The 70,932-nt window shown below is 42.2% G+C and overlaps 3 protein-coding genes and 1 pseudogene across 9 annotated transcripts in view; 3 read left to right on the forward strand and 1 right to left on the reverse strand.

The window, feature by feature from the left end:
• The window catches only part of ATP6V0E1 (ATPase H+ transporting V0 subunit e1), a 24,098-nt gene extending 17,176 nt beyond the window's left edge, over positions 1-6,922 (forward strand). The window contains exons 3-4 of the mRNA XM_039878174.1: positions 267-395; positions 6,430-6,922. Of these exons, the coding sequence (XP_039734108.1) occupies positions 267-360 (94 nt within the window). The 3' untranslated portion in view covers positions 361-395; positions 6,430-6,922. The remainder of the gene's footprint in view (positions 1-266; positions 396-6,429) is intronic.
• Positions 6,923-17,448: 10,526 nt separating this feature from the next.
• CREBRF (CREB3 regulatory factor) lies at positions 17,449-58,395 on the forward strand. Of its 2 annotated transcripts, none has more exons than XM_039878189.1 (9): positions 17,449-17,584; positions 33,916-34,114; positions 35,311-35,436; positions 36,858-37,944; positions 42,278-42,472; positions 43,962-44,151; positions 45,302-45,375; positions 50,739-50,861; positions 55,145-58,395. In XM_039878189.1, the coding sequence occupies exons 2-9, from the start codon at positions 34,106-34,108 to the stop codon at positions 55,258-55,260; spliced, it is 1,920 nt and encodes a 639-aa protein (XP_039734123.1). In that variant the 5' UTR covers positions 17,449-17,584; positions 33,916-34,105; the 3' UTR covers positions 55,261-58,395. The 2 variants fall into 2 exon arrangements, with proteins under 2 accessions (XP_039734123.1, XP_039734133.1); XM_039878199.1 differs by lacking the exon at positions 17,449-17,584 and adding an exon at positions 33,112-33,253.
• Positions 41,221-41,339, reverse strand: LOC120617098 (uncharacterized; annotated as a pseudogene).
• Positions 58,396-64,417: 6,022 nt separating the features above from the next.
• BNIP1 (BCL2 interacting protein 1) overlaps positions 64,418-70,932 on the forward strand; it is a 9,022-nt gene continuing 2,507 nt past the window's right edge. The window contains exons 1-6 of one of the 6 annotated variants that reach the window (XM_039878213.1): positions 64,418-64,568; positions 66,327-66,419; positions 67,211-67,302; positions 69,538-69,639; positions 69,831-69,949; positions 70,391-70,932. The exon at positions 70,391-70,932 is cut by the window's right edge and continues 766 nt beyond it. In XM_039878213.1, coding sequence (XP_039734147.1) covers positions 64,485-64,568; positions 66,327-66,419; positions 67,211-67,302; positions 69,538-69,639; positions 69,831-69,949; positions 70,391-70,605 — 705 coding nt within the window. In that variant the 5' untranslated portion in view covers positions 64,418-64,484 and the 3' untranslated portion in view covers positions 70,606-70,932. The remainder of the gene's footprint in view (positions 64,569-66,326; positions 66,420-67,210; positions 67,303-69,537; positions 69,640-69,830; positions 69,950-70,390) is intronic. The other 5 variants (XM_039878223.1, XM_039878242.1, XM_039878232.1 and 2 more) reach the window with 5 other exon arrangements.

Genomic DNA, 70,932 nt, shown 5'->3' on the forward strand with positions numbered 1-70,932 from the left:
CACTCTGAGGAAAAGATATCACTGCTCTGTTATATAGAATATGCATGGAAATGAAGGCAGGGCGTGTTGTGTGAAACATTTCGTTAACAGGCTTCCGTTAGCACACGTGTTATGAACTTGTACGGAAGGTTTGGTCAGAACAGAATAGACTAAATTTTGCTAAAAGGTTTGGTAAGGCAACCTTTTTTCATCGTGATTGAAAACGGTCCTGTTCTCACATGATTTCACCACTTTCTGTTGTCATTCCTTCCCCATTTTCCTTTCAGTTGGCTGATTGCGATTCTGGCCCAACTCAACCCTCTGTTTGGACCACAGCTGAAAAATGAAACCATCTGGTATCTCAAGTATCACTGGCCTTGAGGAAGAAGACCGCTCTCCAGTGCTCAGTCATTGAGGTGACTCTACCCTTGACCTTTGACATCCGTGTTGTCAGCCAGTCAGCCAGAGTTCGCCTCGACTGTTTCTCAGAACTTTATGGCCATTTGAACACTTGGCAAGGGCAGGCTGCTGAGAGCAAACACGATCTGAAGCGCAGAAATAAATTTGGAACTTAGCCTGTTCACTTTCCCAAAGGATTTATCCATAAGATTCTTTTAAATCTTACTACGACCCTGCCATTTAAAATACGGTCTGATATACACGATCCAGTTTGCATGCAGTCTTTTAGACACGCCTCAGGGCACTGACCACTGACGGTCGGTATTGCAAGATTAGGCAGCTTCAAGAAGCGGCCTGCAGATTTGAAATTAAGAATGTTTCTGAATGCTTTGATAGAGACAGGTGCTTTTTGAAAATTGGTCTTAAAATTGCAGCTTTTATTTAGTTCTGAGGATCAGAGGGGTGAGGAGTGTTGTAGTGGAAAGGCTTCCTCACTGGCTGAGAGTCAGAAACTCTTAGTTGGTTTCTTTGTCTCCATTATTTCGATAAATGGAAGCTGGCGCTAAATGCTTCGCGAGGTTCTGGTGTAGCTTTGGGGCGAGGGTCCGTGCTCCGGGGTACTGTGAACTTCGTTTTACCTCTGTCAGGAGACACACCGTGTTGGGCTCTCCTATCTTTTTAGTGCTGCCAAGACGATCAGTGGGTTCAAGTAAAAACAGCCTGGTCCCTGCAGTGGTAAAGTTCTCTGTGACCCTTTCATCCCATGATTTTATCCATTGATGGTCTTAGCCTGAATTAAGCATTTCAGTAGAAATTGCAAAATGGTGATTTCGCGTTCTGTCATGACTGAACTGTTTCTATAAAGATGAACTTTGTCTCATCAACTAGAGTTGTTTAGTAACCTCGAAATATGGATCATACAGGAAAAGCAGAATACACATTTAATTTTTTTTCTTTAATTTTCAAAGTAAGCCGTTGGTGCCCAGGGTATTCAGTGGGGTTTTCTTTTCTTTCCTTTTTAATTTTAATCAATTATATTTACTATCACTGTTTATGTTCAGTCATTCTTTCTTTGGACTATGGGAGCCTTTCTAGACTGGCCTCTATGTCCTTTTGTCATTAGTCGTCTATAGTTTCCTTACTTTCTGACATCAAGATGTCCCAGAGCCCTCTTGTATGTTTCGTGTCCCAGATGTGGAATCAGCTGTTCCTCCAACTGCTTTCTAAATTTCCCCCTGAAAGGATCCTGGTTCTTTAGTCAGTCCTGGAGCCCAGCTGGCCCTGGTTCTCTTCAGTGGGAATGGTATTTAAAAACCAAGATCTAATTGCTAGGAGCATCCGTCACTGCTGGGATGTCTTTGCTTTTAAGACTTTACATTGGACAAAGCCAGGAAGTGTGTACTTTTGAGAAGAAAAAGACTCCTGAGTTCATGTTAGTGTTTCTAATTCAAATTTACATTATAGGGTTTTTACTAAACTTCTTTTGAATATTATTCGCACATGCTGAAATCTTGGCTCCTAAAGACAGTAACTTAATTATTTACTTTTATTATCCTATGATACATATAAAATAGTTTCAAAATAATACCAATATAACTATTAACTATAAGTTTATTAAGTACAGTTTAGGATGTCTTTCCTACTTTAGTTGTCCTTAAAACAAAGAACAGAATGCCGTTTTCTGAGGTCACTTGAAATAATTACTTTTTCTGGTGGTTATCAATTTGATATGTAGTTAGATTAAGGGGTTTTTGTGTGTGTGTGTGTGTGTTCAATTCATAGTTAATTATTTGCTACTAGTTTCTGAATGTGTAAAACATATTTCCAAAGTCAAAATTATAAACAGGTTGTATTCAGAGAATTCTGTTCTTCCAATGTTTCATTTTGCAAAAATAAGCAAATCTGTGCATTTGCACGTGCGTGTGTGTGTGTGTGTGTGTGTGTATCTCCATCCCAGCACACACAGCCGTTATGGAAAAGACAGATATACCATTCTATAGCTTGCTTTTTGCCCTGTAGCCTAGAGCTTGCTCCCATCGGTGTGTAGAGATCGTCCCTGATACCTTTACAACCATCGATGCCCTTCTGGATTGTTTCCAGACGTTGGCCATTATTAATAAAGCCAAAAGGCCATCCTGTGCGCATGACAGTTTATATTTTTGCTGGTGATCTTTGGGTTAGAGTTTCTAAATTTGAATGAAATCTCTCGGTTAAAAGAATATGTACTTTTTCTAGATACTGTTACATTCCTTTCTAAGGGGATTGTACCATTTTGCATTCCCACCAACAATTTATGGGAGTGCCCTTTTCTTGGATTTTTGCCAATCTGATAGGTAAATAGATTTTTTTTCCTTTACAGTTCTATCTTTGCCCAAAGGGGTTTTGATTTCCTTCTTAGATAGACCTTTTAAAAATCCGATTCGTAAGATCTTTTTACTTGCCTTTTTTTTTTTTTCAAGTTCTCCTGTTTTCCTTCTGTTCTTTTAACTTTAGAGGATGTTAAGTAAGGATGTTGATTGGGCTTTAAAGCCAAGAACTGCAGGTCTCGTAGTGGGATCTCATTCCAGCATTGCCTTGCACTTAACTTTTCTGAGCCTCACTCCCTTCCCTTATAACGGGAGATCTGGGCATCTTTGGCTGTAACAACACTCAGTGTGTGGATCTGAGGTTTCATTAGCCCATTCTTTTTAGTCTTGTGCGTGTGCTAACCTGATTGACTAACTCCTGATGTTTGCACTCTGGTCCACAGCACCAGCTGGGGCTGCAGCTTGAAACCGTTGTATTAAAGGTTGTTTCTTTAAAAGCAGAATGCCAGGAAGTAGGAGGACACGGGCAGGCAAACCTGAGTTATGAACGTGTCACGTTTATGCCACGTGCGAGGTAGTGATGATGGTGGTACCATAACTCAAGGCCTTTTGAGTTACCACATCAAGAGATCTAATCTCTGCCTAGCATTGCAGCTAACAGAACTCTCAAGACAGGACTTTACTTTTTTGGTGGTAAAGTCAAAAGATTGAGCTAAATTCCCTTTTGAACTTTGAGCTTTTATATAACAGTGGGATGATAAAGGAGCTCAGATCCCAGATTTAGGCCCATCATCATTGAGTAAAAAAGCATTCTGTTTTGTACATGATTTGTTTGAGAGGCCAGATTTGGAAAGTAGGCAATGTAAACTAGACATGGTATTCGGCAAGAAAAACATGAGGAACACTCGTGAAAGCTTTAGAATAATTTTATACAGATGAAATCGACTTGATCTGAGCAACAGTTAAACGCCTAGCTGATCTTTTGTTACCTTAGTCATTTTACCAGCCATGATTTTCTTTCATATATCGATGGTAGTTGAGTGAGTAAGTTAGTTGGTTTACCACCCATTGTGATATGTTAGATGAGCTTACATGGTTTATCACAGACCTAAAGGGTAGAAATTCTATTTCATTCCAAAGTCTGGACAGGAGAGGGATACAGCTGTTTTTCTGTGCATACCAAAAATATTTGAATGCTCATGAGATACATGAGAAACAATCATGCTGAGTGGTGATTTCAAGGAAGGCTTGGGCTTCTAGGGGTTTGTGACCTGTTGAGTTTGAAATGAAAGCCATACTTGTGACAAGTTAAAACAGCGGAAGGTGTTTTATAGTAGAAAAGCGTATCTTTTACTGTTGATCATGACTGTCACCTCTTCTTCAAATCCAGTTGATCCTGTTACCGTCTCTGTGTCCGTCTGTCCTTCCTCTCCCTTCTTTGGGCACCTTACTTTCTGACACCGATCACTGCAGCTCTGAGTTACTGCGGGAGCTGCTCCTCGGGTCTCCCTGCGTATCCCCAAAACTCCACGCTGTTGTACTTCCTGCTGTGGCACTAATGAAACAGATGGCTCCTCGCTCCGGAAGTTCTCCGTCCTTCTCCATGGGCTACAGCAGGGGCTTTTTTTTTTTGAATCCGAGGTCCCTGAGTTCAGTGGGTACATGCCCCCTTGAAATGCTATGTGACATGTCGTAAGTACGGCTTTTCATCAGAGTCACCAAAGGTCCCATGAGCCACAAAAGATATGAATGACTAACCTGCAGGTTGTGTCTAGCTTTCCCCCGTGACCTATTGGTTGTAGCCCTACCTGTTCTCATATCGTTCACCTCATTAGCTTTAGTTGGCTTTTCCTGCCTCTCACTTCCTACCCTACAACGATCATTAATTTAGAAAGCAGATTAGTAAACACAACCATTCTTTCTGCTTTCTTGCCTTCGCCTCCCCACTCTCTCTTACTTCTCTCTGATGTCTTCTCTCTTAGCGTCCAGCTTGCAAGTCTTTGCACTTCCTTTCCCGGATGCTTGGTTTCAAAGTGACTCCTCTCCCTGAATGTGTCTTAAGCTCCCCAGTTTCTGCCATGCGTTTGGCACTTTGCCTTGACTCGCTAAGTACACAGACCCTTTGTTCGCTTAAATACCTCTTGTAGCTAATCTTACACAGTAAATACAGATCTCGCACATGTCAATAAACAGGGAATTATTTTGCGAATTTATCTGAAGTGAAAAAAATAGAGATAAAAATAACACCTATCCTGAAATAAAAAAATAGTTTCACTCATCTTGCCCAGAATGGATTTCCTGGTCGTGCCCTTCCTGTTTACCCGCTGTCTTCATTCTCAGTTTTATCGCGATTCCTTTATTTTCCAAAGGAGAACATGGACCCTTCGGTCGAGTTCTCCACCCCCACCTCCAGATGGCTCGTTCATATCAGAGAGGTCATTAGAACATAGGCTGCTTTAATTCGCTCCAGAATCAAACTCCAAGTTCATGCCACTTCACATAACCCTCGCTCACATTTATCTTAAACTGGGTATCGTTGAGCTTGAGTGAAAATTATCCCTGGTTCTTATGTCGCTTTTCCAAAATGAAGACCTATTTTTCCATTTTGTGATTGTCCAAAAAGGCCTAAACCATAAAGGAAGTCTTAACCACTATGCTCTTCGTGGAAAATTAACCCACAAAACATCTGTATTCACTACTTCGGTGTTCTCAAGTAAAATTTATAATCTGCCTGGCACGTGGGTGTCTGCAGAGCAGCTGGTCTGCCGGCCAAAGCAGCAGAAGAGAAAATGATCATTAGATTAGAGGGAAGGTTCTACGAAGCTGGGGCCGCGAGAAACCAGTAGCGCTCAGACTACCCTTCCCCGACCCGATGTCAGAACAGCCCTCTGTTGATGTCTTGAGGCGAATATACTTTGGGGTGTTCTGCCTGCCACAAACCACGTGTCATCCGAATTTAACTAGCTGTCATCCCTCCTGCATTTAACCCTCAAGGTTCTGACAAATGGTGCGTCATAACCAGCTTGTTCTTTTATCCGCCAACTCAAGCCTTGTATGGAAATTGTCTTCGAAAAACATTTCTCTTTATTTTTTATTTTTTTCATTTCAAAAGTGGCATATGTGGCTTTATTTATCTAGACGTCATAAAGCCAGCTTCACATAAAGGAGTTTATGCAACTACTGTTAGCAGTCGATGTGTAAAGATCCTAGTTTTAAATGTTTGCTAGCTCTGCAAAGGTGATGTTGCAGCTTGAAGCGTCTAGAAAAAGAAACTCACGTTTGTCACATTTGTCCGAACGGGGAGCAGACTAAGAGCAACTTTAAGTACCAAGGAGCCTGCTCTCTAGGAGTCTGACATAGACAAAAGCTTGCCATGCCCGGGGAAGCCTCGCTCCCTTGCTGTAAGAGAGGAGGGGCAGATATGGCCTTGAAACAGAAGCAAACTCATTAGATTCCAGTATGATCAGTCTTAGGCAGCTTCTCTCTGCCTGCTTTCTATGACACAGTCACATCTACTTGTGATCCTCAGTTTAGCTGTCTGTGTTCTTGGTAACGGGACCTCTTGTCACAGCCCTGCAGAACCTGCCCACGCTTGCACATTAATCGAGCCCACTTTTCATTCAGGTGTTTTTTGAGCTCCTATATATTTTGCTTGATGAGTTTCTTGATGTTAAACTTTTGCACCCCCCCCCTCCCCCCCCAAGATGGTATGAGGACCAGTTACTAGAACGGCTTTGTTTTGCAGATGACGAAGAGAATTCCTCTAGAGGCGAAATCACCTCCAAACCCAGACGACCTTCCTTGACTCGCCCGTTTTGGCCACCAGCTGCCTTAAAACAGTCACACCTCATTTGAATATCTTATTTTCTACAGTGCTATATTTTTTCCTGTCACCTTTTTTACACTTTCTTGAATTCTGTGCCTCCTTAATCTAAACTGTGCTGATGCCATAACATGTTTATGCACTCTTCTGAGCTGGAAGGTGCGATTCTTCTGAGAAACTCAGGACTCTCTCCTTGGAACCTGTGGATGTGAAGATGGCGCCTGCCTGCTCATGACGTCGGAATCAGCGAAGTGTTTAAAAGCCGTCACACGACAATTAGACTCCAGTACAGCAGCCAGCAAGAGAGCAAGTCATGGGAAGATCTGTCCCAACACAATTACACCAAAGTATATTTTCAGGATGAATTTCTTATTTCTGCCATCTTTTGGAATAAATTATTTTTCTGCTTTCTGTGGAAATCTGGTTTTGGTGTTTGTTAAGCTAATTATCTCTAGATAATTCCTTTTTTTTTTTTTTAAAAAAAAAAAGGATTTTGAGGTTCAAACTCAGGTTGGATATACAAACCTGGCCAACCAGTTTGAGGTGCCTGAAGAGACTGGTAAGTGCTTTTCTCGATCATTCGGTAAACGTTTGAGTGCCTACCGTACCCGATGCACTGGAGGAATCAAAGATGTGGAAATTGGGGTCCCTGTGAGTTCAAGAGTTGATGTGGAGATGTAAGGTTGGTATATGTGGGACTATAGTACAAGGCCGTGTTTGACCATTGTCCACAAAAACGTGGTTTTAGTGAGCAGGTCAGTACCAGCCACAGGGACAAGGTGGGACCAGCAGTTTCTTGTGCCATTCACACCCTCAGACCTAAGACCTTTCTTTTCTGAAGAATTCAAGAGTGATTAAAAAGCCTGGGACCGAGACAGTAATTCCATGTTTTAACAACAAGCATCTCAACAATTCACTAATTTGGGGACTTTTTATTGGTATTAGGAAATCAGAAATTAAAATGAATCTGAATTTTCACCAGCTCATGGCTTTTTGACAGCCAGCCAAGCATGAATTTCCTGTTTTGCAGTTTGTACTTTTCTATTCCTCTCAAAGTCTCTGAACTCATTGCTTTGCTATTCTCATGACCAAAGAGAGTTTCAAGTTCAAGTGGCTCTCCTGCTTTCGTTTCTTTCTTTCTGTTACTTTCTTTAGGAAGTTTTTCTGAACGCTAGGCAATGTCATTTACATTTACATTTCCACCATAAGGGCCTCTTTAGTGAATTTCATAGAATCTATAAAACTGAAAACGTGACATCAGAGGGACCACAGTGATATAGGGTAACTCTGTCGTGTTATAGATAAGGGAACTGAGCCCAGATGGAGAATCACTTGCCCAGTTCAGTGCAGCTGGCCAGAAGCAGACCAGGAAGTAGGATTCATATTTTCTAATTCCCACTCTGGAGCACGTCTCACTTGTCACCCTGCCTCTGTCAGAGTTGCACTGGCTGGGAACTAACTCTGGCTCTTGGGTGGGGAGGATGACCAAGCTGTCTCCCATCAGTGCAACTTACTTGACCCTAAATCAATATTTGTCATCTAAGAAAGCAGTGTTGGGGTTCCTGTGGCTTCTTAGGATGCCACAGCCTTTGAGCCCTAACGAGCAGAAATGTGACACCCATACAGCTATGTACCCAGATTCTTCAAGTCAGGCCCTGCAGCCAGCCCATTATGGCTGGGGGTCAGTGTGAAGCCTCCCCAGCTCCCGCCCTGGCCTGCTTTCCAGCAGACAGACATGACCCCATGGTTTTGGAGCTGAGCCCCATGATGTCCCTAGTGCAGTGGCACTTTCTTGATGTAGCTTTGCCTGTCTTGAGTTCAGCATATGGCAGCAGCTGCTGGGGAACCTACAGAGGTTCTGCACAGCAGCCCTCGGCCTTGGCCTTCTCGCAGTGGTGATCGAGGGCTGCTTTGGGGGTACTTCTCATTCATGATCATGCTTCGGCACATTTCCAGTGCAATGGCATAGTTGCAGGCAGAGGTCACAACCCTGCCTCATCCAAGTCCCTGAGTTCTGCCTTGTTCTGTCACTTTGTACTGATGTGTTTTTTCCTACCTCTCATTTGCTCTGAATTAGACATTGGGAAGTTGACTGGATAATGTTGCTCTTTGCACTGGGGCTTGCACGCCCTTGGTCAGGATCTGACTCCTACAGACGAGTAAGGAAGATGCTTGTGTTGACTGCACTAACAGTGGGAAACACAGGGACAGGAGCCCCGAAGGGCCTGGTACTGTGCCAGAGAGATTTGATTGTCCCTCAGAAGGGAACCTCTTGCCCAGGCCTGAACCCAGAAGCTTCTAACGCCTACTGGGACTTAAAGCCTCTGAAGAGTAAAGAGCTCATTTCCATGCCAAATTAGAGATCAAAGACCTTCCAGAAAGATTGACTGCTAGCTTCTAAAGTCCAGGTACTGTGACTGTCACCACCTGGCTATATTACTATTGTCGAAATGAGAGGATGATGAAATCATATTTTCTGGGAAAATTTCAATAAGGTCCCTTTGCCTATAAAGTCACACAACCCTCGAGACTGTTTGCTCATTTATTAAATTCTTGAGACTATTAAATGCAATTAATGTGTACACTCGGGTAGGTGTTTGCTCCCCACCTCATCCCTCGTAACTGAACCATTTTGTTACATGGCCCAGCATCTGAGATAGATGCTCGTGCTCCATACTTGCTTTGATGGTTCCGTTGCTCCGCTGCTTCCTGGGGCCAAGATTGGAAGATGCTCTGTCCACCCATTTAAAAGGTTGCTGGAAATACGCCTCTCTTCCAAAGTCTGTTCAGGTGAACGTGGTGTGGCCTCCTGGGATGACCTTCAGACTGGGAGAAGCCCCGGCTTTGCAGTCGTATTCCATCACTTGCTATAAAATGGGGATAATACCTGCCCTTTCTGCTGTGCGAGATTGTTACCTAACGAGATGGTGGTGGCGAAGATGATTTGTAAATTATAATACACAGGGTGTTTTCCAAAGAAATGACAAAATCCCTGGGATCTGCTGACAGTACTTGGGGCAGCCCACAGATTTTTTTTTTCTACATATGGTTTCTGTTTTGATTAGCCATTTGGATTTGGGTTACAGAAAAGTTAAAGGCACACACCAGGCTCTAGGCCCGAGCTCTAATGGAGATGAATCTCTTAAAAGCAATCAGCATCAATGTCTGGACCACATCCTTCCTGCCCTTCCAGGTTCTACCAGCTCTTGTACCAGAATGGGACTATTTCTGGCATGCCTTTGAAGATGTAGTCAGAGCGTCACTGGTTCCTTTTAACATGGTTTTCTTTCCTTTTTTTTTTTTAAGCATATAATGATGTCTCTACCCTTCACTGACCCAATAATTATTATATCTTTCTTTGGTGTTGCTTCAGAAGTAGCACCTTTTTTATTCATGTCTTCTGGCCTTTTTTTTTTTTTTTTTTTTTTGCCAATAATAAGTGTCCTGCCATTCTGAGGCAAATTGAGAATCGAAAAATTATTTTCAATTGTTGCTCAGACTCATGAAAGATTTTGGCCCTAGATTTCATCTTCCAAAAATTGGAAGAGTCAATTGCTCCTTTATTTAAATTAATGTTTTTAAATACCTATCTAGGCCATTTAGACTGATTTCCCTACCCCATCTGCCTATGCAAGAGCTCTCTTCTGCTTGGAGGACAAATGTATTTAAAATGGGGATGGTTCTTAAGGCAAAGTTAAGAACCTTTTTATTTTCCCACCTTTTTATTTCAGCTTTCAGAAGTCGAATGGATGAAATTCATTGTAGAAAATCCAAAATTTTCAATGGAAAGAAAGCACAACATAAAATACCATTGTAAAGGATGTTTATCATACCCCAATTAATGAGAAGTAACCTTAATGCCCAACATAAGGAGATGCTTACATAAATTGGGCTGCATCTAGACGAGGGACTATTCATGGTGCATTTAGTAATTTTGTTTTCCTGGAATATATTCCTAGAAAAGATCGACAAGACAAAACTATTAACATTGCCTCTGGATGGCAATTGCAAATGATTTTAATTTTTTTCCCAGCATTTTCTCCAGTGAAAATGTAATATTTTAGTAAAAAGAAGAAACCATAAAAGTTCCTTTAACAAGAAAAAAATAATAGAATATTATGTTAGGAGAAAAAAAGTTGGGTTTTACATTTATGTACATAGTAGAAATCCTGGTAGGAAATAGACCGAAATGTCGATAATGATTATTTCTTTTACAATTTTGTTTGTTTTCCAAACTTCCCACAAAGAGTATGTATTACTATTAAAACCAGGGGGGGAAAATGGTGACTTTTTTTTGGAGGAGGGTCCCCTTGTCAGAATAACGTTAGTACTTCCTTCAAACATTATATAACACCACCACCCCCGCCCCCCGTTTTTTTAGACCAATTCAGGGTCAGGGGAAGTAAAGTCAGCTACATTTATTAAAACACTGAAGCTATTCTGAATCAATGAAAATCAGTGCTTCACAGCGATTCCAAGGACAGTTTCAATGTGCTGTACAGAGTGTAGAGCCTTCAGCTTATAAAACTGGCCTCCTTTTGTGTAGGCGCTCAGAGCTACAGCATGGTGACAAAAGGGAGCAATGATTTTGATTCTATCCGCATAGAAAAGTGGAACCCTCTGGAGTATAATGATGTTCTGGGGTGCCACATGGGCGAGAAAAAGCCCCACTGCTCTCCCACTCCTTACCGCTCTACGCAAGCCTTTCATTCAGGCTGTGTCGGGGCTTCCGTTAAAACCATCTCCTTGTGAAATGCATTGGCTCCTTTTTCCCGGAACTCCTACTCCCCCTCCCCAGGCCAACTCAAAACGAGAGTTTTCTCGTGGCTGGGGGTGCTCTAATACCTCCCTCTACCTGGAACATCCCGCAGCCTTCTCGACTCAGCCAGTGACCCCAGAGTCAGGCCCCAGAGGCGCTCTTCCACCTCCTCCCTTCCCAAGCTGTGACCCCTTGGGGTTCCCACAGCAACCTTTGCGTATTTCTGTCATCCTACTGTACTATTTACAGGGTGTTTTTCCTGAGGCTGCAAACGCTTTGCCGGGCAGGCTTCCTGTCTTGTTCAAATGTTTGAACCCTGCAAACTTGCACAAAATAGGTGCAGGACAGGTGTTAATTTATTCCTGGGGAATCCCTGGGAATCCCGTGAGAAGCCGGCTTTCAAATGTACATTTTGTAAATTCCTCTTTCTAGATAACAAGTTTGCTTAAGGCAAAGGTCTGCCTAGCTCCAAGGTCTTGGTGAGCCAGGTTCAGAGCAGAGGCCTGGCACCTGTGCAAAAGGTCCCCACCCTTTTACTCTGTTTTCCTCATCTTGAAATTCTTAATATTTTTGAACAAGAGTCCCTGGTTCTTCGTTTTGCACTTAAACCCACAAATGATGACGAGCTGTTTCCTCTGACCTCAGTGAGTCCCAATTGGGCATTACACACATAATTGCACACTCCTCAAAATCACCTGCGAAATTAGATGCATTTATCCTTGTGTGTGTTTTTCTGGGGAACAAGTCTATGCTTTCATCTGCCCCCCAGAAAAGTTCAGAACCACTGTTATGAATAATAACAGCAATAGTGAACCCTCACCCGATGCTTGTGTGCCAGACTATATGAGTTTACACGTGTTGCCTCACGCTCCACCAGATTATAACTGGGCTGAGGCAGGGCAGAGGGCAGTATCACACATTTTCCTCCTTTCTAAAACTCCCCACTCCTCGTTCCCACCCAGAGAAGAAAGAAGAAAACCACCAGCCAGGTCCCCTCTTCTTCCGTGGTGTTTGCGGGAGCCTAAACCGCTTATACTTCCTTCGTTAGGGGGAGAGAATTCCCCCCAATTTTTCCTAATCTCACTTCAAGTCCCACCGCTACTCTCAGCTTTCCCAAAGGTGATGACGTCCTCTTTCGCCACTCTGGGAAGAGGTGATTAGGAAAGTGAGAAAGAAGCCCCCTCCTGTGGAGCTGACTGGTTGTACGGATAACAGGAAGGAGCTGGAGTCCGCTCACCAGGACCCCTGCGGCCAGGATTCTGGCTTGAGCCTGCGTGATGGGTGCACCGCCCAGCTTGGCAGGGAGCAGATGCCCTGGGTGTGCATGTATGGATAGACAGGCAGCCTTGCGGGAACCCGGGTGGGCACTGAGTGTTGGGGGTTGAGTAACGAGGAGGCTTCTCTCTGCCACTGCCCGTCCTAACACAGGTTAGCACCTACAGTTCAGGTTCATTAATGTGCTTTATGTCTCACCGTGACTGGAGTGTGAATATAGGTGCAGAATATCACACCCATTTACTTTACACATCTCACTCTTAGGCTGGGTCTTGTGAAAGCAGGATGAAAACTCAAGACTGGTGGGCACCCACCCCTGGTTTTGCTGTAGCACGAGGGGAACTTATGTCCTTGTGAATTTCTGGGGGAAAAAACAACCTTGGATACAGAGGACCCCCTAATTCACCCTCAATTCTCTGAACATTGTATTATCACTTCTTTCTTTCCTTCAGCCATCTCTCTGAACTCTTTACTTCCTGAATTCGGAAGCCAAACTTTACAGTTTTAGACCAGATTGGGTTCTTTGGAGTGTGTGTCTGTTTGTAGTTCAACAAACTTATCATGGCTACAGGTCGTGGTTCCTGCTTCTTATCAATCTGTTCCTTCACTTTCTGTTTTTATCGTCCTAGTTCTGGGCTCACCAACGAGAATGTCTTATTGTACCTGTCCTTTGGGAGGCTTTCCTGTAACAAATGCCAGATTGTTCTTACTCCCTGGCTTCCTGGTTTCCTATCAGTTAGAGTTGCTGATACTAACAGTGTATGTTCAGCTCAGTGCTGACAAACACAAAACGAAAATGAAAAACAAAAACCCACAGGAACTATTAGTTGTCCTAGAAGTTTTCAGTCTTAGTGAAACAGACAAAACAATTTTGACAAGCATGCTGCTGGAAGATAATGGAATCGTAAAAACGGTCTGAGTTGCTTGCTGCCTTCTCTTGCCAGGCTGCTTCCCCTTCTCTGCTGCTGCTTCTGTTCTCAGAAGCTTCCAGTCACATTCCCCACTGGAAGGGGGAGGGGGGAGGGAAGACCAACACTGCGGAGCACCTAATATGCATCAGGTCCTGCATTTAATCCTCAAAATCAACCTGTGATGCAGGTTATGACAAATCAAGGAACAGAGAGATTAGTAACTCACCAAATAAGTTAGCAAGAAAGTGGCCCTGAAACCACATGTATCATGTTCTCACCAACTACCTCTTATAGACTCTTTTGTAGTGTCGGCTTTCCATGTCAGTCTGCCTCACTGGGTCCTGGGTTCCTTCAGGGCAAGGGCTGTGTCATCATGTACATGTTAGGCACTCAACAGAGGTCAGTTTCTTTATTTCTCTCCCTACCCTTCCCCTCGTCATCACTAAATACAGACTTGAAAGTGTCGTCTAACGATGTGCCTTGCATTCTCCTTAATTCAAGGATTTATTAATGTTTAGGCAACTTGATTTAATTGAGGAAATAATATCAACACACATGATGTGAATAATACAAAGCAATGAGCACAGTAGGTGCTAGTTGGGTGGTAGGGGACAGGAGATTTATAAGGGCAGAAATAGCTGTGGTAGCAATAAATTTCATAAAAGATGTGGGGTCTTGAGCCATAGAGGATGAATAGGTTTTGGATTTTAATCTATGCATTCAGATCACAGGTGTTTATTAAGCTCCTATCCCATGGTAGGCCTGGCTCTGGGTATGGAGAGTGAGGAATTGAGTTAATAAGTAAATGATAAACTAGGGAAGGGCATTTGGGACTGAACTTCGTGCTCTCTGGGAGAAGCTCAGAGCTGTCACATAAAGAACACTGCAACCTCTTGAGAGGTTAAGGCAATGGGAAGAACTGATCTTTCTTTCCCCCCCAAAGAATATCTTTTAGGAGAGATGAATGAGGGATGGGTGCCAACTACCAACCATCAATTAGTATGTCTTTTAGATTCTCCTTCAGCAATGCTCCAGTCTTCTCAGGAAGAAATCGGTTTTAAAAGTGTCAAAAGGACAGCTTTTCCTGGAGATCTTCCAGCTTCGAGTTAATTCATCTCACTTCTGAAGCTGTGAAATCCTAACATCACACAGGTCCAGCAGGGTCTAGAAAGAAAACACTTAGATTGAAAAGGATAATACTCATTTAGAAACCATGTATATGATCGGCAGGCAGGGCTCAATCTGTGCTCTAATGAAGAATTACACACATGAAATGCAAACTTGAGGTCATAAGGAATGTCAGGACCCGTGGCAACTGCTTTCATCTTTTCAAGAGAACTCAGTGTTAAAGTTAGAAAGGTTATAGAGAACATTCGGTTCTAGTCCAGATTTCTGCTGGTGAAGAAATTGGAACCCAGAGAGGTGTTCTAGTCTGTCACCCCGGATCTCATAGTTGGTGGAGCTCAAATTGGGGTCTTCGGGTTCAAGAACAGTGTTCCAAATATGTCAAGGTGTAAAGTGCGTGAAATGTCTGCATATACAACGAATATCTCTGGAAAGACACCCAAAGAGTGGGTAATGGTTGCTTCTGAGAAGGGGAGCATGGGTGGGAGGGAGATTTAATATTCACTAAATACCGTTTTTACCTTTTGAATTTTGTGTTGGGTATTTGTTACCTAATCAGAAAAGAGATAATTTACTTTTTAGAATTCAATGAAGTCCTAGGTATTGCTTTGTCTCCCCATTTTTCTCATATTTGTGTAAAGCATTTTTTCTGACTCAGCCTATCCCAGTATGTAAATGATTCCGCAGGAGCAAGGTTAAGCACTTTGGAAGTGGCGATGGCGGTTGGTTACTACTTTGTGGCTAGAACAAGAAGAGCCTTCTGAACCTCAAGCCACTGCTATTCCAGCGTCCCAACTTCCTGCCAACTTTGACTGTGGCACAATCTGGCAGGCTAAAACCCAGAGAAACACAAATCAATTAGCAGTCAGTGGTTTCATTCACTTCAGAGCTGGATATAGTCATTAACAAACCTTGACGGAAAGGTCTGCGTTAGCCAAACCTCCATCCTTTCCAAGACAACGGAAGATGCAAAGGCGGGAATCCAATGTGATTCACTAGTAAGCGCCTTCAATGGGCAGAGCCTTGTGCTAGAAGAATCGGGCTGCTCCTTGACCCCAAGAAAAGTTGCCAAGTAGAGGCGGTGAAAATGCCTGTGTCCAGAGAACAGTGTAACAATGGAAGAGCTAACCATCTGCTGGAATTTTTCCAAAAATAGTATTACAAGAGAGGGTAGTGTGTGATGTATTCCACGAGATTTAATGCATGAATTTCATTGAATGAGTGAGAGGAATGTGGCTCAAACTTCCCAAGCTAGTTTTTCTATTAGGGTTTCAATTTTAAACTCCAGTTGATATGGAAAGTTAGAATGTATAGTTAGCTTTAAAAAAGAAAAAAAATGCTACTTCATTGGATATTGAGACTTTATGACATTTTGAAGGATACAGAGGTAAGATTTACTTTCCTCTTAGGTATCTACATATGCCTCTCTATTAATATTGTGTACAAAAGTATTATTTGAGTGGCTGTTAAGCTTCTAAAGTCTAGAGTTATCTTTACGTGCTATTTTGTCTACAGCAGATCTTCTATGTCCTTGAAACAATCTAATAACACTACCATCCATTAATTGCGCACTATATGCAAAGCACTATGGTAAGTGCTTTATATGAATTTTTCACTCAATTCTCACATCCACGCCTTGAAGTACTTACAGAAGAATCTCACAGAGATCAAATAATGTGTGCTAGTTCACAAGTGGTAGAGCAAGGACTCAAATCTAGGTCGTTATTAAACCAGTATTTAATGACTGCCTATGTGCTAGGCATGAAAGGTAGAGGATAAACACAGCTCGTACCTGCTCTCTGGAAGCTTGTGATCTACAGAAGTCTTTAGATTCCATAGTCTGTAGTTTTGACATTGACACTATATTACCTCCTTAGATCTGTGCAAAGAGGAACCACGTTTTCAAAGTCATTTACTCCTAACACAAAACTGGCAACCTGAAGGAATCTGGCTAAGCATTCCCATTCCCTAATCTTCCACTCCCTTATACTTACTGCAATCAGATTTCTGTCCTGTGCTCAGAAGTATGAAGAGCAGTCTGGAACCACAGGCTGTGACGGTTGGGTCATTTACTAACTGCCTGTCCTTACTCAAGCAACTTAACTCCTCTGAGCCTTAATTTCCCCATCTGAAAATTGGTATATTACCATTGCATGTGCTTGTAGGGCTAACTAAGTGAGGTGATAAGGCCACCACATAGTATACGTGCAACAGTAAAAGGTCGCTGTTACGATTAATAGGATTAGGGAGCACAAGAAAACCTCAAGCCCACGTGTTATGAGGGCTCGTTTGTCAAGCGCTTCTAGTAGTGTTTGCACAGTTGTGTAGAGGTCTTCCCTCTCGTAAAGATGCACGCAGTCCGATCGATCCCGCTAACTGGGGCATACGTACGCAATGAATGTTAGTTGGATGAACGAACGACTGAAGGCAAAGTCAGTCTCTCAGTGAATTAAGAAATTCAGATGGGTAAGTCATTCATAAAACAAGAAGTCGATACAAACCCCCTCCTAAAACGATGCCCTCTGTTCCCGTAGCCCCCTGCAAAGTTTCAGTGAACTTAAACTGTAAAACGGGCATACAGACACTTCAGGGCCAACCGCGTACTTGTGAGACCGGACAAAAGGCTGGACGTGAAAACCTTCGTAAACGAACATCCACTACAAAGTGCGTGGGGATGGGGATCAGACACGGCCCCCGCCCACGCTCCGCCCCCTCTTCCCGGTTTTTCCCGGCAACCCGCCCCTCCGGCGTCATGTGACAGGGGTGCCCTGCCGGGCCGAGCTCCTGATTGGCCTGGCTGCAGAACGCTTCGCGATTGGCCCGAGGCCGGCGGGCCCCCGCCTCCCTCCTCCTCCTCGCCGCGGCCCACGTGAGGGGGGCGAGTCACGCGATTTCCGGGAACCCGTCAGGAAGGACATAAACAAAACAAACCCGAGGCAGCATGGAGAGGGGCCGCGGCCCCTGCAGCGGAACCGGACCCAGCCCCTGAGCCGCCCCGCACCCACAGGTGAGCGCCGCTGCCCGCCGCCCGGAGCTCGCAGGGGTCCGGGCTGGGGGACGAGCCGGACGGGGAGCGGAGGAGGGCCGCCGGCCTAGGAGGCAGCAGCGCCGGGGCTCCGAGCCGGGCCGGCGCGGGGCGGGGGCCGGGACCAGGGCCGAGTCTGGGGGCGCGCGGGCCGCAGGCTGCCGCCTGCCGGTCACGGGGGCTCTGGCCCCCCTCCCCCACCCCTGGCCCGGGACGGTTATATAAAAGCGCGGGGCGGCGGTAGAGGGGACCCACGGGTGGGAGGCAGGCTAGGCCAGGGATGGGCAGCGCCGGCGTCCGCTCTGCCCGGCCGTCCGGCCCTTCAGCGCTGCCTCCGAGCCCCGGGCCGTGGCTGCCGGCAACCGGCCTGTCAGAGCAGCTAGCGGGTGGGAGGGGCCGGGGAAGGGAGGGGAGGCGAGGCTGGCGGGGGAGGAGGAGAGAGAGGGGCGTGTGAGTAAAGGGCCGGAGCCACGAAGGTTAGAACCCGGCTGGCAGGAGACGGGGAGGCGCGCGTTGGGGGTTGGGGGGTCCGGGCAGGGGTGTCTCGGGAGTAGCCGCTCCCCTTTCCCGTCCCCGCCCCAGCGACAGGCAAGAGGGGCCTCCCTCCCGGGATTTGTTTATATGTCTTCTCAAAGTAGCTTGAAGCGGCTCGGAGGCGGAGCTCTCAGCGCGGAGTGGCAGGCTGTGCCGTCCAATGGGGCAGGCAGACCAGAGCAGCCTCGCCAATGGGCGTGGAGGAGGCGGCGCCCCGGCCCCCCAATTGGTTAGGCTGTGCCGGGGGTGGGCCGGGTGGCGCGGCCATGTTAGATGGGAGGGGACCGGTGGCTGTGGGTCCCTGAGAAGGGGGGGAGACAGGGCAAAGGGCGAGGGAACCGGGCCGGGGGCGCTTCGGGTGTCCGAAGGCGAGTCCAGTCGTCCCGGAAAGTAGCTCAGAAAGCCTCGTCCCGACCTGCCGCTCTCTCCACCCGAGCAGAGGAGGCAGGGAAGTACCGAGGACAGTCCAGCCGCCCCTGGGGGTGGTTCCTGGGACTTGATGGAGCTCAGTCTCTGGATTCTCCCTCTTTCTCGGCCCTACGCTTCCTGACAAACCTGGCCGCCAAACTCTGTAATTGCCTTCCTTTAATCCAAGAAAGCAAACCTTTTGCTGTTTCTGAGCGGGCTTGAGCCTTAAGACAACCTTAAGAAGGTACTTGGATAACTAGCGGTCTGAATTTCTGCACCAGGCCTCAGATAGAGGCAAGCAGGGAGTAGGAAGTTCTGCTTTTCTGGATTTTGCACGGAGAAAACCAGGACTAGAAAAGCGGAGAAAGTTAAGGGCTCGGCGGGGTTTCCATTTTTTCATCAAGATACATTCTAAAGATCACCCCCAGCCCGTGCTGCCCTAGGCGTAGTTTGCCCCTCCTCACATTGATTGATAGCTCACATAAATGAATTTCATGAGAAAACTGAGCCTTGAGAAAATTATTTAGATTTGAAGGTTCTTTAGGACTTTGTCTTGCGAAATACCCTGCAGGTGAGAAATAGGATCACGATCTGACTTTTATAAAGCGGAAAATAAGGCTTTGTAAATCTTATGATATGATAAACTGGTTGTCACTTACTTGATTGTACTTTAAATATTTTTTTCCCGTTGTCTTTTAATCCAAAATAGGAGAAACACCAGAGATGAGGGAGGAAATGGTACGAGTAGTTACGGAATCACTAATTTTACTTTTACTTTAGTTGTTTTGTGGTTGTTTTGGCATCATGTCGGCCTTATGAAATGCTTGATTCAGCTTTATGTTAACATCGGCTTGCAACCTGTGACTGCATTGGTATTGTCCAGGGTACCAGCTTGTTGATGCACCTTTGGTTAAGCACTTAGGGGAAGGAACATGCCTCAGATAAATCATGCAAGGGGTGTTCAAGAGTTGATTGTATTTATTTAGGTATTTGCATTATCTCATTTTGGTAACTAGAGAAAAAAATAATAATTGGTAAATAAATGACTTATCGATCTCTTTTTCGGCATGATTGACTCACAGTTTTGTTAATATTGACATGTGAATATATATTCCCTGTTTATTTGATAGACTTCAGTTCTTAAATGTAACTTTAATAACAGATAGAAATATTAGCTTGTTTTTTCGCTTATTCTAATAATGGCAGATAGATCTAACAGGATTTATTTTGGCGTAATTCTTTTTTATGACTGAGAGCAGGCTTGGGGTTTTTAAGCTTGTAAGCATAGAAGAGGCTAAATACATCGAGAAGAGATTTTGGATGTGCCACCCAGCATCCCATTCTATGTCTGTCATGGCAGATGAAAACAAACTTTTACAAAGACTATGTTCTACTTAGTTTACTAGTTCATTCACGTGGGTTCTTGGATGCCAGTGTAAGGAGTAAAGGAATAGCTAGTATGATTCCTAGTAGTGGTTAAGGTACAAGTGACAATAAAAGTACAATGAACTTATGTGTTGATTCTATTAACGCAGCAGTTTTTAAAACATTAAGAGAGCTGTTTGTCATTAAAGTTTAGTTTTTAGTCACGATTGATAGTTACTATGACTTTGGATGAATCAGCAGAGGTTTTTCCATGTGGGTTTCTCCTTGGATGTTTTTGTGAAGAATTCTTCTTCACCGTATTCAGTTCATCTTCCAGAGTAGATAAGCTCTTAGGCTAGGCATAGATTTGTCATAGCACTGGTTCCGATGATTCTAAGATAGGGGTCAACAGACTTCTTCTGTACAGGGTCACGTCGTAAATATTTAGGCTTTGTAGTCCATATAGCCTCTGTCACAATGACTCAACTCTGCAAACTGTAGCTTGAAAACAGCCATAGACAATATGTTTGGGGATATATTCCAATAAAACTTTGTTTTTACAAGAACAGCCTGTGGTCGAAGGCTGTAGCTGTAGTTTGTCAGCCCCTGTTCCAGGACATCAGTCACTGGGTTTTGAGTACGGATGTTCAGATATTTCAGACTACATAAACATGTACTTGAACTAGTATTTGCGCACTTGCGTATAATGTACATACCTCCTGCCTTGAAGAATTTCTAGAATTAGAAGAGCACATGGCAACATTGTATTCTGTTTTTATTTCATTTGCAAATAGATGTTTTCCTGAAGAAATATAAAGCAAATGTTGGAATATTAAGTTCTATTAAGAAATGCATTCCGATTGAAAAAGTTTGGCTTTAAGATATGATACCTAAGAACCTTAATATACTCAAGGGTAGGGCCCTTTTGAGGTTTAAAAGTGCATCTAGCATATCATTCCTTACAAAACTGTGTATAGCTGTTTCAAGAGATGTTACACTAGTCAACACACTTAGCGTATGTGTGTGTGTGTGTCATACAGTTAATTTGGAAGCTACATTAATTATGCCAGTGCCTGAGATGTTTGCAGAATTACTTAAATAGGGTAGGATACTTTTTCAAACAAGACCCAAAAAGATACAGGTCATGCCTCCCTCCTTCCTTGGAAAATGTCAAGTGGTGCTAAGTGCCCACTGAAGCAGAGACGCCATAACCTAAATATATTACAAAGGCAAATAAGATTTTCATGGGCAGCTTTCGTCTTTGTTTTAATGTAATATTTCACCAGTTTTGTTGACATGACCTGGATTTCAAGTGCAAGGCTGAAAGTTTAGAAAGGTGAATATACCAACCTCTTAAAACTGTATCACCTTGTTTCCATTTCTAGTTAACTTACCGTTTGGCTGGGTGACTGCAGTTTATTAATTTCTAATGGTAGCCATTAATGATGTTTTATATTTCACAGAGGGATATTGGGAAATTGTTATTGTGTTCTCAAGCTCTTGCACTTTGAATATGCTAATTCTTCAGGCTGCTTAGACTTCATGCTGCTTGCACTTCATGCACCTCTCAAATCTGGATTCTGTTTTCTCTTAGCTTTATTTCGTTACAGTGCTAATCTTTTTAGCATGTGATCCACACTACAGTATTTCTCTACCCATTTAACAGGTGAGTTCCTTAAGGTCAGAGTCAGCCTTTTATTTCTTATATCCCCAGTGCCTCCCACTGTGGCTGACACTTTTTAGTGCTTCTGAACTGTTTAAATAAATGATGTTAAAAACTGCTTATCTCGAAGGTAATAAAGTCAGTCTGCTATTAGTAAAGAGGCTTGGTTTTTCTTAGTTGAAAGGGAGGAATTAATCACCATCTGCTCACATAAAAAGCTTTCATTTAAAAATTGACCCTTTTAAGAAAGTTTATATGGAAGCTATTTTAATGACGCCTAAAAATACCTTGAATTATTTTGCTAACTTTTTTCCAGATAAATTCCATTAGTTAGACTTGTGGAATACTCCCTTCAAGACACACAAAAAACCTCGTCCTTTGGATTTGTCTTTAGCTCTTTGCACACTTGGTCTCTGGGCGTTTGACAAATGTGAGTGAAATCTCTTTATTTCTCTGAGGTTTGGGGTGATTGTTCAGCTACACATCAGGGTCCCTTCTGAGGGGAAGCACTGTAAAATTCTCACCGATGATTCTGATTCACCCTGTTGGAGAAGGCTGGACTTGGCGTTCCATGCAGGGGACCTCAGTGGTTGCTTTGTGACTGTAGGACCACCCCTCCTGTCGTCAGCCAAGCCTGGTGTGCCTTTCACCAGCTCATGACCTTTCTTCCACAATCTATATTGGAGTTTTCTTTCCCAAACAGCTTCCTAAGCCAGTGTCTCCCTGCTTATTCCCAGCAACTCTATCATCCCATCATTCTGTCCCTGTAACACTAAAACCACTTTTACATCTTTTGTTACAAAATCATGTTGTCACTCATTTATCTTTGGGTATTGTTGACTTCGATGGTTTCCTATGAAAGCTTCATAAGCTTGCTGACTTCTTGTCTCATTCCACTTTTCTTCAGGTTCTTGTACACTTATTTTATTCAGTAAACTCCTCTGTCTTTGAGAGTTTAAGGTGCTCCTTTTATTTTTATAGAGGAAGTTTCTTCTTTGACTGCTGCCCACCATTCCTGATGCAATTTGCCTTCTCTGTGTTGGCCATTCACTGAGAAATTTTAAAGCATCACAGATATCAAGCTTCAAAAAAGATCCTTGATGGTACGGAGAAGAACTGGGGAGTGGGGTAGGGTGGGTCATACTCTTGTTCAGAAGAATCACTGTAGAATCCCTTCAGACAGCAAGGTTTCTAGGATCCTTCTTGTGTTTTATGAGATGAGGTGGGCTTTACGGTTTTTTGAACTGCTTTTTAATAAGAGTTTTCATTCTTACTATCGAGTCCTCTATTAGAGTTGCCCATCGGCTAGTAGAGGAGACAGTTCAACATTGCAGTTCAACATTTTGAGAATATTTAGAACATGTTCTGAAAATAAAGAGGACTATTAACTCTGCCTGAGACGCTTCACAGAAAAGGTGGCATTTGAACTGGGTTTTGGAGACCAGTGAAGGAAGCGTTCTAGCCCGTCAGGGAGGTGTCAGAGGGGTTCAGGGATGGGTACAAGAAGCCTTCAAGTAAGGCGGGGCCGGGGTTGGGAGTAGATGCAAGGGGAGGAGTCTGCTTTGTGAGATTTAAGAGAGAACGGTCTTGCTTTCCCCTTGCCCTCGAATTCTTCTGGGCCTGCCGTCGGGTCTCCAGTCTCTTTTCTCTGTAGCTCTGACTTTGGTAGGTCTCTTTCCCCCTACTTTTTAGTTTTACTTTAAGTCCCTCGTCAAGGTCTGAAACACCTCCCTTCTTCTCTCTTCTAATTTCGGTAGCAAGGTACCTTTGGTTCTGACCCGGAGTGTCCCTTGTCTTTATTTCACCTCCTTGCTGCCATCCCTACCTTTATTTCCTTTGGGTTTTTTCCCCCTTTTTCTTTTTTGACTCATCTTTTTCCTTTTGCTTTATGCCAAAAGAAAACAAAACTTTCACACTATCTGCTTATTTTGCATATGAACAGCATTATATGTCTGAGTTGATTCCCTTTTGGGAAATCTTGTAAGATCAGCTTGTCTTTGATACCTGTCCAAGTACTCGTCATCTGTCTCTGTGCATTTCCTTTTATGAAGCATTTTCCTTTGTATTCAGAGATACTACTTTTCATAGGCTACAGTGCAGAACATGGCTACTTATATGCCGTTCTCTACTTCTTATGCGCTTGAAAGTTGTTCTGTGATGAGATCCAGTTCAGATCTCACCTTTCTCAAAGCTTTCCTAAACATTCCCAGGTAGAGACGGTAGTACTGTTCTCTGTAGTTTTATAGAATTTTCCAAGCTCCTCTTTTAAAAATCAGCTTTACCGTGGTATAATTTACATAAAATAAAAGTCACCCAGTTTTTAGTTCTGACAAATGTATACAGTCATCCAACCACTTCTGCAGTCACGACTCGGAAGGGACATGCCCATCGCTGCAGAAAGCGTCTTCACCCGCTCCTGCACCCCTGGCTCCAAGCACTGATTTATTCATCTCTATAGTTTCGTCTTTTCTGAAATTTCATGTTAATGCAGTCATAGGCTGTGTTGTCTTTTGAGTCTGGCTGCTTTTACTTAAAATCCTTTCGCGATGTATTCATGTCGTTTTGAGTATCAGTTGAGTATTTGTTATTGTGTGGATATACCACAATTTGTCTATCCATTTACTAGTCAATGGATATTTGGGTTCTTTCCAAATTTTAGGCTATTGTGAATAGAGCTGCTATAAACTTCATGTACAGGGCTGTTAAATACCTCTTTTAATATTAACTACCTTTCATTTGGAGGTCAGGATGCAGAATGGTTAGGAGTGAAAGTCCTGGAGTTTGTTAGCTATATTCACAAACAGGCTTTTTGCTAGCTCTGTGGTTTTGAGACTTGTCTAAGCTTAGATTCTCTAGCTGTAAAAATGGGACTGGATAGAGATTGGAGCAAATGGATAGACAGGCCATTTTAAAGGGATAACTTGGACTTCAGTTCAAGTGATCTTGTCGGGAATATGTACCCAGTGTTGTCAGGTCTACTCTTTTTTCTCTAAGAGCATCGCATTTGATAACGGAGTTTAGAAATTTTATATGAAATTTCCAACTTAAATGCTGGTAGTTAAAATTTAACTTTTTAGAAACACTAATGTGTGGACTGACCAAAACCCAAATGGAGGCATTGATTTGTGGCTACAGTACAGTTTGAGACCTTTGCTTTAAATCTTCAGCTAATTTTGTCTTTTCTTTTAAAATGTGCATAGTCCTGGTGGAGTGAACTTGTTAGGACTGTGTTACCTTTGTTTTATACATTAGCATAATAATTTGCTGGTCGTCCAAACTCCTAAGTTAAAAATTAATGAATTACTGTAAATGGATTTTATTCTTTCCACAGATTGGAGGGATATCAGAATTCTGAATGTCTAATGGGAGGGTGGGGCCAGGTTCTTGTTCCACTTTCTTCTTCTCTGATAGCTGCTGATTCTGTTCCAAGCTGTTTTCCCAGCAGTTGGGGTAGTCACCTGCTTTGTTTGATTTATTCAGAACCCTGTTGAGACAAGTATGGCATAGATCAATATCTCTTTCTCTCTCATGCTCTCTCTGTCTGTCTGTCCCTCTCTCTCTGTCTCTGTGTGTGTGTTAGAAACCGTGTAAGGTATTACAGATGCAAAGATAAATTTTATGTAAGTCCATTTCCTTGAGTTGCCTAGAATCTATGGTGAAGCCAGTACAGTAACTAAGTATAAAAGAGGGATAAAACGTCTGTAATTGTTTGAACAATAAGAGCAGTCATCTCTCTGAAGAAGCCATTCCCCTTGAAGGTATCTGCCAGTTCTGTAGAGAGATTACTGGTTTGCAGCTTTATGAATTACTTCGTGAACCTAAAGATTCTTTTGTTGATTAAACCGGCATAATTGACATTCACCCTCATAAAGCCACGGCAAAGGCGTTAAATGACCTGTGTGCCTGCGTGTCCCTTATTCACCCTCGTTCCAAGCATTTGGGTTTTTGTGCTAATTAAGTGTGGAATTTAGACAATCTAGGATTCTGAGGTGACTTTGGGTTTATACCTTAGGTAGCAGCAACGTCCCAGGAACATCTTACACCAAGGAAGGAAGCCGAGTATAAAACCAGCCACCATTTGTTGCGTTTCTGTTTTGTGTCAGGGCTGGATACTCTACGTTATCATGAATCACAGTATCCCTGCAGAATGAGAAGAAGAATTCCTGTATTTACAAATAAAAGAAGGCAAGCGAGAATTTTGAATGAAGTTCCAAACGTCCACTTATAAAGGAAAACTTTTACTCTTGAATCTACAGTTCGCGTCTCATAGAGCAAGCCTTATAGGAGCGTTAGAGTCCAACAGGCAGCCAGCCTTTCTCAGTGTTCAAAGAAATGACTTCAGCACTATATTCACAATCTCGTCGTAGCCCTGTGCACATAACCTTTGGACCATCTGTTCTGTAGTCCGTGCTGGTGGCATAGCCCATTTCACAGATTCGGAAGGAATTTGAAGGGAATTTCAAAATTGTCTCTAGTCTGTATTCATGGTACGTTTGAAAAATGTCAAATCTGAGAAAGGACGGAGGAAATGGTCCGTCCTAAGGAAGAGCCCAGACCCTTAACAACAGGACCACAGAAGTCATTAGGGTCTGTCCCAGAGTGTCCCTTGGTGGGTGTTTCCCTGGAATCCTGCTGTGTGGCTCAAGTGTGATGGTGCCTGCACTGCTGTCTGTTTTATGCTGCTGCCTTTAATCACGCTGTTCCCTTTTTAATTTTGTAGATTTCTGCAGAACATCTCAGAAAAGGAAATGATTGTTTAAAACTCCAATCTTAACTTGAGAGACAGAGACAGAGAGAGAAAATAGCGTAACATGTATCAGTCCAGTGCCTGGATTCATTGAATGTTTTAATCTTTACTCCTTCCTCTGCCCTCTCCTCCCTAGACAAGAATTTTCTCAGATTTTTCACACTGACAAATTCAAACAGCACTCTTCCTGGATATTTAAAAGAAAATTGGGGAGTACAGTTTTAAATATTTTTACTGTATGATACTACAGTGGTTCACGATACATATTAATAAGCTGCTACAAGATACTTCGGAGCACATAAAAGATGCTCAATAAACATATTAAATGATGACTTCTTTGTAATGTCCTCTTTGTATATGAAGAACATCGCACCTCTGACTCCTTATCCAGAGGACTTGCGGTCTCGGGATTTCCCATTCACTGTCATTCAGCTTTTGTCTGTGCTGGCCAGGGCATTTTTTTGGCACTGTAATGAAATAAACATGAAATATAATGGTCATTCTCAAAGGTTTTACAATCTGGTAGCGGAGGCAAGGGGTTAGGGAGAGGAAAAATGTAAGCAAGGGCCAGAAAGGCCAGGGTCTCACTGTCGGAGGTCCTTAGTGGAGTGAAGTGGGATTGTAAGTGCCTGAAGGATTTGGGGGGAAATTTTACGATCAGATAAATATTAATGTTATATTTATAGAAGAGTAGTGGAAGATGCAGTTTGAAAGATAGTTTCATTGTGTCTGAGTATCTTGAACATTATCCAAGATGTTTGGGGGTTACTGGAAAATTATAGGCGCAGTGTTAGTATGACATGGTGGTTTAGGGAGAATAATTTATAATGGGGCATAGGAACTGGAGCATGAGGGAGAGGCTGGAGGCAGGAAGATCTGTAGGGTAAATATTGGAATGGTAAATAGAAAACGATGAGGTCCAAGTGAGGGTTGAAAAAGTGGGAAGGGCCAAGTCAAACAGAACTTCCCTTCGCCGCAAGGGAAGTTGTCAGTATATTTTTGTTAAGAGAATTGGCATGATTTAACGAAGTGAATGGGGAGGAGCGAGGAGAGTGAAGGCCGAGATCAGCATTCTGTCCCTGGATGTCTGAGAGTTTTGGTACTCTTGACAGAATAGTAACGTTTGGATGGGGAGATGGCATGTTACGTCTGAGGTCACAGGATGTGAGTGAACATGGAAGGGCGCGTGCACACGCTTGTTTAGGATGAAGGTGCCTGAGGCACGGGGAGTAAAGGTGGTCTCTGGGATGATAGGTTTGCACAGAGGCATCCATTTACCGAATGACCGCAGAGGGATCTCTTATCCTTGCTGAACTTTTTTTATTAATGTGAAAACGGTTGGACAGAGGGTAGGGGATGGTAACGTTGCTAATACTTAAACTAACTCCTTCACCACGTTGTTTCTGATACGACAGGGAAAGCAATATGCTTTGTAAACTCTAAACAACTACATGAATATAAACTAAATATTTTGTTGCCAGTGGTAATCAAGTGTGGCTGGGGTTAGAAATGTGTTCTTTGCTTATGTCTAAAACTGTCCAGTGCTCTTATTCTTGTGCTCTGAACAACTTAATCGACAGGAATCAAGGCTGCAGAAAGCCCCTACTATCGTGTAGTTGACAGTGTTCAGAAATAAAAAGTAGCTCTTCTCATTCAACTCACATTGATCCAGAAACATGCTTTAATGGTCTTATTGGTTCCCAAAGTGTTTTAACGAAGCTCCCCTGTGTCGTCTCTCCCAAAGATTAAAGTTAGGCAAAGCCTTTGGAAAGGAGTAAAATTCTGCAAGGTCTTCTTGTGTCTTCCTCCAAGACAGCATTCCAAGGAGAGAGCAGTTCTGAGATTTAGTATCTTAGCTCCACAGGAGTCTCAGTAAAATGTGGTTTTAATAACTTCGTTCAATTAATTTTTGCGGCAAACCTAATTCAACCCCCCTATTTTTTAAACACTCAAGTGTGAGGATGAAAGGAGACTGTCGCGCTGACCCAGGGACAGAGTTCCCTAGGCAGTATGGCGGAAGGGTCACAGCTGCTCATAAGGTCACGATAAGTGCTGCAGGCTAGGAAAATGCCCTTCCTCACCCCATCTGGGGAAAGATATGTCTTCTCCCTCCTTACTCTCCTCTTCGCCCTATTTTCCCTCCTTAAAGACCAGCAGCAGCAGGATTTGGAAAAATAATGCAGATCTTTTGCTAATAATTCCTGACATAAACTATAACCAGCTAGTTTAAAGCTTATTTGCCTGTTTCCTAAATTTTGGAATCAGAACTGCTGTCGAAGGGTGGAGAATAGCTATTCACCTGCAGTTCTATTCCCGGGATTTACATGACATAATAAAGAGAGAACAGCGGGCCCCACCTCTCCTGGGGTGTGTTCCTCGCATAGGCAGCCTCTGCTTCCTCAATGGTGTGGGGATTTGGGGCTCTCTGACTTCTGCTGCGCCATGAAAAATGCAGTGGCCTGATTTAGTAAGCGTTGGAAGGACCGATTAGTTCAACTTTTGCTGAGTAGTTTTCAAAAGGAGAGGAATTACTGAGTGCGACGTAAGAAGTATAGCAGAGTGGATGGAATGCATGGTGGGTGGGGCTGGGCCCTGGTCTGCTAAGGAGCCTGGGCAAACGAGTGACCTGTCTTTCTTGCCAAACGGGAGTCCCATGGGGTACACACGCGGTATAAACTTTTAAATTACCAAGTCGGCGGTCCTTCCTTTCTCCATCTTTTTCCCCTCTCCCTCCTGTCTCCCTTCCCTCTCTCCCCTTTCTTTCCTTTCTTTTAGCTTTCCTTAGGGCTTAAGCCTCGAAAAGGATTTATTTAAATTAGGGGTCGGGACAGTTACCACACCTTAGAATTGCGGATCTGGTACAGTTTAAAGACAACAGAGAGAGAACCCAAGAACTCAGCCCACATAAAAGAAACAGTGAGCGTGAACCAACCAGCAGAGATTAGGAAAGATCAAACCACGGCATATGAATTTCCTAACAGTATAAATGTGTTGGCATTTCTTAACCTCAAAAAAATGTTTAAATATTTTTCATTTTGGTAAAATAAACATAAACATTTCCACTTAAAGCATGTTAAAGTGTACAATTCAGTGACATTAATCATATAGGCAATCCCATGGAACTGTCACCACTGTCTATTTCTAGAACATTTTCATCATCCCAAATAGAAACTCTGTTCCCATTAAATACTAACTCTCCCAACCTCTGCTAACCTCTATGCTACTTTCTAGCTTTCTTAATTTGCCTAATCTGTTACGTCACATAAGTGAAATCATATGATACTTGTCCTTTTGTGTCTGGTTTATTTCACACAGCATAATGTTTTCATGGTTCATCCATGATGTAGCACGTGTCAGAATTTCATTCCTTTTCATGGCTGAATAATATTTTGTCGTATGTGTGCACCACATTTAGTTTATCCATTCATCTGCTGAGGGCCGCTAAGGTTCTTTCTACCTTTTGGCTATCGTGAATAATGCTCTTACGAACGTGGGTGTACATATATCTGTTTGAGTCCCTGCTTTCAGTTCTTTGAGGTATATATCCAGGCATGGAATTGCTGAATCATATAGTAATTATATATATGTGTGTAACTTTTCGAGGAATTGCTAAACCATTTCCCAGCTGCATCATTTTATGATTCCAACCAGCAATGCGCAAGGGTTCCAATTTTTCATATCCTCGCCAACACTTGTTATTTTCTGTTGTTGTTGGGTTTTTTTTAATAATAGCCATCCCAATGGGTGTTGTCAAAATACTTCCAACATCTACTCTGAAGAACGTTGGGTGACTTAGAAGTGCCGTTCACCATTGTGAGGAGCCGATCCTCGCCAGTTACTAAAAGAAGCAATGGCCTAAGCCAGGGCCCTGCAGAAGGGGAGCTTCAGGGATTCTGGCCATCAGATACAGTTCTGCTCATCCATGACACATTTTCCAGATGCCAACTTCTTTCTACATGTGGACTCGCAGGGATCAGCTAAAGCCCTCAGGTTCAGAAGGGGCATAGTTTAGGAGCTCTTGGATGTGTGTGAGCTGCCGAGGGCGCACCAGTCTGCTCCTGGGGTTGGCTTTTAGCATTTGGATGAATGATTTGAGCAGTCCCAGGGAGGGGCTTTTGTAAGAAGTCCTTCGTCCTTATCCTCTTACTTTACCTTTGCCTTGCCTGATGTGCACAATAAGCCTCAGGATATTTTCAAACTGAGACCCAAAAAAAAACCTAGGGAGGACCTGGCAGAAAGGGCTGTGAAAGAAATTGAAGCTCCGGTGTCTTCAAGTGGTACCACTGCTGCTCATAAATCAATCATTGCCCCATGGCATTGCTTCAGAGAGCTGGTTCTCTGTTCCAGAGTATCTGCCTGTGCCTAAGACTTGCTGTGGAGTAGTTTTGAATGAGCCCTGATACAGAAAATCTGTTGATAACTATTATTTCTGATGGAGCACAGTCTTCTCTCCCTTGACAAACAATTGGAACTGGTGAGTGGGAGCTGTGAATAAAAGTAAGTAAGGGGAAATCATTTAGCCTTTCCCATAGTTGGAGTTTTTTGTTGTTTTTTTAAGTAACACTAATCTTAAGGTCAGTTTGAAGGCAGAGTGGAGGGTTTTATTATCAAATAAATTTGGGAAATGACATCTATTCTGTTCACCTGTTGGTGATTAACAACAGGCATTCGTACCTCGCACCTTAAAATTTCCAAGAAGTTCTGCGTAAAGGCAGTATAACAGTTTTGTTTAATACTGTGTTTTCCAAACCTCGCAACCCTTTTGTTGAGTAACCATCTAACATTCTTTGGAACAAATATTCCTCAGGTCACACATTAGAAAATTAAACTATCGCTTTTTATGAACTTAAGTATCAAAGCTTTGAGTAAAATAGGAATATTCTGGAGCCCAAAGAAGTGCGAAGGCATCCTGAAAAGCAAGTTGTTAACGCCTTCCTCCTCTGTTACCTGGCCATTAAGCATTAGTGTACCCTTTGTCTGTGGCTCCCCGGAACAGGAGACAGTTTTGGAGCAGTGTATCGTTATGGAAGATTCCACGTAATGCTAATTGCTGTAGAAGCCTTAATTTTTTTCTTCCTCTTCTGGGTGGGGTATTTTGTTCTTCGTGGTTGTTTCTTAATATATGTTTGGAATGATACCAAGCATTTCTGAGAAATGGGTGCAAAACATTGGGGATGAGGTTAGTTTGTTGTGAACTTGGGTCATTAGTTTTAGAGACTGGTGGAGTTTGGTTATCAGGGAAGAATCCTGCTGCTTGGGGTGGAGTTCGCCCTCCCTCCCTCCTGTGCGCTGCTACCTGAGAGACTAGGAGAAGCAACTGAGGACCCTTAACTATCCCAGGTGAACAAGCTCAACCCTTACCGTGGTGGATGCCCTCTCTTGGGAGTGGTGTCTTTGAAACGTTCAGCCTTGCTGCCAGCGACTGTCACAGATGTTGCGTTTCTGAGCTGGACTCTCTGTGGCATTGGCAAAATATAGCTATTGATAATAATCACCTTTCAGATTTATTAACTGCATCTTAATGTCTCATTTAATACTCTATTATATATATCCGTATTATACAGTTAAGGGAGAATAATTGTAATTCCTCGATCTGGGATCTAAGGCAAAAATTTGAGTAACTTGCTCTAATTCATAAGTCTGTTTAGTCTTAATTATGGGATCAAAATTGGAATCCAGGTCTTCCGTATCTCAAGCAAGTACCCTTTTTGCTAACTGCATTGACTGAAGTTTGCTTTGAGGCTAAGTGTTTAATACAATTTAAAATAAATGCTTGTATTTGTATGGAAGTGTTACGACATAGAAAATTTGAGAGATGAGAAAAATGGGGCTTAGAAAGATTGACCTACCCAGTGTTGCGTAGTTTGCGGATGAGAGCTGTAGCTAGCATTTAGCCCTTTTTTGTCAGAGCTTCCCTATTAAACCAGGCTGTTGGTAGACCGTGTCTTTAGTGGATGCCAATACATATGTATTGAATAGAACTCAATCTCTTCTTGAGTCTTTAACTCTGTTGCTAGTAAGGGTAAGTTTCAAGTTTTAGAATATCAGACTTTTCTCCCAGATCCAGATTATAGACCAAGATTACACTGGGACACTGTCGAATGCATTACTTGAATCATATGCCTTTTGGGGGTCTGAGTAGGACTAGAGAAGGCAACCAACCTTGTTTCTCACCGGAATCAAGAGGAGTTAGGACTGAGACTACATATCAGCAGTAGGACCAAGGCATGAGGCCCCGTAAGGAGAAGCTCCACCAGAACTGGCCTTCTGTGGGAGCAGGGATGAATCCACTTAGACTGCAGCGCTGGCTTGAGATGCATAGTTAATTCTGTTTCTGGGCCCAGGCTGGGCACTCGATGATGTTTCCTGGGCTAGAACGGGAGCTCAGAATGACAACCCACCAGAGGGGAGAGCCCAGCGAAGATCCAGGAAGTACAAATGGTAGTCAGTTTATTAATCTTACTAAGTAGAACAGTGATTCAGTCTCTCGTTGACTACCTCTTATTCGTTCAACAAGAGATCTTTGAAATTAAAATAATGTGCCACTCTAACCTTCTAGCCCAAAGAATGTGTTAACTACAGAAGGCAGCTCAGCTTAAGTCGGCTCTTTACATCAGTTTGGGAAAGAACACTGAGCGAGAGCAAGGAGTTCAGTGTAGGCAGCGATTCTCAGCTATTAGGAAGGGTCAGTGTCACCTAGAGGGCTTGTTAAAACACATAACGGGGCCCCACTCCCCGAGTTTCTGCGTGAGTAGGTCTGGGCCGGGGTCCAAGCTTTTGTACTTCTAACAGCTTTCCAGGTTGATGCTGATGCTTCTGGTCCTGGGATCACATTTTGAGGACCACTGATCTATTCAAAGATGATGAAATGGGTATAGCTGTTTAGTTCCTATCGATTAAGGCCTTCACAGAAGAGGGAAAAGGGAACTAAAATGTAAGTCTCTACCACAGTCAAGACCCTGCGCCCAGTGATTGGCAATCAGTGTTTAACCCTTAGAACACTCTGCAAAGTAGTCCTTGTCCCTGTTTCCCCCTCAGCATATACATGTTTAAGACCTTACTGGAATAATTCTTACTTCAAGGACAGCTTTCACTTACAACTCAAAGGATAATGTTACATAGACTATTATGAACGTGATTTTATTTAATGTAGAGGATATGTTAAATTCCATCGTTCACTACTATATATTTGTCGTTCTTGTAGATTTGTGAGTGATATAAAATGTAGATTAATTTAGCAGTCATGATTCTCTGATAATGGAATTAAAGGCAGAGACTGTGGTTTCTCGTAAAGCGAATGGGAGCTTTACCAGTAACTATAATACATCTCTCAGATCGCAGGAAAGATGGGCCTGTGTTGATTTTTCAGGATTTTTGTTTAATGTTGCAATTGCTTATTGATCAGTCCTGTTTTAGAAGCAAATAAAGGGAGGAATGGAGACTTTCTGAATAGTTGGTGCTGAAAAAGGACCAAATCCTTAATATTGCAACCACAAGACTTACTCCTTTAAAGTATTCTTTGTTAATGTCATTTTCGAAAGGTCAACTTGTTCTTAATGGTTTTCAGTGAAGTTCCTTTGTGTTGTTGTTTGACAGATTCACACAGAATTATTTAAAAAAAAAAAAGCATTGATCCAAGCAGTTGAATTGAAGGCATTCCGGGGAAACCTGCCATTTATTGTGAAAATCATCTTTGATCTGGAAATTAAAAGTAAAGCTGGAAAGGAATTTACAAACAAGAAAAAAAAGAAGTTTGGGATCGGACTCAAAGGATCTGGGCTTGGAAATGCCTCAGGTAAATCCCACAGAGCAGGCGCGAGGTTTTTTATTTTCCCACCGCGGAAAGTCAGTACCATTGGTTCTGTAAGTGCTCTGACGCTTAACAGCTTGACATACTACCTTTTGAAGATATTTGACTTCTGATCTCAGCTGGTTTTGAATACTTGTCCTCCCTTCCACTGCTTCTTTTTCCTTCTTTGCTACGTAGGGCTCTGAAGTTTAATGAGCTTGACACAGGGAACATGATGAATGAAAAGTTGGTGGATAGATCTGCTGGCTTTATGGGGGCTAAACCAACTCCCCTGAAAATTAATATGCCACAGAAAGCCGATTTCCATCTTCTCTCTCTTCTTACTGTTTCCCAGTTGTCCCTTCCCATTCACGCCTATTGAATTTAAAAGTAAGTAAGTGGAAATGATGAGGGGCCTCAGCCTCTCCCTCGTTCATACACAGAAGCCCATACACAAGAAAGCAAAGAGGGAACTTTTATTCTTTGTCATCTTCTTTCTCCATGCAAGTTCGATTTCAGTGGATTGACTCTGGGTGCCTAGTCTTTTTGCCCTTTCTTACTTATTATAGAATGAATTTTACCCTTTTCAGGGATCAGGATTAAGGCTACTGAACTCAACTCCAAGTTCTGGTCCCACCCAGGAGATTTTTGAGTATTTGGCAGATCCTGTCTGTCTCCATTACGTGCCTGGAGGCATTTTCTGGACTAGAGATGCCCAAATTGTCTTCCAGCTTGTTTTGGGAAATAAGACATTGGACTCATTTAGGAGTACAGAGTTAGACTGACCTGCTACCTCTGTGAATCCCAGCAAATGGCAGGGAATTCTCTACTACAGGAGTCAGAACAGAGAGTGTAGTTAGAGATGGATTGAAAGAATATACAGCGCCAAATAAAAATACTCATTAGGTACTATATGCTGACTCATGGCTAAATAAGCTTGATTTTTAGAGGTTAGGGGTATTGTTAACAGTTGCCACTCTATTTCTTCTTCTGTTTTTATACAGCTTAGTTGTTTTCCTAATACAAGTCCACAGTTTAATGCTAGTTAAATCTCTTAAAAGTACTAAACAGTAGAAAAAACACAGAATTGTTCTCTGAAGATATTGTTAGTTCGTAGTCGTAGACGTGGGGTAGGGCATAGGTGTAATAAATTGGCCTTGAAGTAGACTTTAACGTCAACAATTAAAATCGCTCTCTCGCAGCCTAGTGTAAGCGGAATGGATCCGCCTTTTGGGGATGCCTTTCGAAGCCACACCTTTTCGGAACAGACTCTGATGAGCACAGATCTCTTAGCAAACAGTTCAGATCCAGATTTCATGTATGAACTGGTAAGTCACATTTTCCTGAATTCTGCTTTGATTTGGGGTAAAAGTGTTGTGGTAGAAGTTTTATTTATAAATGCCCGAAAGGAAAAAGATTGTAATTAGGCCAAATTTGATTCTCGTGACTATCAGTCTGGTAATTTTAGAAGGATGTATGGAACCCAGTGACAATAGAAGAGGAAAAGTTATCTAAATGTCTTTGTCTGGTTTTTAATGATGAGGATGAGAAGCTGTCTTTTTGAATATGCCCGAATGGCAAAGGACTTCAGCTGGAAAATTTAGGAACGATAACATTGAGCGAGGCATTTGGACCAGAGAATGTGAGACAAAAATAGCAATTCCAAGCAATATCTGAACATACTTGTCGTTTATTATTGAGGTAAATACACACTGAAGAGTCCTAAGAGAAACAGTTGAAAAACCATTGTAATCATATACAACTTAAACAACACAGAAGTATATAAAAACTGGAAAACTAAGAACACAGATTCGTTAATGACTAAAAATCGTTGTACACTTAATACAGGTGAATTTTATGCTATGTAAATTACACTTCAGTAACACTGTTAAAACACATACAAGCAAAAACAAAACAACAAAAAACCCCAAACTAATGCAAAAATGAAAACAGAACAGAAGCAAACAGGGAAACTGAAAACTTCCTCATTTCCTTCCTGAGCTTCCACCCTCCAAAGCTTCTCTCCAAGGGTAACTGCTACGGACAGACTTTTAGTACACATATGTAATCATGTGACTATTTGTAATTGGATGGCATATTTAGAAGTACAGGATTTTATAACTTTCTTTAACGTAAAAATATATGGTGAGCAGCCTTTCGTGTTAGTACATTTGGGCTTAACTGCATTCTTTTCCGTGGCTGCATAGTTATACCCACCTTTTGAAAATTGCATCTCCGCTCCTGAGGAGTACTTTATTCCCCATGCCCAAGAGTTGTTCCAAGGTCTTACAAAGATCTTACCCTTTGCTGGCCGAGTTCCAACTCTCTTCAGATTGCCCTTGGCCTCTGTATTTAAGTCCTCACTCAAGAAGACAGATCCTTCTGTGATGAAGGTAAGGTCTTCATTATTTGCTTTGGAATTGAAGCTCGTTTCTAAGGAGATCCCCAAATCCTTCTAAGTCAAAGATCAGGAAATGTAAACTTTTTTTCAGGAGGAGTGTTCATAGTAAAGTTCAAGAGCCCTTGATATTTGGATCATACCTGAGCTTCTCAAGGAACATATTTTTTTTTCCTTGCCCAAGGAAACGAGGTTATGTGGCATGGTAAAGTGTAATGTAAGTAGCCCTTATCTTAAAATAAACCAGACCAGAGGTCGAGTACGATTTATCAACTTGATATATGGCAGTGGATGGAGGTGGATGTTTCTTTCCTAAAATGCGGTGTGTAACTTCTTCTAAACCTTTCTCAGGATAGAGAGATGAACTACCAGCAGAATCCTAGAGACAACTTCCTATCTTTGGAGGACTGCAAAGACATTGAAAATCTGGAGTCTTTCACAGATGTCCTGGATAACGAGGGCGCCTTAACCTCAAACTGGGAACAGTGGGATACGTACTGTGAAGACTTAACAAAGTACACCAAACTAACCAGCTGTGACATCTGGGGAACAAAAGAAGTGGATTACTTGGGTCTTGATGACTTTTCTAGCCCTTACCAAGATGAAGAGGTCATAAGTAAAACCCCGACTTTGGCCCAGCTTAATAGCGAGGATTCCCAGTCTGTTTCTGATTCCCTTTATTACCCGGATTCACTTTTCAGTGTCAAACAGAATCCCTTGCCCTCTTCATTCCCTGGTAAAAAGATCACAAGCAGAGCAGCTGCCCCCGTGTGTTCTTCTAAGACTCTTCAGGCTGAGGTCCCTTTGTCAGACTGTGTCCAAAAAGCAAGCAAACCCACTTCAAGCACACAAATCATGGTGAAGACCAACATGTATCATCCTGAAAAGGTGAACTTTCACGTCGAATGTAAAGACTATGTCAAAAAGGCAAAAGTAAAGATCAACCCCGTGCAGCAGAGCCGGCCCTCCTTGAGCCAGGCTCACGCAGACGCCGCAAAGGAGAACACCTGCTACTGTGGGGCCGTAGCAAAGAGACCCGAGAGGAAAGGGGTGGAGCCTCTTCAGGGTCATGCCACTCCCGCCTTGCCTTTTAAAGAAACCCAGGAACTATTACTCAGCCCGCTGCCCCAGGAGGGTCCTGGGTCAATTGCAGCAGGAGAGAGTAGCAGCCTTTCTGCCAGCACATCTGTCTCAGATTCATCCCAGAAAAAAGAAGAGCACAATTACTCCCTTTTTGTGTCCGACAACTTGGGTGAACAGCCAGCCAAATGCAGTCCCGAGGAGGAGGACGACGACGACGAGGATGTCGACGACGAGGACCACGACGAAGGATTCGGCAGCGAGCACGAGCTCTCTGAGAACGAGGAGGAGGAGGAAGAGGAAGAGGATTATGAAGACGACAAGGATGATGACATCAGCGACACTTTCTCTGAACCAGGTATCGAAATGCTTGGAGTCTCACCAGACGGACCTTTCCGCTGCTGTCTGGAAAGAGAAGGTTTCGCTGCGGATGCTCTCTCTGTCTTGGTCTGGGGATTAAATGACTTAATATCTTGGCTCGGATATGCGGTTGGTTGTTTCTCTTCCCACAGCTCTAAATAATCACTTTTGCTCATGTAGTGGGTTCATATGCCGATTCCTCGAGAGCTACTTCTTAATTCGTTTTATGTTAAGTGACCTGATTTGTCACTCTCTTGAGCAGCTGTGCAAAGAGGCCAAGAATTGATTGGCTTAAAAACATTCCTATTTATGCCCATGTCCCTCTATTACAGTTGAGGTAAGTTCGGAGTCCCTAGAATGGTGAGCCAAGTGATGACGGTTTATATTACTCATGCCTGTAACCCACAAAGCCTACTTAATGAATAATGCAAAAGAGAGCTTTTTCTTTGTGTCTGCTGCATCTTTCATCCACACAGTATTTTTCCATTTAAGAAAAATGCATGCAATAATTTAATGAGCATGAAGGAGACTGCTTTATTTATATACAGTGCTTTCAAATAAAAGGGAGAAAGAAAATGAAACCTGTAGGGAACTGATTCACTCAGCATTTAGATGCCTGGGCCGTTGCTGCTGTTGGCTTGTGCAGTTTATTTATGAAAATGGTATCGCCGAGTGGCACACAGTTTAAAACGCACAAAGAAGTGGAGAGCTTCAAGTTTAAGCAGAAGTTATATTCTTCAGAGATTCTGTTGATACCGTGCCGTGTACCTAAAAAACTAAGCTATTAAAAAAAAAAAACCCTTGTAAATTGTCAAAAAAATAAAAACACCCCATCCCTTTTGTTATGACGGTTGCTGGAATTTCCAGCAGTATGAACATTGGTGTTTAAGTTTTGGGAAGGTATTGAAGACATAGTAGCTGTATTGTAGGCACTTAAGCACTGTTATTGCTGAAAGACTTCTTTACTGCAATCTTTCCGTTACACAAATGTTTGGATTTCCGTGTTCGATACGACCAAGTTGTGTGACTTGGGTGGAGTTGCAAATAGGACAGGGTACTTCAGTGCAGAGGAGAAGGGCTTTCGCCTTTTCTTCGGTTTCCTTTTGAACTCTGCGTAGTCTAGATAAAACAATTGTCTTTTCTACTTAGCAGGAAAATTTTTATCGCAACAAATGAATAAAATCTGCTTTGAGATGTTTAAGGAAAGTTGTCTTTGTAGCTCTGGTAAGTTGTTTAGTCCTATCCCAGAGGAAGATGAGAGTGCTGTCTCTCTGTGGGTGGTCCTTAGAGGCCACAGCTCAGCCCTGACGTGTCGTCCCCGCCCCCCCCCTCCCCCCCCCCCCCGCCCCAGTCCTTGTTTAGGGTTAGGACAGAAGGTTAGGACAGGAGGGTAGGGAGCGGGGAGACAGAGGAGATGGGTAATAACTAAGGGAAATGGAAAGTGTGGGGAAGGAGATGCCTTTACCAGTTGGTGCTTAAAGGACTATATAAATCAGAGAGAGTAAGTAAATCGCACCATCACCAGCCAGGCAGAACTATACTGTCTACCCCACTTCCGGTTTTAGTTTTGCTTTTCTTCGACTTTTGCCTCCAGTTTAAATTCGTCCTCGATCTTTTAAACTCAGATTCAGGTAGATAAATGTGCTGAGAGGTGAGTAGGCCCGTGAAGAGAGAGAGCACTTGCTAGACTGGCCCTCGTCTCCATTTCCTCAGCCTTTTGACTCTGATTCGGAGAGGGAACCAGTGTTACAGTTGGTGTTGTCTTGTCACGCCACGTTCTCCTGCTGCTGGCGTCGAGCACCCAACGCTGCTTTAAAATAGGGATGGATCAGCTGGCACTCGGCATGGCGAGGCTCTCCTCTTGGCACCACTTAACGATGCTAGATGGATGGCATTTAATTCACTCACTGCCAGTTGACCTGAAGCGAAACCTCTTTGGTTAGTATTACTTGGAGAATTCTCACAAACGTTAATGAATGACATTCTTTAACCACGAAATCAGCACAATTTCGTGGTTGTCATTTGAGCTTTATTCACATTTGCTAACGAAAATTTCCATTTTTCTTGAAAGAGCTAAACCAGCAACTTTAGGAATACAAAAGTGAATTCTTGGTGAGAAGCAGGAAGAAGTTCTTTGAAGCTGAAGAATGGGGATGGTTATAGTTTCTTCAGCGTGCTGGTTTTAGAGTGGGTTGATTGGTCTGATGCACGGCTGACGGTTTACAAAGGCCCTTTTGTGATGCCTTGCTCCCCTGATGCTGGTTCTTGGCAGTTTGCTACACCAGTGCCCGAGCCTACAAAGCTCCAGGAAAGGTGTAAAATGGAGTATCAGTCCCTATTCTGGACTGGCTCCCGAGTTTTAATAGAGCCTTTTCTGTGGAAAGGCTACAACTGCTGGGGTCACAAAATGACACGGTTGTAAGAGTAAGAATTGGGCCCCCAGGATGAGAGATTATTTTGTAATCCCTGCTAAACACTTTTACAATGGACTTTACCAGCTTAGCGGCTGTAGTCCTCACTACCCAGAGATGTGTGACTGGAATTTTAGGCAGTAAGTGAGCCTTTTGACTTCCTTTTGAGAGTTGTGTCAAGGAGGAACGAGTTAGATCAGTGTGATGGATCATCACATGGAAAGAAAAGGGAAAAGTCTCCACGGGAACGGCTGCATTAAATCATCGATTTGCTAAAAAAATGTTTTCAAGCGCCCCTTTTGTGTCAGGCACTGTGTGTATTAGGTATTGGCTGTGCAGAGATGAACAAAATAGGCACGATCCTTGTCACCACGGAACTTAGAGTCGAGCAGGTTTCTTTACTGTCGTGATTTCTGTCTTTAGTGTGCTGTGTGTCCTATGGCGAGAGAGATGCAGGATGAGAGTTTCATAGAACTTACTTTGGCGGGTGAAGTCAGTAGGAAGAGTGTTCCTTAGAATATACTTTGAGGAATATTAATTACCTTAAGTGCTAGACCCGTGGTCTGGGAATATAATTTTTCTGCATTCTGCTGGATCACGATGGTGTCTGTATTGAAAGGTGGCTGATCTTAACTAACCAGTCCATTGTATGTGGCGTCGGTGTATGTTCCGGTGAATTTATGACAGCCCCTCTCTCCACTCCGAACTCCTGGAAACCACTTTGTCCCTACAGTTTTGCTTTTTCCAGAATGTCATATAAATGGAATCATCGTCCTAATTAATTCTTAATCTGAAGAAAACCTGATAAAATTCTAATATTTTCCCCAAACGCACAGATGTCATCACTTTTATTAGTTTTTTCCCACCTATGGCACCTGGTCTTCCTAGGTGGTCTCCCATCCAAGTACTAATCAGGCCCGACCCTGCTTAGCTTCCGAGATCAGACGAGATCTGGCACGTTCAGGGTGGCGTGGCCGTAGACTGTCATCACTTTCTTAGCGTCAGTTCCAGAGGAGTCATATGTTTAGGAGGGAAAGTCATTTTGCTTGGCTGGTGCTGCACAAGCCTAGCTGGCTTTCTCCTGGCCCGCTTCGTTTAGGGCTGCGGACGCCCTGCGCTCGGCCCGTTCCTGCTTCCCCTTGCGCCTACTGCCATACCTGGAGGATGTCTAAGATGGACTTTCCCTGAGGGCATTTGAGATTGGCAGGTCTTCCTGTAGTGGATCTGACCGAGAGTTCTAGCAGCTCAGAATTAAAGATTTTCTGACCCCTCCAATTAGTAAGGAAAATGATTTCTTAAGAAATGAAGTAAATGCAAACTCCTTCCAGTTAAATATTAAGTAGACGAGGCATATGAGTTTTTAATTTGAAAACCTATGTAAGAACTGTAATTTTTATTCTTTTACGAAAGAGGTAGGGCGGGAGATGGGAAGGAAACCACCGGCAGCTTGACAAAGTTCTGCGTGGTAGGGTACCATCCCAGAAGCACACACAGCTCTCTGTCTGGGGGCTGTTTCAGATGCATGAATATTAGAAAGAAGACATTTATAAGATCACAGTATAGTGGCTAAGTACCATTATCTCCTGGTGCTTTTGACATTGCTGTATTTTCTCTCAATCGTATACGAAGATACAAAGTGTCATGTACTAACTTATAAAAAACCAAAGAGAAACCCCAGGAAGATAAACAGTGTGGTTGTCTATGTTTTTTGATCTCCGCATATTTTATGAGTTAGAGATTTCTATATTAAAAGTTATTTTATGGACGTGGCTTATTATCTTTGACATGCCAATAATAAACAATGATGTTTTCAGATGAAAGGGAATGCATCAGGTACAAATAGAAGGGATCTCTTGTTCTGATTGGTTTATTGAAATTTATAAAACTTAAAAATTATGGGGGGGGATTTCTTTTTTTAAGGCTATGAAAATGATTCCGTGGAAGACTTGAAGGAGATGACTTCCATATCGTCTCGGAAGAGAGGCAAAAGAAGGTACTTCTGGGAATATAGTGAACAACTCACACCATCACAGCAAGAGAGGATGCTCAGGCCATCCGAATGGAACCGAGACACCTTGCCAAGTAATATGTATCAGAAAAATGGCTTACATCATGGTAAGAGGAGACTGCAGTCAGATATTTCGTGTCATCTTAGAGATACTAAACCATAATGCTTACCCATTGTATGTAGGTGTTCATCATTTTCTAGCGGACTGGAGAGGGGAACAGTAGACTTGCTGTGTGTAGAACAGCTGTGACCGCTGTTCACTCACAAATAGCTTTTACCAGTGTCGAGAGCCATCGCCTAAAGAGGGAGGAGGGCCCGTGTAAAAACTGTTCATTTCTAATCACTCTTATTCCACTTACCCTGCCCGGGTAATGATCAGGAGATTGCTGATTCCCGATCCGCCACAGTTGCTGCAAACCAGAAGGGCTGGGGAGAAAGAGAATGGGCTCCAGCATTCTCTTCCGTTCTTGTCCAGTCTCCAGGCCTAATTATAAGTGGGGAGATTGGGATCAAATGGAGATGGGGAGAAAAGAGGAGGAGGACGAAAAGAAAGGAAGAGGAGAGACGAGTGGAAGAGTCGGAGGCAGAAGTTTGTAATCTTAGGGAGATCAGATTTTGAAATGTGAACCCAGGCAGATGTAATTAAGTAGAATATTTCTGCGTAAATACTATTTTTCCATTAATCTAAAGTCTGTTCCATATTTTTACGTTCATCCAAAGGGGAGGGCAATAGTAAGTTTGGTGCTCAGTACACAGCGTAGTAGACACTTAGCTACAGATTTCAGTCGCTAAGCATTTTGACACTGGAATTTGTGTCTCATTTTCCCCTTCCACTGGCTCCTGTACTATCCCTCAGTGAATAAAAACCTAGTTTTTGCCTTCAGATCAGTTTTCTATCAGAAATGAAAAGACAGGTCCAATAAATAGGTCCAGATGGCATGTGGAGAGTACCAGGAGAGTTGTTTGGTGTATTATACCTGAGGGCAGAGCCAGCTCTCCTGCCCGCAGTGATAGGGCAAGACCCTGGAGTCTTCCGTAATGTTATTCGTCAGACTAACTGAGGAAGAGCTTTCAAAAAAGGCAATGATTGGTCGTTGGACTTTTGAGTCCAACACAAGGGGAAAATTATATCTATCTCTATCTCTATATTTCTACATCTCTTTCTGTATATCTATAGATATATATTTGACAAGCTTTCTGTCATAGCATCAAAATATCTTGGTTTGGGAAAGATCTCCAAACTTTTCCTGACCGTATATTATACCATAGCCCTGATTTTTGTGTGCAGGTGAACTTGCACTCCAGCCCTAAAGTTTGAGATGCTTATCACTGCCATGCAAATAATTAAGAATCTGTCATACTGGGGCCAGAAACCCTAAGGCAGAGAAGGGCTCAGAAAAGGCTAAAGCTGTGCCTCATCACCCCCATTTCTTGCAGTCACAAGGTGGGAAGGAGAGGAGGCTCGCCCTTCTGGCATAGGTTGCTAACATTCTGAGACTTCTGAAAGAGTATCGTGGTTTTAAAATATGGCTGTAGAACATGTATCTCTTGTTAAATAAAATGATCTAACTTAAACATCTTTTAAACCCTCTATAGGGAAATATGCAGTAAAGAAGTCACGGAGAACTGATGTAGAAGACCTGACTCCAAATCCTAAAAAACTACTGCAGATAGGCAATGAACTTCGGAAACTGAATAAGGTGATTAGTGACCTGACTCCAGTCAGTGAGCTTCCCTTAACAGCCCGGCCAAGGTCAAGGAAGGAAAAAAATAAGCTGGCTTCCAGGTAAATGCTAGTCATGTTCACTCGTGGGAATGAAGTCTAGGAGGTGAAGTTAGACTTCCAGTGAGCTTTTACCGCTCATCTGGCCCTTAGCCATTTGCTCAGAAATGTACTTTTATAAATACTACAACGAGAGTATTATCATTTTTCCTTTGAAAGTAAGAGACTGTATTTATGCTTGACGGAAAAAGTTTTTAAAGGGGAGAGGCGAATTCGAGTCCATTTTAGTACAACAGTGAAAATTTTTATTATTTTAGCTTTGTTTTTCGTTTGTTTTGTAGTAGTTAAAAGTCATCCTTTTTAATGTACACTTCCATGAGCTTGGACAGACATATCCAATCATAGAGCCACCACCTCGGTCAAGATGGCGAACATTTTCATCACCTTCAAAAATTTCCTCATACCTCTTTGTAAAAGTAAACCCCTGTTCTGGCTCCTCACCCCTCACCGCTACCGATCTGTTTTCCGTCCCTACAGTTTTGCATTTTCTAGAATGTCATGTAGGTGGAATCATATTATATGTAGCCTTTGGAGTCTGAGTTCTTTGATTTGACATGATGCATTTGAGATTCATCCACGTGGTGAGGGTTAGTCGTTCGTTCCTTTTTATTGCTGACCTTTGTAGGGATATACTACAGTTGATCCATTCATCAGTTGAAGGACATTTGAGTTGTTTCTAGTTTTTGGCAATTATGAATAAAGCCGTCATAAACATGCACTTAAAGGTGTTTGTGTGAACATAAGTTTTCATATCTCTTGGGTACATACCCAGGAGTATATGTTGAATTTTATAAGTAATTGCCAAAGTAGCTGTTTTCAAAGTAATAAAGTAAATTTGTTCTTAAAAAAATGACTATTTTCCTAAGTAGCTATTTGTACTGATCTACGTCCCCACCAGCAACGTGTGAGGGGTCGGCTTATTTCACGTCCTCTACAACATTTGGTATTGTCAGTTTTGTTTATTTTGGTGTACTGGTCAGAGTTTTATTTTTGAATACGTGCTCAAAATTTTTTAGATTAGTTTGGATGAATGATTATATTGCGTGTTTTTTTGGTAACTGAGTTACTTAAACACCAGTAGGCAGTGGTTTCGGGATGCTGTTAGGAAATGTCTGACAGCAAAAAGAGAACTAATCGCTCCTTCCTTCCACAGGGCTTGTCGGTTAAAGAAAAAAGCCCAGTATGAAGCTAATAAAGTGAAATTATGGGGCCTCAACACAGAATATGGTAAACCTAAACTTTTTTATTAACCTCCCGTTACTTGGCTGAGCACTCTCTTTTCTTCGGTTTTGTGATTTGCTTTCCCTGTGTTCTGTCCAGTTTCAGGCCAGCCCTCCTTTTGTTCATCCATTCGGCACGCCACATGCTCTTCTTCACTCAGTGCGAGCGTCTGTATCTGTGGCTCCCCACACCAGATCTCACCTCCGCCCTAAAAAGCTCATCCACTTGCCAGCACAGAAAGTTTTTACTTCCATTTTTCAGTGGTGTTGCTGAGTTAGCCAAATTTATTGACGAATGTTTATTTTAACCTTGGAGCGGATGGTTTAGATCTCTGGTTTACAGATTTGATTACTCATTAGAATCATCTGATATTAAAATACAGATTCCTAGGCTTCTCTCCAGGTCCTCTGACTCGGGATCTGTGCAAGGAGAACCCAGGCATTTTTATTTTGACTCCCATGCAGCCATCTCAGCACATGTTCGGGAACTCTCGGCTTAGATCAGTGCTTCCCTGTATTTCACGTCATGGCACATGTAGGAATGATCACCTCTAAGGCGTCCTGGGACATAACAGTAAGCCGCTCATGGGAGGACGCCCTCATGGTCTAGGTCATTCTCACACAGCCCAGAGCCCTTGTACAGCCACTAGAGGGTCAGAAAGCTCAGATTTTCATCTGTAGTGAGAACCACCGCTCTTTCCCCGCTTGCCCTGTCTGGCACGTAGGTGCTCATAACCTTTGTGCAGTTTTTCTGAATCCTTTATCCTGATTATCTTGTTTCCACTTGTGAGGACAGAAAGTGGATTTCCTTCTGTGAAGTTTACAACTTGTGAAATGAACTGATGGTTTAATTAATTAATGGCCACTCAGGGACTCTAATCAAGGTAAATGAATTAGGTAAAACAGTAGTTGGTTTATTGGAATGGAAATCTACCCATTTTCCTATTATTCCTTATTACAGTTGAAGAAGGAATGAATATATATGTATATATAATGATTGCAATGTCATGGACATTATTCATATTTCTTTTAGAACCCAGCTGGCTCACACTGCAGGAAGATATGGTGGGCCATGCGGGGACTTCTGGGTCTGTGTTTCTTTGGACACATGTTGGCATCTGTCTCTGTGTTGCTCAGTTAATGTATTTATCCATAATTAGGTACATCTGTGTGACTATATTTTTACATTTCTATATATGCACATGTTTTCCACACACATGCTTTGTGTCTATGATATAAATATATTCTGTGCTGGGGAATGATGGGGGAGTTGTATTTCTGAATGTGGTGTTCTATCTCAAATTGAGATTTTTATCGCTGCCAAAAATTTTCTTGTATCCAAAGTTATCTTAAAGCCTTAGGTCTTTTTTTTTTTTTTTAATTTCTTTCTTTTTTCCTTTTTTCTTTTCTTTCTTTTTTTCTTTTCTTTTTTTTTTTTTACGGTGACATTGGTTAAGGAAATCCAGTAAGTTTTAGGCATACAATTTAACAGTAAGGCATATATGTATTGCATTATGTGCTCACTTCGCGCCTTAGGTCTTTCAAGTAAGCAAAGACCTGTCTTTAAAAGGTGATGTTTTCTTCTCGGTCAGTCAGCATGGAGGAAGAGGATCTCATTCCTGTATGTTTCTTCTCCTCCTGTTTTACTAGCTTCTCTTCTGCAGTCTCTGGGGAAAAGCAAGAAGAGCCTCCACTGTTGGGTTAGAAGCCATCTCAGAACCAATGAGATGCCCTTCTGTAGTTTGTCACATGTAGTTTGAAAATTCTTCCCAGAGCTTCTGGTACATTTCTCAAGGGAATGGTGCCCTTGATTCCTCTAAACAGCTTGGAGTCACTCTCTCCTGCTTTGTTCTTCATTACCTATCCGTTAACCTCGTGGTTTCTAGAATTTGTGAGTCACAAATCAATGACATCTGAAAAAAAATGTTGGGACTTGGGAACCATAGGTTTGCCAGCTTTATATTTTGCCAGGCGAGGACCTTAAATAGAACATCGTCCACAATTACTGTAATTTCATACAAAGAAGGGTATTTCAGTATTAAAAAATTGAGACGCATAATCTCAGAATAGAATAAAATTAACTTTGTGAAAAATTCACGCTATTGTCCTTATCTTTTTTAGCTTGTTAAGAACTAGCACTGTTGCAAGGACTGGCTTCGGGGACCAGCACGACAGCTCCCCTCCCCTCCTACCTACCACCCGTCCTCCTTCTACTGGTTTCTCCTACCAAAGCTCAGGAGAAGCTGCTCTGTGAATCAAATGTAGACGTGTTGACTCGGAATGAGAAATAGAACTATTAAGTGGACACAACCTTCACCCTGACGGATATATTTTGTCCTTAAGGAGGTCATATAGGAAAATTAAAATGGAAAGCTTCTCGTATAAATATGGAATCACTTCAGGAGTGATCTGTTTACAGATTTAATGTTTGGCCTCAATTTCTGAGAGCCAGATGCCTCCACTTCCTGACCAGAGGTTGTAGTAGCGAGAGCCCCTCACCTGCCCCTCCCTGCCCCAGTGTGCTGGCTGGACACCGCCCAGCTTGAGAAGAACTCTTCTGCTCTGCTCTCATTTTGATTTTATAGTGTCTTTTTAAAAGCGACCTCATTTATTTTCCCCTGTTGAAGATGGGGGGCCTTAATGTTTCTCACAAGTCCAGTCTGCATGTAGATGTCCTTATTTATGTTTGGATAGATGGTGTTCTCTCTCAGTTATTCATTGAGAAGAAGCATAAACTTCTCGTTGCATGCGATGTAGGGAGTCAGCTGTGCTTGCCTTGTTTAGTGACACATTTAGTGACACATTTTATACATATCATCCCTACACGGAGCTGTAAACTGCCCACGCCCCACTGCTTTTTACCTCCTCCTTCAACATCAGTCTGGATTGGTCTCTTCTCCATATTACTAGTGAGGAATAACGAAGCACCAATTTCAGAGGCATCTCTGAGGACACAGGGCTCTGTTTCAGACCATAGGAATCTGTGTTGAAATTATAACCCCCCCCCCAGCTTTTTCGACATATAATAACTATACATATTTGAAGAGTGTAATTGATTAGTTTGGACATACATATACACATGTGAAACCAATTAAGAAAATGAACATTTTGATCACCTCCAAAAGTTTCCTAGTGCCCCTTCGTAAGCCACCCCTTCCTCTGCTCCTGTCCCCAGGTAGCCACGATCTGCACTCTGGCACTATAGATTAGTTTGCATTTTCTAAAATTGTGTGTTGAAGGGCTCCTATGATGTGTTCTTTTTTTTTTTTTTTTTTGGCCTGGCTACTTTCACTCAGAATAATTATTTAAAAATTTCACCATGTTGTTACCTATATCAATAATTAGATCCTTTTCATTTCTGAGTAGTATTTTGTTGTATTGGATATACTATAATTTGTGTATCCATTCACCTGTTAAGAGATACTTGGGTTGTTTTTAGTTTTTGCTATAACAAAGCTGCTTTGACTGTTCCTGTACAAGTGTTTGGGTGGACATATGTTTTAATTTCTCTTGATTAAATACCTAGGAGTAAATTGGCAGGATCATGGGATAGGATTATATATTTAACTCTGTAAGAAAACTACAAACTGTTTTCCAAAGTGGGTGTTACTGTTTTATTCTCAGAAACAGTGTAGGAGGGTTCTAGTTGATCCACGTCCTTGCCAACGCTTGGTGTGGTCATCGTCTTAATGTCAACCAGCCTAACGGGTGTGTGGCAATATTCATTGTGGTTTTAGTTTGCATTTCTTTGATTAATCACATCGAACGCCTTTCCTGTGCTTATTGGCTGTTCATATATTTTTTGTGTGTGAAATGCCTGTTCAAATATTTTGCCATTTTAAGCATTTATTTGTCTTCTGAGATTTTGTTGTTCTGGATACAAGATCTTTGATATATGTATTGAAAATACGTTATCTTAGTTTTTGGCTTGCCTTTTTGTTCTCTCATTGGCATCTTTTGAAGAACAAAATTTTTAATTTTGATGAAGTTCAATTTGTCAAATTTTTTTATATTTCATATTTTTTGTGTTCTAAGAAACTTTACCAACTCCAAATTTGCAAATGTTTACTTGTATGTTTTCTCCTGGAATTTGTAGTTTTAGGTTTTACAATTGGGTTTGTGATCCATTTTAGGCTAAATTTTGTGTGTGATGTAGGGTTCATTTTTTTCCATATGACTATCCAGTCGATCAAGCACCATTTGTTGAAAAGTACTTCCTTTCCCCACTGAATTGCTTTTATACCTTTGTTAATCAGTTGACCATGTATGTACGGGTCTCCTTCTGGACTCTGTATTCCGTTCCATTGATCTGTTTGTCTGCCTTTATAGAAACTATCTTGATTATTGTATTTTGTCATAAATCTTAAAATCAGGTACTGTTAGTCCTTGTTAGTCCTCTAATTTTGTTCTGTATTCAAGAGGGATATTGTCTGAAATTTTATTTTTTGGTAATGTCTTTGTCAGGTTTTGGTATTTGGGCTATATTTGGGCTATACTGGTGTTATAGAATGAATTGGGCCATGATCTTTCTTCCTGTTTTTTGAAAAAAATTTGATAAGATTTGCTTTATTTCTTCATTGTATATTGGATAGCATTTGCCATTAAAATCCTCTGGGTTTTCTTTGGGGAATATTTTTGGATAAATTCAATTCCTTTGGTAGAAGTAGGCTGTTCAGATTTTCTTTTTCTTCTTGTATCAATTTTTAGTTGCATTTTCAAGAAATTTGTCCATTGAGTCCAAGTTGCTGAATTGTTGGCATAACATTTTCCTATTATTCTTTTAATGGCTCTAGATTCTGAAATGATAAACCCTTTTTCATTATACTTTTAGGTCATCGCTCAGTCTAGCTGGGAATGGGGGTGAGAGTGTGAGGGGGTATCAGTTTTGTTGATTTTTTTCAAAACACCTTTTGGTTTTGTTAACTTTATTATGTATTTGTGTTCTGTTTCATTGATTTCTGCTCCTGTTTACTTTGAGTTAACTTTGCTCTTTCTTTTTATGCTTCCTAGGGTGGGGAAATTTATTTTTAAAGCTTTTGCCTTTGAACGACTTTGATTTATTTTATAAACATTTACTAAGATCTTATAATTTGATATACCAGACACTGTCGTAGGTCTTAAAGCTATGAGGACAAGTAGGGCAAGTTGCTTACCAAATAGTGGACATCGATATACGTCTACCTGTGTTGTCAAAAGAGGCGCATCATTACAGATTCGTTTCTTTGGATAAGAAAGCTTATATTATCCATCTCCACTTAATGTTTTCTTACACGTTCTCCATTTTTTAATTGACTGTCTGTTATTACATAATTAAAAAGCAAATTCTTCCATGTCAGTGACACATTCCGTGTGTCTCGTTCTGTCTTACAGATAATTTATTGTTTGTAATCAACTCCATCAAGCAAGAGATTGTAAACCGAGTACAGAATCCAAGAGAGGAGAGAGGACCCAACATGGGGCAGAAGCTTGAAATCCTCATTAAAGATACTCTTGGTAAGAAGAATCTTGGATAAATTAATAACAAACAATAGCATGTAGTGTAAGATACATGATCCCGGGGGATGAGGAAAAGCTCAGGTGCTCTCATTGTAGCTACTCTCCTTGACAACTACTTTTTGTCTTTTGAGATGTAGCATTCGTAAACGTGTACTGCTGGTTGCCACGGTGCTTTATTTAGACATCGTCACTGAATTAATTTAACCTTAATAAAGGTAAACTTCTAGCAACTTTAACTTTGGGGAAAATAAAGATCCCTGAGCTGTCCAGCTTGCAGTTTACACTTTACTGGAAGTGCTCGCCTGTTTGTTTTACCCCTAGTACATTTCACAGGATTCTGACAAACACGGCTGTCTGGTTTCCATCTTCGAATAGATTGTACCACATGGGGAAGAACAGAGAGGCAGGCATCTTGGAGTCAGGCAGAGCGACTCCCGACAGGGGAGGGTGGAGATACCTGAGGGAGACAGACACGAGAACTGTAGAGGCCAGGAGCTCAGCGGCCATAGGAGCAAATCACTTACAGACCCGGAGTAACCGAGGGCATCGCAGCAGAATGCAATCCATGGAGCCCCGAAGCATCATAAAATCGCTTCACCTCTGTATTTTATTCTTCAACAGCATTTGCTCCAAGACCGTCTGTTAGAACTGGTTCTTACATAGTCATTGTGTTGAGTGGTAAACTTCAGTTACCCCGAGAATTTTCTTACAGTTCATTACCGCGCCCCCCATGCTGATTGTATATTGAATCAAGTCACCTAAAAGGATTAGGACTGAACTTCTCAAGCGTTAATTAGTTATTTACCTGAATTTTAGAATAACAGACACTATAATTTGCTTTCTTTTTTAAATTATCTTAGAATTGTTTTACATTTCTGTTACTATTTTTTCTGACTTCCAGTTACCGTAAATAAATTCACAGGAAAAAAGTTTTTTCTGTGCCAGATGTATGGAAAATTAAATTAACATAATGCAAGGTCAGAAGTTCGTCTTGAACAAAACTTTATTTATATTGAAAACAATCTTAGATGAAGAGTGGGTCCCGAATATTACTATTTTCCTAAACAACCACTTTTTACTTCTATGTAGATGAATTCGGTACCCAAATATTAAGCAAAATAGAGAATGGTCATGGCGAATTTGCTTGACTTTTTGTTCAAATGGATTAATGCTATTTTAATGTTATGTATTTCTTGGTCTTTAAAATCATTTTCAGTCATTTTTAAGTAGAGAGAATAATTTAATATTGTAATAAAAAAATCTTTTTACTTTCTTATTTTTTAATTTAAAGGCCACGTATATAGATAAGTTTGTGTGGTCCCTTTATACCTAAAAATCAGTTTTACCAGATACAAATCCTTGACTCATATTTTCTTTCCTTGAGTATTTTAAATATGTTTCTCCATTTTCCTCTGGCATTAAGTGTTATTATTGAAAAGCTAATGATTGCCTGAGTTTTTTCCTTATAAGTCATTTGCTGTTTTTTGCCAAATTGCAACAGGACTGTTTTCTTTTTCTTTAAATCCCAATAATTGTACTAGACAGTGTCTCGGAGTTGGTCATTTGAGGTTGATATGCTCATGTGTGCGCTGGGCTTTTTGTCAGGTAGTTTCAAATCTGTTTAGTACCTGACCTGTTCCCTTGCTTTCGTTTTCCTCTTCAAGGACTCATCATTCGTGGCTTGGCTCTTCTTTGCTTATATTAAGTATTTTCCGAAGTATATTCACTTTTTCTCAAATCCTTTTTTATCTTTTAATTTCTTTTTATGTTGAAAGTCTTTCTTTCACCTGTTTCTCTTAAAAGCATTGTCTGTTACATTTATTTGCTGCTCTTGTGTTCCTTATAGTTTTGCCTTAATTTCAAGAATTAATTTTTCTTTTATTTCTAATTCTTTTTTGAATTTTATCACCTTATTTCAGATTATGTCGTTCTTTCATATCTTGTCGCACTTTTTTAATGTCTTAGTTCACTTTGAAATAATAGTGGGTTATGGTTTCCATCTATTTTGTGGTCATTTATGTTTTTAGGCAGACTTTCATTGTCTGTAGGAATCTTCTTTTGTCTTAAAATAACTTTTTATGGGATTTCAACCTTGATACTTTGTTATTCATTTATACATGAAATTAGTTTTTTTGAACTTTCAGAAGAAAGTTTGTTTCAGGATAGTTTTTCTAATTTCAAACTTCACAGAATCCTGTTTTCAATTATTGTAAAAAGTAATTTTGTATTTGTTCATGAGATGGTCATTCACGTCGAGCCCCAAGAGAGGACACAAGAGAGGAGCAGGAAAAGAAAATTTATCCTAGAGAGACGGAGTCACTCCCACCACATGGAAGGAATGCTAAGGGAGCGAGTTCAACCGAGCAGGTGGGGAGGAGACAGAGAGAAACAAATGAACCAGGGCAAGCGCCTTTAATGGGGCTCAAAGTCGAGCACAAAAGCAAAAGTGTGAGGGGCTTTCTTTGGTGCTTTTGAATGTCACTAGGCCACAGTCAGGTGAGGGCAAGAAGAGGAACTTGTGGCAGGGCCAGCCTTGTCACACTAGTGCACATGGCAGCTTGCTTTCTGAGATTTCTTGTTCTGGCCCCTTCCCCCATTTTATCTGAATCCTTTCTTTCTTTTCTCTCTGTTGTCCCGTTTGCTCCATTTTGATTCTTATCCTGGCTCCTGTTCTGCGAGGGAATCCTGGCTGGTCAGTCACCTGAGTTCACAGGGGCGAGACTGCTCCAGCCGCTTCACATCCTCCTGTGGGCTCCTTGCACTCACCTCGTACTCACTATTCAGTGGGACAGAATCTCTCAGAGCTTTACCTGTCCTCATGCTGGCCTCCTGTGCCTTCCCGTGACTAACCTATTGGCTATTTTAGACTTCTTTTGTTCTCAGACCCATTACTTCATTTGGACTCATCCCATACAGCTATCGATATTGTTAATACAGCTTTTTGTAGTTTGTTCCCACCCTCTTGAATTTTGGGTTTGTAGAGATACCTTGTCACTTGCTAAAATATTCCATGAGTTTATGGTTTTGCTATTTAATTGCCCTGTTTTTTTCATGGGGAATTGAGGAGATTAAAAATCTATTCTGTCATAGACCCATCTTCCCAGAACGTCCCTCTGAAGCAGTTTAAATGCATCGAGGTTTCTTTTTCTTAACGGTTTGGTAGAACACTCTCTGAAGCTCTCTGGCCCAGGGTGTATTTTGTGATTAACTCTGAAAACTTTCTCTGTGTCCACTATGATAATTTGTCAGATTACATCTTCTGGACTCAGTTTGGGTAATTTACATATTCCTAGAAAATTATCCATGTCCTCTAGGCCCTCAAATTTATTAAAATTGTCTTTGTTTTTAAATTTACTCTGTATCAGTGGTTAGAGTTCCATTTTCATTTTTTATTTTATATCTACTGTGTTGTCTTTATTTCTTGAGTCAGTATATCTAATTTTCTTTCCAAAGAATGAGCTTTTGCATTTATTAGTTCTTCTGATTTTTTCACTTAAATGCTTAATTCATTTATTTGTCTTCTTTTTTGTTTATTAATTGAAAGTCTTCGAGGTTTCTTCCAAGTGCTGCTTGGGCTGTATCTTATAAATTCTGGTGTCATGTTTTAATTGTTTTCCGAATACTTCGACGTTTTTGACCTAAGAATTGTTTGAGAGAGATTTAAAATTTACTCTTTCTGAATCATTTTATATTAAAGACATCTCTTTTAAGTTTTTTATGTACTTCAATTTTTGATTTGCGTACCATAAAATTCATTCTTAGATTTTTATATGTAATACATAGATGGATTTTCTTTGTTAGTCAGTCTGGGAGTTTTTCTTTAAGAGGTGAGTTTAGCTCATGTTCCTGATACGTGTGTATTTTAGTTCGTCATCAAAAGATCTGTTAGGATTTGTTCATACGGCTTTTTTTTTTTTTGCCTTCTTATGTCATTCACTGTACAGTCATCATAGTTTCATTTTTGTATGTGTCCTCTGATAATTTGCAAGTTCTGCATTTTTGTCTTTCAGACTGTTATTACTTGTCACCTACCCCACTTTCAGATGCCCTTCATCCTTCATGGATATTCTTGGTTCGACCCTTCTAATCTTAAAACTGCAGGCTCTAACCTGGGGGGTAGAATTATTTTCTGGGTTTCAGTAGCAACGAGAGCAGAGCACTCATCCGGGATCAGTGTCAAACTGAGGGCCACCCCTGCCCCTGATTTTCCTACTCCCCACCTTCCACTCATGCTCTCTCTCTTTCCACGTCTAAGGGTACCTTTCATTTTTTTCCCTCAGGTCTCCCAGTTGCCGGGCAAACCTCAGAATTTGTTAACCAAGTGTTAGAGAAGACCGCAGAAGGCAATCCCACGGGAGGCCTTGTAGGACTAAGGATACCGACATCAAAAGTGTAATCCGCCTCATTGGACCACTGGTCAGAACGTCTGAGTTTGTCATGTTATTCACTGTAAATTTTCATTCTGTTTTGCATGTCAGTTTAGCATTATGTAAACATTTACAATTAGGTTACATTGTTTTAAGAACTAAGTAGCATAAGTGAAGCATGACCCAAAATACTTGATTATTGCATTTTCAGAGCATAAACCGTGGTTACAACTGGTACTGGTGTCAGAATCGAAACTCGTACGTTTAAATGTTCAGATACAGATTGCAAAAATCTGCAAAAGCAAAACATTGGGGAGGAATGAAGATATTACTAAATGCCAAATATCGTGGCAGGTTTATGCTCTGAACCACACACACAAAAAATTGAGGAAGCATTTTTTTAAACAGTCAGTTTAGATTGTTTTTAGAATTATTGCTTTTTGTTCTCATTTTCCACAACCATTAATCTCACTTGTACATGGCACAACCCAGCACTCATGCCCGTGTGCCATATTAGATGTTCATTTTCCGAGCTCAATATGGTATATATAAATATATATAAATATATATATATAATGTCTGTGTGAGTAAGGAAAAAAAAGCATATTCTTTGTGCCTTGTATTTTGGGGAAACTATACAACTGGTAATATTTTGTATGATGAAAACCCTAATGAGGAAAAACAAGATAAATAGATGGAAAAATTATGGGGTTTAAATGTTTTTTTGTTCCAACTCTTTTTCAGATTTTTTGAATGTATATAGGACTATGTTGAAATGTAGATATATGCCACAGAGTCTGTGTATTGTATAAAAAACAAAACAAAAAAAACAAACAAAAAAAGATGGCTCTAGAAAACTCATATTTCGGTACTTGACCGGAAGAAGACAAATACTTGCACATTATTGCGATTGTTTTATTTTTTGTACCAAAGACAAATGCAACTGATATGGCAAACTGCCAGTCTAAGTAAAGTTTTGCACAGCTTACATGATACTGTATGAATGTATGAATAAAAGGAGAAAAAAAAGAAAAACGAAAAGGTCAGGGTTAGGGATCTTACTGAACTGTGAATTTTATTTCTGTTTGGGTCCAATTATCTACAGAAGGAGCATCCACACATACAAATATTATTTTGCTGTTCCTCTAGTTCGCTTCCATAGTAGATAAGTTGGTGGCCATTTAGGTGTCTGTAAGTCTTTTTATTTCTGCACTTATTGTAGGAAATTTTAATATATTTCGTTTTAGTAAGCTATTGAGAAAATAGTTTTTGACCTTGAAAACTAAAGACGTTTATTTAGCTTATTGTAGTATACTTCCACCAAACAACCAAAATACAGATTATTTTTATTGTATTATGTATGTATATATATATGTAAAGAAAGAGAAAAGCTAAAATATCTAATTCTTTAGTTGCCACTTTTCCAATTGATGTATTATTGTGCATGTAATATTTTCAAAGATCAACACAAGCTTAAAACAAAAAAAAAATTTATAGATTTTTATATTTTTGTACAGGTATTTTCAAACTAGCTTCTTCAAACTTACATGTGACTTATTCTTCTTCTATCGTTTCTAGAACTGAGAGATATTAACACATTTAGTTTTTAGGTGCTCTTTTTTGCTCACATGAAACAGCTTCATTAGTCAGTGTTTTAACTACGTTAAAGCTTTACCTCTTGATGAGAAATTTCTTGTGTCAAGGCAGCATTATAAACCTTCCCCACAGATCTTTCCATCCTGTCTCTCCTACTGTTTTATTCTCAAATCTCGTAGTTTGCCTCTGAAAACTGGTGGCTTAAAAACTGTACTGAAAAAAAAAAATCCTATCTAGCCAGAGAAAAATACCAAAAATTTCAGACCTAGCTGCTGGGAAAGTATCTGTTTCTCTAACTATTTCTCCGTTACCCCCCAGAGAATTTATTCTTTAATTATATTTCATCTATACAGTGTATTTCCTTTTGTTTTACTACTCCCCCTCCCCCGCGCATTTGTAAGCGATAGCACATGAAGCTATAGCTCATAAAGGTTTGATTCTAAAACACGCAGTAACAACCGAACCATGCTTACGTGCTTCTTTGACATAGTGAACTGTGATGCACCACATTTTCCGGTGTGGTTGGTGGAAATGTACCTGCTTAATGCATTCACACTGAACAGATGATAAGCTCCGACCTGATGGTTGACTAGAATGTAAGTTTGTTGTTTAAAGTTTTTCCTTGGTAGGTGGGACAAGGAAAAGCATAGGTTTGTAACTTGAAAGTGTATGAAGTTTTGACAGAGTGTGTCTGGCAACTTAAAGCGTATTCCAAAATATGGCAGTTTTGCAATCAGGTGAAAATCACTTTATGATAGAGATTCAGCTGATGAGGTTTATAAAATTGCCCCTTTATAGCTGCTCTGTTAGGAATTCTGGTTTTTGATACTTTTTTCCTGTCCGCAAACCAGAATTTGATTTTTTGGTCTTGCATTTCAAAAAAGACTTTGAATCTGTCTAGTAGATTCCATATCCTTGCATTTCAGTGTTTTATATGTACTACTTAAGTTAAATAGTTAAAAGCTTTTAAATAGTTGAGCTTTTTAATGTTGACACTTTATTTTGTACCTATTTATATATGTATGTATATCTTAGAAAAGCACTTTGTTAAACAATTTTTGCATTTTATATGATTCCTGCCATTTGCTGCTAAATCTGGGCTGGTCAGAATGCTGCAGCGATACTTGATCTAAATAAAAACCTGGCAGTAAAATGTACAGTGGAAGTTAAATCCTCTTGCTGTTGTAACTTTATCATAAAGATGACATAGGCAAGCTGTGCGGCTTTACATTTTAACCAGGGGACTCTGTGGCATTTAAAACCGTCTAGAAATGGTTGTACTTTAATGCCAGTAATAATCTGCTTCCTCTATTGTCATTAAAATATATATGTTTAGTGTATCACACAAACCAATCTTATAAGGGTAATGTAAAAACCCCAACAATTGTACATGTTCTGTTTTTGAAATTGTGGCATGTATTTCTGGGTGAAGCTCATTAGAGGAGAGCTCTCTAAAGGTTTCTGTGTTCATACATGGTATACAGATAGCTCATAATGAAGTCCAGAATCTTACTTTAAGTGAAGGCATTGTGAATTCACCTCAAATAAACCCATTGTTCCAAAAACGATTATATAAACTTTGACTCTAGTACTACTATGATTTAAAAACAAACAAACAAACAAACAAACAAACACAAAACACAAAAAACGTTCTTCCTCGTTTCAGATACACTGGATTCTTGATAGAGTTTGTCTCCATATGAAAGCATGCTATGCTGTCCAGTTGTTCTTGTTAAGCTCTTGTCTGAGTTTTGAATTGGGTGCCACACTTTTTCGGTCAATACGATTGCTTGTACCATGTATGATTCTTGTCCTTTCCTATATCCTTCATGACAGATTATGATGTGGCTTTATATTGTGCCTTACTTGTACATTGAAACAAAAATGTCTTCATTCCCTTCCACTTCCTAAATCTTTTACTTCGACCTTTTTGGTATGAGAATCAGAGCTATTATAAAAACATCATGAAGGATTTCAGATGGGTATGGTTTCAGATTCCCTCTCTTTATAGTTATTTTATGTTTGTATGAAAGACCAGTTTTGAATGGTCTTTGAATAGGAGGGGGGAAGACGAGCAGTAATTTTACTACGTCCCTTTTTTCTGACGTTCATGAATTTGTCACACATCTTCTTTCTGATGCCTGACTTCACCTGCTCCTCAGCAATAGTCCGCATTTAAAGAAAGGTGTGTTCAGTTCATCAGCTTGAAATTGACGATTTCATTTTTCCAGAATTTTTTAGAAGAGTACCCGTTTTGTTTGTTTTATAAAACACGACAAGTCTCTTTAAAAGAAACAGAAGTACAGTACTTTTGAAATACAATGCTGTTAGTTTGGATTTCTTTTTTTATATATAATATTCATACAATTATCTGATGTTTGCCTTCATTAATAAAGCTGTTAGTTTATTCACCAAAACGTCAAGAATGGATGTGCTTTTCTTTATTCCATACATTTAAAACTATTTTAGCTGCTAAGATTTAATTAACTTTCTAAGAGACGAATTCAAGTTGCCTTCAGCAGGAATTAACAAAAAACTTATGTTCCCTTTCTTTATATAGTCTTCCTGAAATTCTGTTTGAGTATTTTCGTTAATTATGTAACAGAATGTTAGCATCTCTCCAAATCTTGAAACTTGAATTTTGAGAATGCATCGAATTATGCTTTCAGTGTTAAAGTGAAAGGTTTCAATTATCCTTCTAGTGAAATCTATTGTGGAATACCATTTCCCATGGAACTGAGGCCATTTCCACAACTTTGCACAGAACTGCAGTCTCGTTCTTCCCTTGAATCATGACAAATAAGTCTCACACAGTGCCGTAATACTTGTGGATTCTTTTGTAATCTTTGTAATCTTAATAAGGGCATTATGACGAGATGACTCCATGTTTTTTTAATATTTCCAACACATCGGGATGTAACAATGAATGTCAACCGTAGGAATGGTGGTTTCGTTTTAAGGAATAAGCACGTCGGGAAAGATGGTGAAAATGTACTACTGAAAGTTTTACACTTCCATAGGCAGGTGGGTTATGTGTTGAAGCATAATCCTCGTGCTTAGTAAACTGACTGAAATTGTAGAAATTACACCTAGGAATTGAGTTATGCCAAATTGCCATTTTTTGTTTTGTTTTGTTTTGTTTTGAAAAGAGAGATTTGGGGGTAGTCGTGAGGGGGTAGAACCCTAACACTACTCCCAAATAGTATTTTGGAGTTGGAAGACTTGGTGACTGGCGGCGAACATCAGAGCTGGGTGTTGCAGTGTGCCAAGTTCGGTGGACGAGGTTTGCCTCCTTCAGGACAATGTAAAACAATGGTGTAGTTGACGAAATTCCAGGTGGATGGGAGCGGGGCCGATGGCTGTGTCTTGCCCTTCGCCCTGTTTTTTTTCTTTCAGAACCAAATAACAGAAATGTGTATGTATGTACTGTATCTGCTTTTCCACCACATTTTTATGACACTGTATTCCACTGCCTGTTTTTTTTTGTTTGTTTCGTTTTGTTTTTTTAACCTCCTTTCCCTATGATTTGTCCTTAAACTTAGCATGTGTGGTTAACAGTGATACTGGGGCCGACCGCACATAAGTCACAAGAGCAGAGCGGAAGGGCAAGAATTGAAAGCATTTGTTCATACAATGTGGCAGCCTCTCTCGCATAGTCGTGTAGGATCCCGTTTGTAATGCTATCATAAATATTCTGTAGTTTTGTTTCCTCGCCTCCCTCAACTGGAGCTATGAAACTTTTTATTGGATTCAGTCTTGTCTTTTGTCTAGAAAGAATTTTATCTTGTTGACGCATGAGCTGTTTAAAAATTATTCTATTAAATGTCAGTTAATAGTTGTGCGGTTTTTCTTTTCAGAAGAAGAGGCAATTCAAACGTTGCCTTTGTTTTCTGTCACCTTCCAATCCCTCGGCACTTCTAGTCAGATACAGATTCATCAGTGTATGCAACATCCTTTGTAATTTAAAATAAAAAAACATGAAAAGAAAAGGTTTTATATCGTTTGTCTCATGTTTTCGCCGTGTCTGCTGCTTTTCTGTTGCAAGGTAACCATCAACTCCTCTTCGTGATAACCCACTGCAAAGAAATTCCAAACTAAAGACAGCAGTGAACCGTGGACCGTGCCTCTCTTGGTGTAGTGTACAAAGAGCTAACGGTTTTTGACACTCTGGGCTGATTTTCCAATACTTTAGTGAAACCTAGCTATTATGTAGCGTTATTGGTTGATAAAAAACATTTGCATCCTTCATAGTTCAAAGCATAGTTTAGTTCATACTTGTTTCTCCTCTTTGATTCTTTGGGCGCAAGTGACTTCTGAGGGAAATAAAATATTTTGTCTTGTTCAAACGTTTGTGGAGCTATTTTTGTATTTTTGTATTTTTGTACATTTAATAATTCTAAGTAAGTCTTCCAGCTAGGCTGGGCACGTCCACAGAGCCTTAAGTCAGGAGACTGCCATAGCAGTGTGTTCCTTCTGGCAAGACTTGTGCTAGGTACTGGGCTCTAAGGAGATTAAAGAGATTTCCAGGAATTCACACGTTGAGGGAGGTGGCCTGTCAACAGGATCACAGAACACAAGAGCTGTTACACGTGCAAAGGGCTCTAGGTATGTTACCACTGAGGTGTTTACAAGGACACAGGTAGCACATCCGGTGGGGTATGTTAGAGAATTGACAGGCTTGTGTTCCTGACAAGCCTGGACCCACAAAGAACCCTTTTGGCTTCACTTGAGTGACTTCGAGACTGTCGGCAAGCAAAGAGGACGTGGGCTCCCGTGGTCTGGTTCTGCTTTGGGACTTGACCTCTCGAGAGCACTCCTCACAGGAGCCTCTGTCAGGGCCCAGGAACTGTAAGGAGCTGGGTGAGCCACATCTGTACTGTCCTGAGGACACTAAACTGCCCGTGAGTGGCATCCAGTTTGATGGGTTATTCAGTTGTCCCTCTTCACTGACATTGATTTCAGAAGCAGGAGAGTTCCTTAGCCATGAAAAAAAAAAAAGCATTAGAGGTAACTTTAGCATCCTGACTGGAAGATTCAAGAACAGCAAGAAGGTGTGAGAAAGTCCTAGGAGGCTTCGGTGGCATTCGTTCATGCTAGATGCTGTCCCATCAGAGAACTCGGCTGCTGCTCTCAATGGCCCAGGGAGGTGGGTGGGCAGTCATCGGACGAGACTCGGATGAGAGGACTCACCCCAGACCCAGCTTATGATGTAGAGCTTCAAGTCGAACTCTAGTCTGCTTGCTGCTTTCAGACAGTTCATACTCATCTCTAAGGGGCTAGGCCAAGTCACAGGCAATATTTGGATGGACATCTGTACAGGCGGAGGTAAATGGGCTTAGAATCTGAAAACCGGAAAGAACTAAAGCCCAAACCTAGCAGATGTAGCCACCAAAAGCTAGTCTCAAGTTCAGTAGGTAAAGGTGATAGAAGCACAATGGCGTTGGCAGTTCGATGGGCGTTTGCATACCTATCCCTATGGCATCTAGCTGGCGGAGTTAGAATTGGGTCTTCCGGTTAGAAGGGAGTATGTTGGGGGCGCTGAGAAAAGGGGAGCTGTGTTTCTTCAGTTGCAGACATGTAATTGGGGACTGTTGATCGCACAGGAATTTTCAGCAAGAAGCATGATGTGAAAGCGGCCCAGGTCAGGTGGGCAGATCTGCCTCTTGCAGACTTTGGGCTTCTTCACTGTACTAAATAGGGAGCTTCTGTTTGAGAATACAGAACATTTGACCTGAAAAATGTCAACTTCAGTTTCTTTAAAAGGTTGTAATCTTAAAATAACATTGTCAGAAATGAACTTAACAGAAAATGTACAAAGTCTAAAGAAAATTAAAAGATACTAGATACTAAGGTCACAGAAGACTTAAACAAATGTAAAGATAGACCAAGTTCTCGAACAGAAGCAGTCAATAACACAAAGCTGTCCTAAATTAAATATAAAACTTAACGCTGTCCCACTAAAGACATACAAATTGGGCACAAAAAAAAAACTAAGTTCACATGGGGAAAAATAATAGGTAGGAGATGCTGGGGGGGGAAAAAAAGGTGTTCAATCCCAACAGATGCTAAAACAAAATGTAATTAAAAGTGTCACTATGGTACGTATATGAATAGACAGGCTAGCAGAACAGAAATAGATTCAAACATAAGAATTGAGTATGGTAAAGGTGCCATCTTGAATCAGCAAGAAAATATTGGATTCTTCAGAAGATAGTGTTGGAAAACCTGGTTAACCTCTAAAATTAGTAAAGTTGACTCTATACCTTACACCAGAAGCCAACGTACATTTCAAAATGAGTAAAGATCTAAATGTAAAAAAAAGAAAAACCATGAAAATTCCTGTGGTTGGGGAAAGGCTTTTCTAACTTGGATCCCAAATCCAAGGAGTCATAAATGAAGACTGATAAATTCTATGTGAAACAAAATACAGCGAAAAATTTTAAAATAAAACTTTAAGGCCAAAAGACACCATAAACCAACTCAAAATTCTACAGACTTACGAAAAAAAAGCCTACAGCTAAGGACTAATCCTAATATATAAAGAGCTCCTGGGAACTGATATGAAAAAGGCCAACCACCCAATAGAGAAATGAGCAACACTAAAGCAAATACAAACAGCTCGCAACCTCATTCATAAGAGAAATGCAAATTAAAAGAAGGCATTTTTCACTTATTCATATGGGCAAAAATCCCAGTGTTTGTTAACCCACCATGTTATGAGGCCCTAGGAAAGCAGGCATTTGTACCATATGCTGGTGACAGTATAAGCTGCCATCACCTCTGTGAAGAGCGGTTTGGGAGCATGCATCAGAATGATTAACTACACCTATACGTGGGAGCATTTGAGTTCCTGCTCCCTGGCTTACGTCGTCAGTTTGGCTCAAACTCTTACAAAAATTCTCAATCGATCGATCGATCAAATAAAAATAAATGCGTATATCCTTGGACCTGGCAATCCCACTTGCACCGGGCAAGTCATTATTCTCTGTGCCTATTTTCTCACGTGTAAAATAGAGATAATTCTACCTCCAGGGGTTATCGTGAAAGTTCAGTTAGATGATACACATAAAGCGCTTAGTACAAAAGGCTTGGAAATGCTCCAAAAATGTCAATAATATAATAACAGCAGCCAAGGCGCATCGCGTTGTCGGCACAGGCCGCAAGACCACACTGTGCTCGCTGCTTTTCTCTTCCCCTATTAATCCCCCATCCGACGCTGTGGTGACCATCAGCGGCCTCTGAGGAGCTGAGGCACAGGGACGTGATGTGGGGTCACCAAAAAATACGAAAATACAAGAAAGCCCCAAGAAAGATAAAAACCTGTTAATGCCACCTTCCAGAGCCATCGCAATTGATACTTTCCTTCCAGTCTTTTTTTTTTTTCTGTCTATGCAAAAAATATGTCATCATTAGAATGGCAGATAGGAGGAAGATGGGGAGAGGCCACCGTGAAAGCGTTCTTGAGATGCCCTCTTCCCTTCCTCTCCATTTTATTAGGACCTAGAGGCAAGGCCGATTTCTCCCACGTGTCAGGGAAAGTCCCCAAGACGTTGCGCGCCACCGGGCTTGTCTCTAGGGGGCGCTGCCGCAAGACCCGGCGGCTCGAAAACGCGTTTGAACTTGGCCACCGCCGCGGCCCGTAGCCGGCGTCTCCAACATGGCGGCTGCCCAAGATGTCCACGTCCGGATCTGTAACCAAGAGATTGTCAAGTTCGACCTGGAGGTGAAGGCGCTTATTCAGGTACTAATTCCCGGGACTCTAGGCCCCAGCCGTCCTAACCCAGAGCTCCGCTGGCCTCCTGTGGGCTCCGCCGTCTCACTGCCGAGCTTTCCCCACTTGGTCAGGTCTCCCAGGTCGCTGGCCCTGCCCTATGGCCGGCTTACGTCTCCTCTGTACCCCTTCGGTCCCTTCCCTTTGGCCTTGAGCCTCCGTCCGGGTGCCGTTGGCTCGCCTCCTCCGGGACAGCCCTATGTCCCCGTTCCTGACCAGGCTTCTCCTTTGTGGCCCCGCTCGGTCCCTCCTTTACGCACCCCTGGCTGTCGCCTGGTCCCGGACCAGCTCACAACATACCTGTCACCCAGCTTAGCCGAGTTTTCTGAAACTGCCCTCCCCACCATTTGATAGCGTCCCGGAGGCATTAGCCCCCCCCCCTCCTGGCCACCTCCGCTGGGTCCGGTGCCCCGTGGCCACCCCAGACCACCTGGCACGGGAGGCACTGGGTGACAGGACCGTAACCTGGGCTGTAGTTGTGATTTTGCAAATGAGGAAATCGAGTAAAGCGCCAGGGCTTGAATCCGAAGGCAGATCGTGGCAAAACTGGGATCTGGACGGGGAAAGTCAGCCTAGAGAAGGGACTGAGAGGCTCTACTTCGCCGTTTAATAGTTGAGGTAATGCAGGTGCTTTGCCTTAAGCCATTTAAGGGTAGAAGTCAGTAGTGCAATAAACCAATTGGCATAGGCGGGAGTTGGGAATGTAGAAATGGTTCCTTGAATTTAGCAAAAAGCAAGAGTTTTAAACCTTGATTTTAAGCAAATCGTTTCCATTTCCAACAAATGTTACTAAACATTAGATGCAGACTCAGAGTTGGGGCAAAAAGCGAAGGAAAGTAGAGCTCCCCACAGAAACCAGATGCAAAATAAGCCAAATTAGTGGTTTATCATATGGTGCCAGGAAGTTTGATTTAATGAGTAAGCATGAGAACAAGTGAGGAAACTTGATACAAATATTTAAACTTCTTGAACTTCCCTTGTTCCATGTATCTACTACGAAACATCATCGGGTCAGTTCTAGAATCTACTGAGAAACATCGATGATAGCTAGATTCATTCCACTCTTACTGTGTTCCAGCTCCTCTGCCAAGTGCTTTACGTACATACATGATCTGCGAGGCAGGTCGTGATGTGATGAGGAAACTGAGGCACAGAGAACTCAAGTGGTTTTTTCAAGGTTACACAGCTAATAAATTGCCACAGCCAGTATCTGACTCCACATAGTCGGGCCTGCTCTAAATGCCGGCTCCAATAATTCTGAATGTCCAGAAACAAATTCTAAATCTGCCCTTGAATCTGTCTGTAAACACTGTGATTTATAATAGGTAATGTGATTTGTAAATATTGAAGTTAATCTTGTCATTTGATTTAGCACCCTGACTTGTTAAGTTGGAAAGATCTAAAGTTAGAGTATCACTTTGGGATGTGCATTTTAATTCAACATATAAGCTGCTTTAAGAGTTTCGTTAAACTTCAGGAACTAGTAAGTCAAGACAGTTGTGTGCCTTTCTATGCTTTTATGTTACCTACTCAGAGTTCATTTAAAGAGGGAGGAGAAAAATGTCAATGATAATGTTTTTGCTTATGTTGCAGAGGTAAACAGCAAAGATGAGGCTAAGTTACAACCAGTAGGCCAACCTTAGTTGTGGTCTAAACCGACTCAACTGTACAGATGGTGTCATTTCATTGCCTTGAGAAAGGTCCCCTCATCTCTTCAATGTCTCCTAGGATATTCGAGATTGTTCAGGACCATTAAGTGCACTCACTGAACTGAATACTCAAGTGAAAGAGAAATTTCAACAGTTGCGGCACAGAATCCAGGTGAGCGAGCGGCTGAACTGAGATGCTCAGAATGGGAACGATAAAAGGGGCTTGGTCCTAGGACTGACCTCTGCTGGAGAGCTGTCCGAGTTCTTCAGTAAACATTTAGACAGTGGGGGTAACCGTACTAACCTGCCACCCAACTAAGAATGAGGAACTCTAGATTGTTTTTTTCAGGCTGTTGCTTTGCCCAGCCTCTTCCTCTGTGCTTTTGTAGTTGCCAAGCACATCATACGCATTTATAACACTCCTGAATTCACCTATGGCATATGTGGCGTCTCAAAGACAACGGAGCGCAGACTGCCAGTTTGAATGTAGGCTTTAAAACTTGCAAATGGTCCACCACCAGCCTGCAGCAAATAGGTGCCGAGACTGAGGGCGAGCGTTTAGAAATGTCTAGCAGTTTGATATTCCCGCGATATCCAAGGGTGGGACGGGTGGGCGTGATGTAGTCATTTCTGTTCCTTTTCACTGCGGGTGCCCACTGGGTCCCAGGCGTGCACCTCCCACTCAGGTTCAGCAGCCGTATGCCACTCGCAGGCTGACCGTGTGGCTCTTAGTTACCGCCTCACTTTGGGGCCCCGGGATTGTCCTTCCTTTCATCTAAACCCAGCTGCCTACGTGAGAGGATGTTCGCTACAAGTTCCCTGGCGATCCTGCATGCACTGTTCTCGGGACGGGGAGCGTGGGTTTCCAGTGCTGTCGCACGACCTCGCCAGACACAGGAGTGCGCTCTGGCCTCCGTGCTGGCTTCTACAACCGTTTTAACACGGAGCCGTTTTCTCCCAAAGGAACTGGAGCAGTTGGCTAAAGAGCAAGACAAGGAGTCGGAGAAGCAGGCCCTGCTCCAGGAGGTAGAGAACCACAGGAAGCAGATGCTCAGGTAGGCGGGGCCTCTGCTGGGTCCTTCGCTTCTGGGAGGGGGAGGGGGGGGCTGCCTAGTAAACCTGAGTTTAATGACTTCATCGTGTCATTTACACACAGACTCAGTGTTCTCTCTAGATCGGTAATTCTCCATGGGGCGAGCAGGGGCTTTGGGGTAGGGGGATCTGGGCATAGTTTACTAAAGCATATTTAATGTTACACTGTATTTTATATTTTTAAAACAGAGCCAAAAAGATGGTTGCTATTGTAATTCAGGTTCCTTTTATCTAAAGAGAGTTGATATTAGACAAAGACCACTCAAAGTGAACCTATTTAAGATGGATCAAAATTTAGAAAATTTTGAGTGGTACTTTATCTGCAAAAAATGAAACAAAAAATGGAAATAAGCTATGTTAAAAAAAAAGTTGGAGCGTTTGCAGCCGTGTGCTGATACTTGATTAACGTAATCCGTTGTGCTGTTTCTTAGTATTGAATTGGGGTACTTTTCCAACAAAATTGTCCGACGTCATGAACTAGCACCTGTCCCTTCACATTTGACTTTTTGTGCCATAATGATAAGAGAGTTTTTATTGCGCAAGTATCCGAGGGCCCATCAGCATCCCCAGCCCTCCAGGAGCCAGGTCGTTCTTTTTTAAAGTCCCTGCTTGGCCACCCTCCTCCTAGGCGTCCTCTTCGCCCTCGTTAACTGGCCGAACTCTGCCACATCCGGGTTTGTCTGTGGCTTTGCTTCTGATTTGAGTAACGCCCCAGCCTCTTCCCACCTGACAGCAGCTGCGTTCGTGACACCCAGCGATCAGAGGGACTAACGGACAGGGTAACAGACGGGGTGGAGGCCAGCATCAGTAGTAGGGGGGGATGTGAGTGGCCGTCGGCGCTGGGGCACTCGGCTCAGTAGTGATACTTTGTGTCATGATGACTTTTGCTTCCCGCGGCCACCAAGGGAACTCAGATTATAAACACTGAGTAAAGAGGACCCCCTCCCTGTGTATGGTGAGCCATGTCGGACAGTCAGCTCAGCGTGGGTTTAGAGTTGAGCGTGGCCGTGATCACGCCGTGGGTGGCGCACGGGGTAGAGGGGAGGAAGCGGTGAAGTTGGACTTCGGCGATGCGTATGGAAGCGGCAGTTGTGCTTGCCTGGGTCGCCGTGCCTGTCACACCCACCAGGGACTATCTGCTTGCTTGTCTTCCTTCCGGAGAAACGTGGGCCCCTTGAGGGCAGCCACTGTCGCTCCTTACCTCTGCGTGGCGAGGCTCAGCAGAACTCCCTTGCGAACAGTTTGAAAATGTAACGGATTCTTTTTAAATGTCGGGTGTGAGTTGGTGTGGCAGCTGCCGTTCGGGCGTCAGAGAGCTCATCCGAAGACTTTCAACATAGGGGTGCTGTTAAAAACCACCCTGTCAGTTCACGTACTGTACGTTTGACTTTTTTACAAATTTCTGGGCTTAGCGCAGTGGGTAGGAGCCAGTCGTGAGAGTTCTAGGGCGTGAGTTTGAGTCTCCGAGGGACCCAGGTACCTTTTTATAGCCATCAACACAGGCTGCACGGCCAACTCCAGGGAGCTGCTCACCAAATGGGACTTGTCTGTCATGCGGAGAGCGGGCAAAGAATGTAAATAAATCAGGTCGAACCCGGCCCTGCTGATGCAGTGTGTTTGTGTTGTCCATCATTTGTCTGTGGCGTGTACAGGACAGCAGCCTTTGAAGAAATATTGAGGCGCACTGTCTTTATGATTTTTTTTACTTCTTACAGCATATGCTGACTGAACAGCTAATGGGCCAGAAAGTGTCCTAGGTACTGGTGATGGAAAGATGGTGAGACATGGTTCTTCTGGAACAGGAGCAAGGAGTACACAGGGCAGAGCAGTGAAGTGTGAGGGAGGTGGACAGAACCGGCCTCGTGTGCTCAGCTGCGGGGTTGGAGGTTCCGCTGAAATCTGGAGCCTCTCTGGGCTGTAGACAGCCACGCCATGGCCAGATGGCTCCCTCTCGCTGCCCCGGGAGAAAGGGACAGTTGCGGGCAGTAGGAGATCGTCCCGGGGTGGCCAGGGTCCAGATGAGAGGTGCCGGGGCAACCAAGAGGAAGAGGCGGCGGGAGGTGGGGATGGACTCTGCTGGCCACCCCTGGGTGCCCTTCCCCGTCACTCCCTGCCTGGATGAAGAGCTGCTGTGACGTGAGCTGACTGTCAGCCTGGTGCCGTCAACAGAAACTCACACGTGACCCTTCTGATTCCAGCAATCAGACCTGCTGGAGGAAAGCGAATCTCACTTGCAAAATCGCTATCGACAACCTAGAGAAAGCAGAACTTCTCCAGGGAGGAGACCTCTTAAGGCAAAGGTATCTCTCCCTGTCACAGAAGGTCGCAGCGGTGCGCGTCCCCACTCGCAGTCTTCGAGACATCGGCATTGACTGAACGTTTAAAAAAATATGTACTAATTTCATAGATTAAAAAATGGGACCCCTTTGCATGTGGGCTTTCTCGAAGCCAGGCTTTTGTTCACGTCCCTCCTCCCACTCTGGACTTATAGGAAAACCACCAAAGAGAGCCTGGCCCAGACGTCCAGCACCATCACGGAGAGCCTCATGGGGATCAGCAGGATGATGGCCCAGCAGGTGCAGCAGAGCGAGGAGGCCATGCAGACACTAGGTAAAGCTGGGCCTGGAGCGGGGAGCTGGGCCCGGGGACGCCGGCTCCTCCACCCCCTGACTTGTGTGGCTTCTCACTCTGTGACAGTGCTGCACTTATTTCTCTTGTTGGTTTTTATAGTTGTACGTCCCCATTGAAACGTTCCCCAGCAGAAGCCCTCCCAGGGGCTCGTGTGAAAAGCAGAGATCCCCCTGCCCTCTCCTGCAGAGCGGGTGCCAGCAGGGCCAGGCAAGCGGCCCGGGATCTCTCTTGGGACCCACAGGGCCAGGCCACTTTGGGGATCAGTGCTTGGAGAAATGGTTAGTGTGCCGGCCACCTGCTTGTCGGCTCGGACTTCAGCTTAGTCATACTCCCCAGTGTCATTTTCACTGTGAGCTCCTTTTAAAAGATGTGGTCAGAGGCCACAGAAGCAGGAGCTTGAGACCATCTGGTTCTCTCCAGCAGCTTTCGTCTGGCGGCTCCTTTGCCATGCAGAAGAGAATCGGCCCTCCCCTCTGTGCAGGAAACAGAAGAAGAGTTTACTTTTCGAGACACTGTTGGAAGATTTCACACAGGGACAGAGTAGAGTGCATGAAGCCGTCCCCCAGCTGCAACAGTTGTCAGCTCGCGGCCAGTCTCGTTTCAACTCTGTCCTCGCCGTGCCCCCATCCGGATGAATTTAAGGCAAATCCTAGACATCATCCACAGATATCTCAGTATACCTGTCTCTAAAAGACTCTTGAAACAAAAAAGAAACAAACAAACAAAAAAAAACCAAAACCACAATACCATTATCTCCCCTAAAAATTATCTGTAATTTCAAACCCCCTTTTTTTTCAGTGCACTATTCAAACAGGCCAAAGAAAAGGGAAAGCAAGTAGTTTGTCCCCAAGGTCACCTGTGTTTGAAACTTATCTGGGCACTTAGTCTCAGGCCAGCTGGTCCCCTCATCTAAGAGCACGCTGGGGGCATGGCCTGAACCTGGGAGAGCCTGGGGGAATGTG

This window comes from Pteropus medius, unplaced genomic scaffold (genome assembly GCF_902729225.1).
Source record: "Pteropus medius unplaced genomic scaffold, Ma_sr-lr_union100, whole genome shotgun sequence".
In the NCBI taxonomy this organism is placed as follows: Eukaryota; Metazoa; Chordata; class Mammalia; order Chiroptera; family Pteropodidae; genus Pteropus; species Pteropus medius.

What these genes read in the sequence shown, in the direction of transcription:
- CREBRF (XM_039878189.1), top strand. An exon ending in CAGATTTCATGTATGAACTG is followed by an intron (nt 35,437 to 36,857) that starts GTAAGTCACATT and finishes AACCTTTCTCAG; the next exon opens with GATAGAGAGATGAACTACCA. An exon ending in CCTCATTAAAGATACTCTTG is followed by an intron (nt 50,862 to 55,144) that starts GTAAGAAGAATC and finishes TTTTTCCCTCAG; the next exon opens with GTCTCCCAGTTGCCGGGCAA.